General features: G+C 33.9%; 6 protein-coding genes across 6 annotated transcripts; 2 read left to right on the top strand and 4 right to left on the bottom strand.

The window, feature by feature from the left end:
• Positions 1-1,582: 1,582 nt before the first annotated feature.
• On the bottom strand, positions 1,583-2,239 carry LOC140807572 (wound-induced protein 1-like). The gene has a single exon (XM_073164487.1). The coding sequence runs from the start codon at positions 2,054-2,056 to the stop codon at positions 1,745-1,747; it is 312 nt and encodes a 103-aa protein (XP_073020588.1). The 5' UTR covers positions 2,057-2,239; the 3' UTR covers positions 1,583-1,744.
• Positions 2,240-13,645: 11,406 nt separating this feature from the next.
• Positions 13,646-14,344, bottom strand: LOC140806853 (uncharacterized). The gene has a single exon (XM_073163373.1). It carries the CDS (start codon positions 14,342-14,344, stop codon positions 13,646-13,648), a length of 699 nt encoding a protein of 232 aa, XP_073019474.1.
• Positions 14,345-19,704: 5,360 nt separating this feature from the next.
• LOC140808475 (alpha-soluble NSF attachment protein-like) lies at positions 19,705-24,235 on the bottom strand. The gene is made up of 9 exons (XM_073165632.1): positions 24,000-24,235; positions 23,495-23,544; positions 23,341-23,413; positions 22,828-22,907; positions 22,408-22,559; positions 21,517-21,676; positions 21,386-21,433; positions 21,084-21,164; positions 19,705-20,005 (listed from the first exon to the last, which is right to left on the bottom strand). Exons 1-9 carry the CDS (start codon positions 24,142-24,144, stop codon positions 19,925-19,927), a joined length of 870 nt encoding a protein of 289 aa, XP_073021733.1. The 5' UTR covers positions 24,145-24,235; the 3' UTR covers positions 19,705-19,924.
• A 15,273-nt stretch (positions 24,236-39,508) lies between these two features.
• LOC140807367 (peroxidase 4-like) lies at positions 39,509-41,656 on the top strand. The gene is given in 5 exon segments (XM_073164179.1): positions 39,509-39,834; positions 40,261-40,275; positions 40,277-40,453; positions 40,546-40,711; positions 41,031-41,656. Coding segments are annotated over 5 exon segments (975 nt in total). The 5' UTR covers positions 39,509-39,606; the 3' UTR covers positions 41,420-41,656.
• Positions 41,657-43,222: 1,566 nt separating this feature from the next.
• On the bottom strand, positions 43,223-45,999 carry LOC140808169 (LOB domain-containing protein 15). The gene is made up of 3 exons (XM_073165217.1): positions 45,877-45,999; positions 45,106-45,364; positions 43,223-43,719 (listed from the first exon to the last, which is right to left on the bottom strand). The coding sequence occupies exons 1-3, from the start codon at positions 45,888-45,890 to the stop codon at positions 43,315-43,317; spliced, it is 678 nt and encodes a 225-aa protein (XP_073021318.1). The 5' UTR covers positions 45,891-45,999; the 3' UTR covers positions 43,223-43,314.
• A 9,686-nt stretch (positions 46,000-55,685) lies between these two features.
• On the top strand, positions 55,686-60,653 carry LOC140807098 (uroporphyrinogen decarboxylase, chloroplastic). The gene is made up of 6 exons (XM_073163779.1): positions 55,686-55,989; positions 56,698-56,819; positions 57,919-58,029; positions 58,272-58,460; positions 58,730-58,855; positions 59,901-60,653. Exons 1-6 carry the CDS (start codon positions 55,890-55,892, stop codon positions 60,414-60,416), a joined length of 1,164 nt encoding a protein of 387 aa, XP_073019880.1. The 5' UTR covers positions 55,686-55,889; the 3' UTR covers positions 60,417-60,653.
• The last annotated feature ends 840 nt before the right edge of the window (positions 60,654-61,493 follow it).

The following is a 61,493-nucleotide window of genomic DNA, read 5'->3' as shown; positions in this document are numbered from 1 at the left end:
ACCCTACTGATATTCACAATAAAAAGTAATACTCTTAGCATAAAAAGTAATATTTTTTCATGAATGACCCAAATAAAAGATCTGTCTCACAAATACGACACGTGAGACCGTCTTACACAAGTTTTTGTCAATAATAAAAAAATTATTTTCTTTGTATCATCTCATTATCGGACTAATTGTATCACAGAAACTTGAAAAGTTTAAACGATACAAAACTTTTTTAAAAAATATTAATAGGCTAATATATTATTCAATTTTTCAAAAAATAAACAAATTTATCTAATGCGTTAACAAAAAATCAGTCACATTTATCTCATCTGTCGATGATATTAATGTGGTCAAGATATTGTTGCATATATATAGAATATTGAGATAAGAAAGTAAGATGGTCGAAGAAGAAAAAATAGAGGAGAGCTGCGGAGCTGGTCGTGGAACACATCCATATTTAAGAGTTGAAGAATTTGTGTTATAGATTCACATATACCGTGTTGCTTATTGGTGGTGAGGACACTCAATAACAACACTAACACAGAGTGTTGAAGGAAGAGTGGTTTCGTTTGGTTTCAAGCGATATGTTTTTTATTTATGCATCTAGTATTTAATTACTTTGAGTTTTTGATGCTATCTTAATTCAATTCCATGGAGTGTCAAGGAATTTAGGTTTGCTATACTCACTAGTATTATTTTGGGGTAAACGATTTACATAATTTTTTAGTGAAATTTTTGTCATGAGACATTGCACACAAGTATAAATACTTGTGCATAATTTAAATTCGGTATTTATTTATTAAAAATTTATGTGTGTTTTATATAAATAATTTGCGCAGCATGTTGTGCTCTGGTGTTGTCAACACTAACGTCTGACACATACTATATATTTATTTCATGTACGTCTATGATCAACAGCCCTTTCAGGGTTAGCGAGGAAGGTCGGCACACAATATGTCGCTCGACCTGCGTTTTTAGTAGTTTAAAAAATTATTAACCAAACTCATCTATTTCGAGTGGTGGGATGGACCAACCCGCAACCCATATTTAAGGTTTGTCCCGTCATTTTTTCGGGTTAGTTGGGAAATTACCAACTCAAACCACTTGTTTTATAAAATGGGATGAGCTAACCTGATAAATATAGATCATTTTGACAACTTTAATTATGATAAACTGTGAAGAAACCAAACTAAAACTACATTTCCAAATATTTTTCCTCATATATACTTTTGCAAACAAGATTCTAAGCAAAACGAACAATGGCCAAGTATCGAGATAATCAAGATTATAAGTTTAAGCGTGTTTAGTTGAAGCTAAAGCATAAAATGGCGTATTTAATTTTTAATACATTTTAATTATCTCGAATCAGGTAGTAGTTCTATGTAAGACGAAGTGCATAAAAATTTCAGATTGGAAAAATATTTATTATCCCGATATTTAAGTATAAAAATCATTATAAAATTTTTAATATTTTATTTTATTCAGTTAATATTAAATTCCAGTATCACCAATATGAAAAAAAAAAAAAGCCAATGAAGTATTCATATTTTTTCAATAATTTGTTCCAAATTCAAAGTTTTTATATCAGATGAACTACAAATAATCGACTTCCGTCCATTTGCATTATTGAAAACAAAAACGTCACACAGAAGAAATGAATCTTCATCACCAACAAACACGAGTGTTTCACTTACTTTGATTCTCCATACACTGACTACTAACACATACCCCAATGAAACGAGCAAAAGGAGTTGGATCATATGGCGAGCACAAGCCCTGGGACGGCTTTCCCGACCCAGTCAGGAAGATTGCTCTCCCATAAGGACGTGCAACTCAGCGGCACGGCGCCGGTCGGTGCATTCGTGTTCCCGAACCGGGTGACTGTGAGCGAGGTGTTGAAGTACTCCCTCACTTGGGTGATTATCCCATCGGCCACGGTCCAAGCGTGAACCCACGCAATGGAGCGGGACTGGTCGAACCCTTCTGCCAGGACGGTGGGGCCGAAGGCGGAGAGGCGGTGCGGCGAGAACCGGAACTGAGAGTCATGTTCCCCGGTGAGGAGGCGCATCAAGAACTGGTATGACGGCGGGCCATGGAACCACCACTCGAGGTCGGGGGCGAGGATCTTCTGGACTGCCTCCGTGTCGCAGGTCTTCAAGGCGGCATAGAGGGCGGCGACCACTGCTTGGTTTCTAGAATCCTCCGGAGTTTCTTGATTCGACGCCAGTTCACTTCCTATGGAGAACGTGAGAGAGAGGAAGGTGCATGAGAAGGATTTGGGAGTTGAACCGATTATATAGAGAAATTGAAGGGTGTTTTGGGTAATCATACCTGCAAACTGCAAAATTCTGTGATAAATGTTATAGATTAAAAATGGATTCACAAAATATATTTGAAATGTTTAAATTATTTGGAAAAAAAATCAAAAATATTTTTAGAATAATTTTATCATTTCAAATACACTTTGTAACTTAATATGTAACCCTAAATGTACACGTATCATGATCCAAATTCTATTATGTTTTGGAGTAAGTTTCTTGTAAGACGGTCTCACGAATTTTTATCTGTGAGACGTGTCAACATTACCGATATTCACAATAAAAAATAATACTCTTAGCATAAAAAATAATATTTTTTCACGGATCACCCAAATAAGAGATTCGCTTACGAAATTGATCCATGAAACCGTCTCACAAGAGTTTTTGTGTAAGTTTTGATATTTAATTAAAAAAATTTGAGAAAGAAATAAAAAAGTTGCATTTGTATTGGTGAGATTAGTTTTGACAGAATACTGATATTAAATATTTTAAAAATCTGTTGATTTTATTTATATATAATGGTAACTGATACTTATGTGTTGATTGAATTTGTAAGATGTGTGCGTTTTGGATTTATTTTTCAAAATGTTTTAAATTAAATTTATGCCTCCAAATCGTATCATTCCATTCAAGTGTTATCAAAGTTAATTCAAAATAATAACTGCATATAAATATGTAAATTGACATAGAATTTTTTTTCTTGAAAAAAAAAACAAATTAAAACACACACACACACTCTTTTTGTTTACAAAAGTTTGAAGTTGTCCACAACTGAATTATGTTTTTAATGGATGATGATCCATCAATCTCAGTCACACTGAAAATGTAAAGTCGATGGAATTATAAATTTAGCGCACCACCCAGAGTTTGAAAACAAACAAAAAAATGGATGCTGTTTGTAAGCTATTTGTATTAGTTTTATGTTAAAACTTTTGTAAGACGATCTCACAGATTAATTTTGTAGGTCAAATCTTTTATTTGGGTCATTCATGAAAAATTATTACTTTTTATGCTAAGAATATTACTTTTTATTATGAATATCGGTAGGATTGATCTGTCTCACAGATAAAGATTCGTGAGACCGTCTCACAAAAGACTTACTCGTAGTTTTAATGTGTGATGTGGAACATTTGTAATATTTGCCGAACATTTTGAAAGTAGATGGCGGTGATAGATCACTCTATATGACTTTTACACGCTTTTTTCGGTATTCAGTGTATACATCAAATACCTTAATTCAATCAGTAATTTTTTTTAAAAAAAAAAACATATATCTTAGTTCATTCTATAATTCATATACCATTTGTAACAATATGTATAATGTACATGTGAATGTATACGTGTACATGTTGTGTCATATAATAGTCTCATTTCTTATATTGTTTTTTTTAGAGTTAGATCAATTAACATATAAATGATTGATCTCTAATGTTAAAATAAATAATTATTATTATAATTTTTAAAAAAATGTTTTTAATTATATATAACGACCTTTTTTACTTAAGGGTTGGAAAAGAATGTCCACTAAGTCAAATTGGCTTGGGCATGTATAATAATTTTTTAAGGAGTAGTTAGCAAAATAACTTTAATTAAACATTTTTTAAAAATTATTTTTCATGTATATTTTAAAACACTCAAATATACTTGGAGATGATATTTTTAAAAAAAATGAAATTTGACTAAAATTATTCCCTCAAATATCTGAGTAGAGTTATTTTGGTTACTATAATATATAATTATATTATGAATTATCGTTAGATAGATTAATTGTGTAGCAGAGATATATTGGATCTTTTTAAAATTTAATAAATTATCAATAAGTAAAATAATAACATCTTTATTATTATAACGTATAAATATTACTAACGTATAAATATGTAATAAATTATCAATAAGTAAAATAATCATTTTAGTACGGATATTTTGGAATTTTAAAAATCTGACTCACCATAACACCATAATTAATTATTCTACACCTCTCATCCTTATGACGTAGTGTGTGTGTGTGTATATATATATATATATATATATATATATATATATATATATATATATATATATATATGAGAGACAAGAATAACATTTTTAATTTGTTATCAGTCAATTTATATTCTTAGGCTGCGTTTGGTTTGAAGGATAAAATAATGAAATGATTAGGAGAGAAATGATAAAAAGAATGATTGAACTAGAAATATAATATATAATGATAAAATAATATTATGTTTGGTATGATGATAAGAATGTGATAATTAATAATGTTTTGCTGAATTGACAAAATTGCCCTTTCATTTGTGCGTCGACGGTGGGCTGTCGGTGGTGGCGGCCGGTTGGTCGGAAGCGGCGGCGGCGGTCGGCTGGAAGAGGCGGTGGTCGGCCGGAAGGGCGGCAGGGGTTGGCGGTGGTTTGTCGGTGGAAGGAAGTGGTGGTGAGTTTGGATTTAGGAGAAGGGTAAAATTGAAAAAATATGATGGATTAAGAGTAATAATCTTAGGGGTAAGGAGGTATTATTTTAACCTACCTAATATAACATAATCATTCATAGGAGAGATTGACTTTGTTAAATAAAAAATGTACCAAACAAGTGATTAGGTGTGTTAAAAAAAAATAAACCTACCTAATCAAGGCAATCAAACACTGCCTTAGTGTATTAACTTGTATTTTTTTTCAATTTATTCATTTTTCACTTGAATGCTGGCATGGTACCGAGAATTACAGACATGACACAAAAAAATTCTGACGTATCGCTAGATATTGCTGGCGTGTCCGATTATACGTTAACATTCCGATAAAATGACTAAAATCGAAAAAAATATATGTTAATAAAATAAAATAATAAATTAACTAATAACAAGAGAAATAAAAAAAAAATGCACGTTACAAGATTAAAAAAAATGTTATTATTCCTAAATATACAAAGGTTGAACAAACGAGTTCATAAATAAATAGAAAAATAATATTTCTTTTTTAAAAGGGTAAATTGCAAAAGTATTATTTATGTCAGCCTATATTCGAGTGAAAAATCGACGAACTAAAAAGTAAAATTGTAGGACTTTTTAATTTTATTATCTTATCTAAATCCATCACCATGAACAATTCGAGATAGTTTGTGCTAAATAAAAGACTCAATAATCGACACACCTTTTACAACTACTTTAGACACGATGACTCATTGGGAATTGAGAAACATTTTATAAGCATTTGTGAGAATTTATTTAATTCGTTAATAATACGTCAGCTAAAATATGCACAGTGTGTGTCACTAAATTGGTGAATGCATATACTTACATACACACACATACATATGAAAGTAAATATCTTATGAGACGGTTTCACGAATTTTTATTAATGAGAACGAAAATCATGCTCATATTACAATAAAAAATAATATTTTTAGCATAAAAAGTCATGATTCTCATGATTGATCTAAATAGAATATCTATCTCATAAAATCTACCGATGATATTATTTCACATGAGTTTTTGTGATCGTATAAATATTTTATATATTATATTATATCCTAGAATTTCTATAATGTATGGGTAACAATTGTGCTAACTCAGCTTAAATAAATTCTAGAATGTATATACTAAAATCTCTATAAATTAATATTCAATATATTAATAAATTTTTTAAAATAATATTTTTTCGGTCCTCACTAGAGCCGATTGGAGGCAAAAACTTGTGTGAGACTGTCATCGTATTTTGTGATACGGGTCTTTATTTGGGTAATCCATGAAAAAGTATCACTTCTTATGCTAAGAGTATTACTTTTTATTGTTAATATCGGTAGGATTGATCCGTCTCCCCACATGAGACCCACTCTTTGTTAAATTACTAATTGCAATAAATTAATAAGATAATAATCTTTCGGAAAACTCTCATATAAATATTTGGACAAAAACTTGTGTGAGACGGTCTCACGTGTCGTATTTTGTGAGAAAGATCTCTTATTTGAATCATCAATGAAAAAATATTATTTTTTATGTTAAGATTATTACTTTTTATTGTGAATATCGGTAAAATTATCTCATCTAACAAATAAAGATTTCATGAAAACGTCTCACCAGAGACCTATTCAAATATTTGAACTCATCAATACATAAATTGATAATTATCTACAAACATAATTAAGACAATTTAGTAAAATATGTTATATTGTTGTTAGTTTTTCTTGAAATTTAAGTCTTGTAATTTAATTTATATTTTAGTGAATTTTATTTGGTTATTCAATATAACAATTAATATTTAATTACTTGAGCCCAGTTGTAATAGTCTTAGGCCTATGATCTTGGGCATATGGGTTAGCATTCGGTCGGTTTGGTTACTGACCGAACTGAATTAGCGATAACCGAACCAAATCGAAATATTTAGTCATAATCGAACCGACCGAATTAATTTTCATAATCGATGAAAATCGAACCGAATTAAATCGGTTAATTCTGTGATTTAAATTTAATTTTATATGTAATTTTTCTTGAACACTACAATCTACACAAATGCATAAAAACATAAAATCACACACATTACAAATGTATAATTTTTATTTGAACACAATTAATACATATTATATCGATTTTAAAATTAAAAAATATATAAAAATTGATAAATAATAAAAATTTATTAAATAATAATATTTATTATATCGGTTAACCGATTTCAAAATTTTGAAAACCGTAACCGAACCGAATTAACCGGTATAACCGTTTTTTTAAATTTGAAAACCGAATTTCCGTATTGGCTCAGTTCGGTCGGTTTATTCGGTTTAACCGAAATCTTGCTCACCCCTACTTGGGCATAGTTTGGTGCATGAGATAAGGGAGGGATTGATAAATAATCATATTTATCCCATGTTTGGTACCTTTTTAAAAAACCAATGATAATATAATGGGCCTTTGATAAATAATTTTTTAGAATAATAAAATGTCCCTTCTATTATGTGTGATAATTTTAATTTAATGATAAACTACATTACAAATGACTTAATTGTCCTCAAATTATAAATGATTTTTATAAATATATGCTAGTATGTAGAAATTAAAATCAAATAAATATTTTTATTTATTTTTATATATTATATAATATAATAATAATATAAATGAATTCGAGATAATTATATAAATAATTTTTATAAATATCAATAAAAATATTAATATCATTTGATTAACTTTAAAAATTGATATTTGACTTGACTCACAAAATTAAGGGTTCAATTATCATATTATATAATATATAAAATTAGGTAAAAATAAATAAATCATGCATGCACTATCGGCGCATGAACAGATAAAAAATATGAACTCAAGCAACAACTTTGAAATTATAAAATTTATTATGATAAGGTTAATTTTGTCATTACACTTTAATATATAAATTTAATCACTCTTATTAAAATCATAACAAAACATTAAATATAATATCCTACATCTTATTTAACTTTAACTTATGTTTAATTATATTATATATCACATGTTTATCCCATCATGTGTACCAAACTATGCCTTGGTATATGGGTTCGAGCATTCGATGACTCGGGTCAGGCGTACTACGATACAAGTTACGTCGGATTTATTGAGATGTCATATATAATTAGTTATAAAATATAATATAAATAATTTTTGTAATAAAAAAATAGTAAAAATTAATTTTTATTTCAATGCCATTAATTCAAGTGAATCTATCACATTTTTCTGTAAGTTGATATATATATATATATATTGATGATTTAATTGTTAATATTTGATCATATCATTAATCATAGATGAATAAATACTCCAGATTAAACACAGAATAATCCGATACATGTATTTACTTGTGCATGTGAATGAATATTCATGCAAGTAATGGAAAATTCTAAAATTAGTAATACAGGTTGGCATATATAATTCTGGTGTGCTAAATTGTTATTATTTTCATATATTTATTATATTCAGACATAGTGATTATATGACGTTAAGATACTGGTGAATATTTGGGTGGAGTAATTCGATCCTGAACTGACCCAAATCTCAGTGGAAAAATATTGGATAATTTTATGGATGTGTATTCGTTAAAGAGATTTGCTGATTTTTTTTTTTTTTTTAAATAATAGACTTTTGTGGAGTTTATTAGTTATTAACAACAACCAGATGTTTGATCTAAACCCGACCCAAATCCAAATCTGGCTCGTGTTCATTCCTACCCGCCTGATATATATTAACAATATCTATAGTCATGTTTCCATTATTTCGAAAATCAGATTAAATATGTAAAAATAAAAACTAATTTATTGTTAAAAAACCAAATTTCTATTAACTAGAGACCCAAAGTCTTATACTATTTTTGGAATTTTCCAGAATATAAAATATGATGTTAAAGTATCATTAAGAGTTAGGCAAAAACTTGTGTGAGACAGATGTCTTATTTAGATCATCCATAAAAAAATATTAAAGTAAAAGTATTACTTTTATTGTGAATATCGATAGAGTTAACCCGTCTCACAGATAAAGATTCGTGAAATCGTCTCATAAGAGACATACTCTAAACGTTAACCAAAAAAAAAAAAACCCTAATCGTTCAATAATTCACTATAAAATCCTTGTTTCCGTTTGGTGCTTTATTTGGGGGCTTATATTTTATAATAAGAATCTTTGCAATAATAGCTTTTAAAATTGTGATTTATTGATTTACATGCCCAATGTACATGTCATGTTTCAATTATTACCTTTTTATAGCAACATTATTTCCTCCAAATTAGGCCAAGAACGTCAATGGCATTATCTTTTTTTTTTTTTTTTTAATCTAGAACTAATGGTGTAAACGAACAGTTCGGTTCTTGAACTTCTTTTGTCTATTCAAAAAGTTAACTTATATTCGAAAGTACTGAATTCGAGTCGAAGTTGAAAATATTATAATTTTCTTCAATTTGATGTCTCATTTTGGGGGCTTATATTTTATAACAAAAACCTCTGCCATAATAGCTTTAAACGAATGTAATTCATTGATTTAAATGTCCAATGTAAATGTCAGGTTTCAGTTATTACCTTTTTATAGCAACATTATTTCCATCAAACACAGGATGAGGACGTCTATGACACTATTATTTTTTTGAGTGAGTCTCACGTGAGACCGTCTCACGGATCATAATCTGTGAGATAGGTCAACCCTACCCATATTCACAATAAAATGTAATACTATTAGCATAAAAAGTAATATTTTTTCATGGGTGATCCAATTAAGAGATCCGTCTCACGAATACGACCCGTGAGACCGTCTCACACAAGTTTTTGCCTATTTTTTTTTACCATTTTATCTAGAATTTGTTTCGATGAGAAATTATTTTGTTCAATAATCCGTGAGTCACTCGTTCGTTTTAATGTTTATTAATATAATATTATTATATATTAAATAAATATTTTTGATAGTTGGTTTCAAGTAATTCACGGATATGCTCAAGTATTTTAAGTCGAGCTCGAACTTGAGACTTAATTCAAACTAAATTAGAGCCAAATATATTAAATTTTGTGAACTTCAAATTGAATCGAGCTTGAATCTGAGCCTTAAAATTAGTGATAGTAAGCTCGATTCAATTTGTTTAAACTTATGTCTAGAACTCGATAGACATAGAGATATCACATGGTATTAATCCGAAAGGAAATTGGGTCGAATGTATTGTGGAAAACTGCCCTAGTACATATTTCTTTGTTCAAATGAATCAATCCCGATAATGTTGCTACAGAAAGGTTGTTCCATTTAAATTTCCTCTAATAATATGTCAATTTTATTTTTATTTTTTTTGGCTCGATCTCTAATAATCTGTCAATTTTATTTTTATTTTTGGCAATTTTGGTCATTTTTCTACGGAAAGTAGTATAGATGTTCATTACAGGCATGACGTCAATCACTATTGACGTGTTTAATGTAATGTCTATACTTACCATAGAACGAGCTAAAATTACAAAACAAAAGACTTAATTTGCAAAAAATAATTAAAATATATTACAAAAATACAGTTCTCACATCATATATGATAGATATAGTATGAATGTATTAATTTTCTATAATTTTTTTTTTTAAAAAAAAAATCGAAGACACAAACATAATTAATAAATATAATAAAAAAATATGTTTCATAATTACGAACTAATAAATATCAAAATTGATTTGTTATGATAAAAAAATATTATATCAAGATGATAATTTTAAAATAAAAATAGAAGACAAAATTCAAGAATGAGACTTGGTTTTGGTGACCTTTTTCTAATTAATTTATTGTTTTTCAAGGAGTTAAAAAGGGCATGTTAAACTCTACCCTGTCGATTTAACGAGGGGGTAAAACTATATAATAATTAAAAAAGCTCAAATAAAAAAATATCGAATAATAAAAATCGCAAAATCAATGAAAATAAATAAAAAAAACTATTTTAAAAAAATATTGGTTTCACGTTCATACATATTTATTTATTTATTATGTAAATAAAATGTGAGTAGATACAAAAATGTATATTCTAGAATATTAATTACGGCTAGACGATTTCTCAAAGGACAAATTAACAATCGATGGGTCGAATTTAATGATATTATTATCCAATATAATAATTAATAAATAATAAAAAAAATAGATATGTGAAATGTATCCCATTATCGATACCACGACCTAAAAGCTTTCTGTGACAAGGTTTGAGTGCACAAAGTTATGGTCCAACGTCTAAGCTGGACAACAACTCCTTTGTTTTTATTACAAGGAAATTTCGATGCAATTTCCTTTAAAGTAGATTCTTCTAGAGCCAATAAACAAAGGAAAAGCATGTTGATAGATGTATTTTAATGTTACATAAGTTATTTCAATTTTGAAATGTTGAAAACACGACTCAATGATTTTGTTGGGTCAAGCGTGCGTGTGCGTGATGGAGAGTAATATTAGGACGAATGACATCTTGAAAAGTTCTCGTGTGTCGAACTACTGAAGTTGTGTTGTTTGATCTAATTGATTAGGTGGGCCGTAAATGAGTGACGCCAGATCTTAATGGGTGACATTGTCTGTGCTGGTGAAAAGATCGATAGTAGCAAAATAGTAAGACTGATATTTAAGAGATATGAAACACATCAGCAGATAAATATACACCTCTCCGGATTCATGAACCTATTACCACTCAAATAGGTGCAATTTGTATTGCTATGAGTATAAGGAAAAAAAAGTTGCGCCTATCAAACTACTGACGTTGTGTTGTTTGATCTAGTTGATTAGGTGGACCGTAAATGAGTAATGCCAGATCTTAATGGGTAACATTGCCTCTGCTGGGGAAAAGATCGATAGTAGCAAAATAGTAAGACTGATATCTAAGAGATATGAGACACATCAGCAGATAAACATACACTTACCTATTACCACTCAAATAGGTGCAATCTGTGTTGCTATGAGTATAAGGAAAAAAAAAGTTGCGCCTTAACTGACATTAATAACTTTTGTCTTAATGATAAGCGCTTCATCATATCATATATATTTGGTTGTTAATTTCTTATTCGCTTGGAATGTATTTTAAAGTCACATAAATTAATATTAAAATGAGAACTTGACATGGATTTTAAGAAAATAAATATACCAAAAACTTCTACTCACGACATGTATTATGTTCTTCTTTCGGGAGTCGACTCGAGAGTCTCATTCGAATTATTTTCCAAATGTAAAGGTTACTAAATACAAATTTTTTCAAAAGTTATTAATACTACAAATTATGTTACTCAAGCATCCAAATAATGTATAATTTTTTTTTTTGAAGTGTATATAGTGTAAAATGGAGCACAAATAAGCAACTATGACCTAATGATAGGTATACATGATAAAAATCAATAATAAACTCGGTCTGTTGTCTCGCATCGATTAAATTAAGTCATTGAGAGTTATATACATGGATCTTAATAATACTCTCCTTTGAAATAACTTTTGAAGTTGAGTTAGACTCACTGTTATATGTTTGACAGCTCTATGAGTCACCTGATAATCTGTTATAAATTTCATACTCTATTTGTTCATTCTTGAGCGTGAGAGTGGATGTTAGATATCTCAAATAATTCGGATTAAGTAATTGAGAGTTGCATGTATGGACTTACAATCCTCCCCTTGAACTAGCTTTTGAGATTAAATAATATCTAAGTTTCAATCTTAACAATCTCAATTTTAAATTAATCTTCCATTTATTATTGGTACATCTAATGAAGTATATACGTAACACAATTAATGAGTTTTACCCACAAAATATAAAAAAATTCATCGATATAGATAAATCAACAGGAAAAAGTTAAAGGCAATAGATATAACTTAAACCGATTCATATACCTGGTATCATAAGCTTCTTCAACTTTAACAAAAGGGCAATTTTGCTTTATATTATTTTAACATTTTTTTAAGAATATATTATTTCAAACTTTTAGAAACTCTATTTTGATGATCTCTCCAAAGCTAAAATTCATAGCGGATTTTTTATATTTTAGAGGATGCTGTAAATAATGAAAGATGTTATATATATAAAAAAACTTTTTGACAACTTATAAGCTATTGGGAAAAAAAATGGTCCAATTAACTCTGATTTCGAGTTTTGGTTTATTAAGTTTTAAAATTTTGGTTTTAATACATCAAATTTTATTTTTTGGTTATCTTGATCCAATTGTTAACGTAAAATTAGACAAGTTAGACATTTCCGGTGACACTTCAATATTTTTCGACGTTATGTCGATATTTTCTGACATCATACCAGTATTTTCTGATGTCACTAATATTATGGTGAAACAAAAATAAAATAAAAATCAAAGGTAATACATTAAATCAAACTTTGAAAAATTAGTGGATGAAATCCAAAATAAGAAAGAGTGGGTCTCATGTGAGACCGTCTCACGGATCTTAATCTGTGAGACGGATCAACCCTACCCATATTCACAATAAAAAGTAATACTCTTAGCATAAAAAGTAATACTTTTTCATGGATGACCCAAATAAGAGATCCGTCTCACAAATATGACCCGTGAGACCGTCTCACACAAGTTTTTGCCAATAAGAAAAGTTAGTTTATTAAAAATTTTGTGGTCACTAAAAAATGGATCAACTCATTTATTAAAATAAGATCTTATTTTAACGTTTTCCAACTAAAGATATCCCCACAAATTTTATTTATCTCGATATGATATCACGAAATTGAATGAAACCAAAATATGTCAAAAATATTTATTCGCGCGATTTTTCATAGTATCAAGTCTGTTCTTGATAGTCTAATTTTAATTTGGTTATCTGGCGTATATATATTTTTATGTTAATTTTAATTGAAATAAGTGATTTTTTTTTTTTTTTGAAAGGTAAGCTTGTAATTATATTAAGATAAATCGTTCATTACAAACTCGACCAACCAATGAGGAAAATCGCCATTCAACCAAACAAAGGATGAAGGAGATGACAGAGAAAACTTAGCCAAATTATGAGCAACTATATTAGACAATCTAGGCTCATAAATTATTCCAGAGATAAACGGAGCTTGAACCAGAATTTTGATATCAGACGCACATGCTCCAACATAACCCAGATCATCTTGTACGGCATTGACTGCTTGCACTGCCAGCACAGAATCAGAAACGACCAGAAAATCTCGAAAATTCATCTCATAGACCAATTTAACTCCTTCACGAATAGCCAGTAACTCACCATGGGCAACAGACAGAGGTTGAGAAATCTGCTTGCCAAATGCTAGCAACAATCTCCCTTGACAATCTCGAAGGACACCCGCTATGCTATATTGACTGGAAATATCATTAACACAAGCATCAACATTGAGTTTAAAGGTACCTGCATCTGGTGCCATCCATCTCCTGTCATCCCTTGTACTATGACCAGAAACCGAATGTTGATCAATAGCCTTAGCTTTCTGAAATTCTGTAAGAAGGGATAAGCTCCAAGAGACGTCCCCTGCCATCCTGGGTCTGCTATCATCATGGATCAGATTTTGTCTTTCTTTCCAGATTGCCCAAGTTTGAATAGCAAACTTTTCAAACTCAGGCTTTGATAGTTTCTCCCTCATCAACAGACAAAAATTAATAGTGCTGCTCCTTTTTCCCAAACGGATGACATGATAGAGATCAGACTTTTTCCAAATTGCCTTAGATGTGTAGCAAAAAAATAAAGAGTGGCATGTTGTGTCTTGTGTATTGAAGGAATGGATTAAAGTTATTAGAGACTAGATCCACATCCCAAGATCCGTCCTTAATCAAGGTGTCCACAGTGGAGTCATTACGATTTATCCCCTCCATCACCCCTAAATTCGAGCCCACACCTGGTATCCATTTGTCATCAAAAGTTTTTATTGACTTACCATCACCAACCCTCCAAAACAGCCCCCTCTCAAGAAGCCCTTTACTCCATATAATTGATCTCCAAATATAAGATGGGTTACTACCCAAACCCGCCTCCATCACATCACCATGTTTAAAGTACCTCCCTTTAAGTAGACGAGAGGCTAAGGAATCTGGGAATCTAATCAATCTCCAAACTTGCTTCGCAAGAAGCGCCCGGTTAAAATCCTCCATTCTCCTGAAACCCATACCTCCCTGTACTTTAGGCCTGCATAGAGAGTCCCACGACTTCCAGTGTATTTTTCTCTTCCCACTATCCATTCCCCACCAGAAGTTGGCACATTCCCTCTCAATATCAGAACAAATAGCCTTAGGAATTCGGAAGCAACTCATTGCATATGTTGGTATAGCCTGTATAATAGATTTAATCAAAGTATCTTTGCCCCCGCTAGAGAAATATTTATGTCCCCATCCCTGAATCCTCCGAACAACTCTTTCCACAAGATACTGGAACTGTAAACGCTTGCTATGCAGAGATACAGTGGGTAGGCCCAAGTAGATCTCATGCCTCTGAACAATAGGAATCGTGAGGCAAGATTTAATTGTCTCCATTACCATCGGATGGGTATTGGGGCTAAAAGAGAGAGCCGAATTTTCATAGTTGATCATCTGGCCCGAAGCTCGTTCATGGAGGTATAAACATTCCTTAACCCGAGCCCCATCCTCCATTGTGGCTCTGAAGAAAATAAGGCTGTCATCTGCAAAAAAGAGATGAGAAACTACCGGACAAGTTGGATCAATCCTAACTCCTCGAATCAGCCCCCTAGACTCGTAAGAGGTGAAGAGTCTAGATAGTCCATGAGCGCATAAAACGAACAGGTAAGGTGATAGAGGGTCACCCTGCCGAAGTCCACGGGTAGGAGTGATAGGTCCAACAACTTCTTGATTAATCCGGAAGAAATATCTCACTGTCCGCACACACCTCATTATCTTATCAATCCACTCCGTAGCAAAACCCAATCTAGTCATCAACGCCTGTAAGAAATCCCATTCCACTCGATCGTACGCCTTGCTCATATCAAGTTTAAGCGCTGCATAACCAACCCGACCTGATTTTCTTGTACGCATCCAATGAATAACTTCATACCCCACGATGATATTATCTGAGATCATCCTGCCCGGTACAAAAGCACTCTGAAATTCGTCAATCAGTTTTGCCATAACAGGTCTAAGACGATTAGTAAGGGCACGAGACACGATCTTGTAACAGACGTTACAAAGGCTTATTGGTCTGAATTCTTTCATAAGCACCGGATTAGATGTTTTTGGTATCAAAGTTACTATAGTATCATTCAACTGATCAACAGGAGCCCCGTCATTAAGAATATGGAGTACTGCACCTGTAACATCATCACCTACAATATTCCAAAATTTTTTGTAAAATAGAGGAGACATACCATCAATACCTGGTGCTTTGTCTTGGTGCATATCGAATAGAGCTTTTCGGACCTCCAAGGCCGTAAATGGAGCACAAAGGGCTGAGTTCATAAGTTCATCCACGACCGGAGATAAGGTGTTTAAGACAGGATTCATTTCCGCAGCAGTAGGTGAACTAGATGTGAATAGGTTGCTGAAATAATCGAGTACAATATCTGCCATTCCTTTACTATCTGAACACCAATCTCCATGAGAAGAAACCAATCCATTGATGGTATTCTGTGCCCGGCGCCTCGATGCAGAGATGTGGAAATAACGAGAATTCCTATCACCATCCTTAAGCCATAATGCTCTAATACGTTGCTTCCAGTACATCTCATCTTGGGTAGCAAGTTTTTCGACTTCAGTTTCAAGTTCCTGAATCTGTGCAATGGATGACCTCCAATTCCAGCTTTGTCGAAGGGTATGTAATTTCGATCGCTTGTCCAGAAGCAGCTTGGGGATGCACTTAAATCGGTCATTAGCCCAGTTTCGAAGCGCATTCTGGCAACTCAAAATGTGGCCCTGTAATGTTCCTGATCCTGTATCTGCTCCCCAGCCGGCTTCAACTACCTCACCACAATCTTCCTCACAAAGCCAATATTTCTCAAATCGAAAAGTAACCCGCTTCTTCCAAACCGATTCCAGAGACTGAGAATGGATCCCATTCAGATGTAGGCAAAGGGGGCGGTGATCCGAATGATAGAAGTTAAGTGATAAAACTTGTGCGGCCGGATAAAGTAATCTCCAGCTAAGATTTCCCACGTATCTATCAAGCCGCTCAAAAATAATGTTGTCCAGTGATCGTCTATTCACCCAAGTAAATAAATCCCCATGGCAGTGCAGGTTTTGGAGATCACAAAGTTCAAGAGTATCCCGAAATGCTTGCATTCTGTGAGAGGCTCTTCTCAAACCTCCCAACTTTTCACTGTCAAAGCAAATCTCGTTGAAGTCACCACCTACTAACCATGGTAAATCAAGAAATTCATGCAAACCTTTGAGATGCAAAAGGAGGTCCCAGGAAAAATGTCGGAGGGCAGCATCAGGCTGCCCATAGAAACCTGTAAATCTCCAATTTCTATCATCAGCGGTTATAACACAATCTATATGTCCAATAGAAAAGGACTTAATGGAGACATCAATGGGGTCCTTCCAGAGTAGAGCAAGACCTCCGCTTTTTCCATGACAGTCCACCGCAAAACAACCTTTAAAACCCAATGGAGTCGACCATTTCTTGCATCGTGCCTCTCTTGTTTTTGTCTCACTCAAAAATAAGAGAGTTGGGCTCTTATCGGCTACAAGTCGCCGCAATTCCCGGAATGCTCGGGGGTTCCCAAGCCCTCGAACATTCCAAATTATAACATTCATAATGATCGGCGGGGTTGCTGAGCAACCGCCGCCAATTTATCCTTAACACTAGGTTCAATCCATCCCAACTTTACCTTTTTTTGCATTGGACTTGTGTGTTCATGTGATACACTGTCCTCCTCAGAGATATCAATATGTCTTTTAGTCATTGAAGGAGGAGTCTGTGTCTTGTCCATAATCCGATCCTTACCTACTTCTCGTGCCCTGCGTTTCCAGTGCTTTGCCCCACCTGCTGCTAGGCTTGGTAATATTGTGTTCTTACCATGTGGTTTTCCAAGGATTGGGGCAGGCTCATGGACCATCAATTGGGTTTGGTCCATATTACTCGTAGACTGTTTTGCCAATACAACAAGTGCCTGACTTTCTGATTCCATAATGTCCTTATCATTTTGCTCATGGTTTTCGGTATCAGCATTTGATGGACTATCCGGAGGTGTATAGGATGGTTTCTCAGCACCAGAAGAGCTTTTCCTGGAACCACCAATATGAGTGGATGCACGCAGCCAGATCCCAAAAGCAAGTGTGGTTCTATCAGCCTCCTTGTCATCGCAGTCTCGGATTGTATGCCCAAGTCGCCCACAGGCGTAGCAGAAATCTGGCAATCGCTCATAAACCAGTAGAACAATAATGTCTTCCTCTTCTCCCTGAGCTTTAATCCGAATGAATTTCATCAAAGGCTTCGTAATGTTAATTCTTACCCGAAGTCGCGCATAACGTCCCAAGAAGACGCCATTTTCCCCCGAATCCACTTCCTCCACTCTGCCAATGTGTCGCCCGACTTTGGTCAACAATTCTTCTTGCATAAAGGCTAGTGGAAGATTATGGCATTGCACCCAAATCTCTATTTCATCAAAAACCATATCAGTAGGATTTTGCCAACCCATTGGTGCCTTGAAAATCACCAGGCTTTTAAAGAAATTCCATGGCCCATCTGTCAGCGCCCTGTTCCTGTCTCTCTGGGATACAAAATCACAAACAAATGTGTTGTCTCCCATTGCCTCAATATGTACCTTCCTCGTCGCTTGGAGAATGCGTGGCATTTGCTGACGAAACGCTTCTCTGTTAATAGCTTTTGGTGATAGAATCTTTGCTACCAAACAATTGGCCAAGCGTTCCTGTCCAACTCGCATTTCTGAATCATCTAAGAAGATGGTGTCACTTTCCTTTGGAGCAGAGAGTTTCAACTCTGTAACCAGTCTAGAAATCTCATCCGGATCCATAACCTAGGTGATAACCCAACGTTCAATTCAAGGATGGTTGAATGAACGGATCAATCCCGCACAGCGCAGGTTCCCAGCCCTAAGAGTCGAAGAACCCTAGGTATCTCCATTAATAATATGTGATGCGTCGTTTTCTAAGTGATATTTTTTTTCATGTATACATAAATGAATATTTTTCAAATATATAAATATCAATGTTTTGAAAAGTGTAAAAAAAACACGAGTAAGAGCGAAACACGAAAAAAAACATTTGATATGAGCAAAAGCGTGAAAAAGCAGTCAACCTTGGTTCGACCACATTAAATGCGAAAAAAAGAGCAAGAAACTGATGCAAAAATTTTAGTTAATTTTAATTTTTTAATAAATTTCAAATAAATAAATTTTGAAAATATAAAATTTTTAAACAAAAAAGACGGTCTCACGGGTCGTACCTGTGAGACGGATCTCTTATTTGGGTCACCCATACAAAAGTATTATTTTTTATGCTAAAAGTATTACTTTTTATTGTGAATATGGGTAGGGTTGACCCGTCTCACAGATTATGATCCGTGAGACGGTCTCACATGAGACCTACTCAAATCCCTAAAGCACCCAAACAAAACCTACCCAAACCTTTTGTGTGTGCTTTTTATATCCTGTCCAAGTAAGGAACCATGACATATGTACAGGGAATAGATTTCATTATCAGTGTTTTTTCATGTGAAATCTCGCCCAAAATAAACTTGAGCTTATATAGCTTAAAGCTTGACGGTATGTTTCGGTATTCGTCGCGCTTTTTTAGAACCTTGATAAATATATCACTGCTGAAAAAAATGAGTTATAATATTTTAATGTTGAAAATAAGAAAGTTGAACGTTGAAAATAAGAATTGTAAATATTTAAAATTAATGTGTGATGATATGTGTAATGATATATTTATTTATGGATTATTTTCAAAAAAATTCTATAAATAGATCTCTCATTTATACAGAAAATCACGATTGAGCAATGAGAAAATTTCGTTATTTTTTTAAAGAAAGTAGAAATTCATCTAAACAATAGAACATAAATTGAAACAATGTGAAGTCTCACAAACCACCATATATAGTGTCAAATCACACAAGTCTAGGAGACAATCAAGAGCGTTCTGCGCAAGTCATCAAGTCGTACAATACTAGAAGCAAATCAAGAGTAATGAAGGCATAATAATACACAGCAAAGAAAACAATGTCGAAAGAAGAAGCCGTCCGAGCGAATTCAGACCCTTTAGGTAAGGTCATCTTCCTCTAGCTCTTTGGCCTTCAATGCTTCCTTCACTCGGAGGAGAAGCGTTGTTTTCCATGCATCCTGTATGAACAAAGTATGTCAAAGCTGTCGTTTTAAGTAAATTCTCCATTGGATGATAAAAGTTGACATGTAATACAGATCCATAAATTTGAAAAATGATTGGTTTACAAACAATGTAATAAAATATCAAGCCGAGTGGTAGACAAGTCTAAAGAGACAAAGTGATAGAGATTGACCAGTGACTTCACCATGATCATACTACGTGAAACGGATTTTTGGTGTGCATTTCAATGCTTAAGAATTCATACTTTAGGTTCTTCAACAAAGTGATAAATGAAGGAAAGAACGTCACCGACCTGAACATCCAACATTACAATTGAAGCTGAGTAATATTTTTAGTGATAATATTTATCATTTCCTCGTATTCCATAAAAAAAATTATGGTTCAGCCCACATCCCACAGAATACAAGCTTTTCAAACAAATGTTCTGGAGCTTTTTTTTTCGAGAGCACAAGTTTCAATTCCTGAAATGTATTTCCTTTACATGACATTAAGTTGAGATTGAATGCTTATTTCAAAATATTGGTTATCAAAAATACCAGATCAATATGCACATTTACATCCTGGATATTTTTACCAGAAATATCTTCTCAATTTCTTAAAGCATGAAACTATCCCGAGACCAAATCCATGAGCTCGAAATTTTTATGCAAGTGGCATCTAAATTTTTTTTCTTTCTTACCTTTTTTGCCTACCTTCATCACAAAACACAGTGGCATCTAAAGGCCAGACGACTATCAAATAAAACCAAAGGTTAATTTCTTGTTTAACAAACAACTTACACATTCTTACTAAAATAATATCACATATTGACACATGAAACCTAATGCATAGTCTGTTAAAATTAAACATAATGTAAGGGAGGATAAAAAATAAAATCTAATTCAATGTACACAACTGGCTCGAAGTTTAAAAAATGACTGATTTACAAACAATGCGTTAAAATATAAAGTCATGCCTCATGGAGAAATAATTTGAATCAGATTATCGACAAAGGTAGGCTTGTTGCAGAAGTTCAATTCACTATATAAGACTCCAAATCAAGTTTAAAAAATAACCAACAGACAATTCACTCACCAAACGAGTCATGCTGTCAAATTCCTTAATAGCACCAGTGAACTTCTCAGCATCTTCTTCATCAAGCGCAGCCGCTAAATCCTGTGATCACGTATAGCACTCATAATTACATGAACTTCTCATTAAAAAAACAGATAGATGCTGAAAAACAAAGCATAAATTACATGCTAGTAGCAATAACAAAAACAGAAGAAACATAATGATTTCCAAAGTTTTTTAACACGAGAAAAATCCATTTAACAGAAGGATTGGATATAGCCATCAAGATATGGAGAAGAAGAGTATAAAATAAAATGACATACTGCCAGCAATCTGTACTCGCGTGTTCCAGAAAATGTTGGATCCAAATCCTAAAAATAAAGAAAACAGATTAACATCATCAGCACATATTATATAACAGAGAGTTGGTTTGTGTACGTTGAAATGAATATACCTGGTATCGCTCTAATGCATTGTTGATTGCAACAACATCACCCTTGCAGAGCTGGCAAATGCCAGCATTAAGAAGGTGCCCTTTAACTCCATACTTCAACAAATTATTATTCAATGATTGCCGTCCTATGTCTTCATAAATCTCAATAGCCTTTTGATATCTGAGAAAAATGTTACCAATTATCATTTTGTCTACTTCCACCTGAACAAACTTTCAGACTGAAAGAGCATGATCAAACGGTGCCTGGGGTGGGGTTCCCTTTCATCTTGCATGTCCAACAGTCGCCAATAATTTACGCAAAACAAGGTTCATTAAATGGAGTGGAAACCAGCAGACACGCAACCAGAGATGCACCGATTAAGGATGAAAATAGCAACATATTTTGTCCATCTCCATGTAATAATGATTATCGATAGAGTACCAAACAGAGCTGTATTAAATTATGCCTCGATCGAAACAACTTGCATTAGCACCAGTAAGTTTTACAGAAAAAAAATATTAGCGATGTCATTATGATGAGAATATGGAGAAGACAACGATGAGATTGAGAAATAGTAAAATGGGTCTGTTAAATAAGAAGAGTGTCAATTGCGGAAATGCAAAATTTGGTTAACTCCTTATTTTGATAGAAGCCAAGGATGGATATCCATTAAAGTTACATTAATATTAGACACAAAGATAAATATAATTGACAATCTGAATCAGCAGGTACACACATTCAATCAAAAAGGAAAATGTACAGAATTATCAAAGACCCAAAATAGTGAATTTTTATGAAGCCCAAATAAGAAGAGAAAAGGAGAACTGAAGCCAGTGGTCCTAATATATATGTATGAAAGAACTCCCATTCGAGTAACATGAGACTATACAGAGATTGCAAGCAAACTCAACTGTTCCAGTCGCGCAGAAAATTCCGCAGTTTTTTGCCTGCACTGATTTGCAGCTGTGGACACCTCTTCACTTTGGAAGAGATCAGCGGCTTTCTCATAGTAAACAATAGCTTGTTCCAAGTTCTCTTCTTGCTCATACAACTCGGCTATTTCCTGGAGAAATAAAGAAGTATCAATCCAAGTTTTTAGATCACTTTGATCTTAGTTTGACCAGATTTGATAAATGTGATATTGTGACAGTTGATATTTCATAACAGTCAATGCGATTGTTGAGATATGTTGCGCGAAGCAGAAAAATCATTTTCTAACGATAAAGAACAGAACTTGATGATGAGAGAGGAATTTATGTCCATTATCACAAAAAAATGTAATAAAAGAAACAACTTTGGATATCACTAGATTGCTGGTACAGTATGTTTACCTTGTAATATCTGGCCGACATGTTAAGCCTCCCAATATCCAGAAATAAATTAACAGATTGCTGCAGGCATGATATCGAATCTAAAAAGTGTCCGAGATGAATTAGAGACAGAATATAAATGATTCTTATGACATCGAGAGAAATTAACGAGAACAAAGAAGCAGGGTCAACAACAGAGCAATTTATGAACATAAAAGACCAGGTTCACAAATGTAAGTCAATTATTCTCCATTAACAAATGTATAACAGGTCCTTCGTATCGAAAATAAAATGGCACCAAGAAGTGGAGGAAAACAAACCAGAAAGAAACTAACAAGTAAAGGTGCATATCTGCAGCAATGGCTTTAGGTTTGTTTCTTTACACCAAAACCTAAATTTATCATAACGAGTATCCAAACTTTCAAAACTTCAGAAAAGACATTTCTATGCCAATATATAAATAACTACAAAGCACAAAACAAATTCACATGTCGGCGACTAAATCTGCCAACATTAAAGGAAAAATAAGCAAACCTTTTATATTAGTCTTTTTGTAGCAATGAGCGGCATCAGCATATGCATTAGCAGCCTCATGCTTGCTATCCAACTACAAGCATAACAAACACAAGTATGAGATTTTAACTTTGATGTAGTCAAAGCGGGCCTGCCAGCCACACACAAAGCTTACCTTCAAGTAGCAATTAGCCAACTTTACATACACTGCACCAGCCTGATCCCCTGATTAAAAAAACATGTTCCAACATTAGCAACACGGACCACCCAAAACTAAAGTTAATGGAAATATTTTGAAGAGAAGCCGGTACTCGTACATTTCTTATCTTCACAAGAAGAGTTCTCCTAAATTTATTCGATACCTGAAGTTAATAAATTCAACTCCACCTAATGATGCTCATTACCCAAAAAAACTAAATGAAACAATCGGGTATTCATCCGTCACCAATTTAGAAATCAACTAGAATAAAAACAGACAAAACAGGAAAATCCTAAAAGTTAGAAGCAAATCAAGTTCATAACCAAGAGACGGTCAATATTTTATCAACATTCCCGATGTCACAATCAATTAAAAGCAGAAATAGGACAAAATAAGATCGGGCCCGATGAAACAAGCACAATCGGCCGATCGGAAAATACAGGAAAAATGAATTAGCATCATAAATTTCTAAAAATTTTACATGATTTCCCGAGCTTGTAGGCATTAGCGGCTTTATCGAATAAATCCGCGGCGTCTTCGTGTTTCGAGCTGAAAATGCCCCAGCCGCCGAGCTTCTTCTCGGCTTTCTTCTCAAATTCCTCGGCTCTAGCAATTTGATCCCCCATAGTCTTCACCCTTTTGTGTCCCTCACGCAAACGATGCTTTAGGTTTTGAATGAAAATTGGGGTGGAAATGAGAGAAAATTGGGCTGCCCATAGCTAATCAAGTTCATTTGATTTTTTTTTCTTTTTAAAATAATATAAAAATAAATTTGGGATAATTATATTTTTAGTATCTTTGTTATTATTTATTTGTACTTAAAAAATAATGGACATATAAATTTTAGAAATTTCTAGTGTCAATATAGAATTATCGTCAAAACTAAAAAAAAAATTTGTTGTATTAACCTCTTGAATAGAGGGTGAGAAGTCAAGATCAACCATATCTACATAGAACAAAACATGACATTTGTTTATTTGACTTCGGAAGCACTAAAATACCAACGAAGATACACAACTATTCAAACCCCTCCAGCAGATTTGTGTGAGACAGTCTCACATATCGTATTTTGTGAGAAAGATATCTTATTTGGCTCATTTATGAAAAAATATTATTTTTTATGCTAAGATTATTACTTTTTATTGTGAATATCAGTAGAGTTAACCCGTTTCATAGATAAAGATTCGTGAGACTGTCTCACAAAAGATCTACTCTAGATGAAATCATTGAAAAAAACAATATAATAATAAACTATTTGAGAAGAGCGGGTGACCCCTCACTTGTAACTAAAAATAAATAAAATTTTTGTAAATGCATTTTAAATACTTTCGTAATTTGTCTTTCAGATTATATATAATTTTACTTTCTTCTAGTATAACCGCACAAAATTTTATTTGTAACGACATATGAACACGAGATATTGCACTTATATATATATCAATTGGTAAGGCTTGTTGTGATTTTTAAAATCATAATTCCTATCAATTAATAATATTGAGATTGTTTAATTAATTTTAGACTAACTTATAATATCAAGAATAAAAAAAGAATTATAAATTGTGATTTTTTTTTACTCGAAAAAAAAGGAATGCAAAATTTGAAAACTGTTTCTGTTATTCAAGAATTTGTAGGTACAAGTAATTATTCATTCATTCATATGTCAAGAAGATTATTAATTTCATTCTTGGGATGTTTCTATTTTTTGAAATAACCATTTTCTTCGATTATAGTTTTCGAACACTGATTATGTGATCTCTGGGTATACCCAGCGTATTTTGTATTTTCTTTATTTACCATCTATGATATGTGTTCATATAAAAAAAAAAAGAAAAAAAGATTATTAATTTCAGTAGCCAGTTCCCTGATAGGCAAACATATGTATCAAAATGGATGAAACTTGAATATTAATTAATGTCCAGATTGCCTAGCAACATGCACAGTTTGAGTGGCGACGGAGAAAACTAGCTAAATATCGAACGCTCGATCACTGGAATCTGGAAAAATTGTTGATCGATAACCCATATTTAGAGAAAAGAAAAACGCATGAGCCACCTTGATATCGAACCGAGTAAAGAGGAGATGGATAATTAACTTGTTGAACACCCTCCTAGCTACAATCTTTTGATAGCCACTATCATGGAACGATTATCGGATCCGTCATGTGATATCTTGTGGGGCCCTTAGCTCCTAATCGTTATTATAACACAATCTGATTAGGGTTAAGTAATCACAGCAGAAAACGGGTTTAAAATTTCTTTTACGATGAGCCCAAAACATCTCTTCTAGATTTATAATACTAAAAATAGTATTTAATCTCAAATCATAAAACATGTCCACACGAAATCAAAACCAATCATATACAAACAACTCATATCCTCGGGACATGCCCCGGTATATAGATATATATACATATATACTGGGAACAAGACATAAACAAAACCTCAGCCCAAGCTTTGGCTCCCTCCAGAAGTACCCTCTCTGGCCTCCTGAAATCCTGGAGTACCTGCCATTGTCCACACACAAAGACAACAACAGCCCCCTTTGGGAGTGAGCAAAGCTCCGTTGGAACAACCAATCATATATACCACAGATATCTAAACAATGATATATGGTATGCAATGCATGTATGTCGTGGAGGTATCAGGTCAAATGCACATCCACTGAGCACATGTCAGAATCAATCGAATCGCTATCAAATCAAATCAATGCTCGAGCTGGCACACCGGCCGATATGGGAATACACATATGACAACGTCGTCGAAGCGTCGTCAATCCCACATCTCATATCCAATCATATGGGGCCACAATTGTCTATGCTTTACGGGTCATATAATACCGGCATAGCGATTGTGTTCACAAACCCCGGAATCCAATCAAATCATATCAGGGTATCCAAGGATCATAGCTCAACGTGCATGTCATGTATCGATGTATGCATAAAATGATGTGTGTTAACAAAACATTTATTTTGTACATCGATACTCAAATCTCAATGTCATGTATGCCACATCAAATCATCAAATAGGCACATAGACACGTATTCCAATCCAATTCCATTCAAATCAATCCAATCATATATCATATAATACAGATACCTGTCGTATGTTACCCGGTCGCAACATACCTCAACTCTTCGTTTCCAATTGATGCAGCTTGAAGATATCAATATAATACTCTATCTACATCAATAACACATTCATTTCATTCAATAATAACATTCAAATTCAATAATATAAGTTTCAAATATATTTTGAAACTTTGAAAATTCATATCAAATTCAAATCATAACATAATTCAATTCCGACTTCGAAACTTAGTTTCTTGTCAATTATTCTACCACATATATAACCGACACATAATTCTTCAATCTCAATCAAATGATTAAAATTCTCTAATTATAATAAATTGAGAATAATTTAAAATAACATCATTGTAATCATTTCTTCTTCGTTAAAATCATACACTATTCAACAATCTTCAATTCCAGTATGATTTAACAATTTATCGGATTTATTCCAAAAATCGACGAATTTCAAACATCACCAAAAATATAAAATTTATACCTCAAAACGAAGACCTCGTGTCAACGATCTCAGAACTAAAATCGGTTCGTCGATTGGATAAACCGATAAGTCGCACGATCGAAAAGAAAATCGAAAACTCTATTATTCCTTCTCTCGCCTTTCTCGGTCACTGCCATCAGGTAAATGAGATTCATTTCTTTTAAAATGAATCGAGTCCACCGCCTCAAAATTTTGATTTTCTTTTTTTTTTTATTAATATTATATTATATTATATTAATAAAATAATATAATATAATATAATATAATATATACTATTTAAAATTTTATCGCCGGTATACATCTTTGGACCAGTCAAACGATCCAATTTTCCAAAACTCAAAACATGAAATTCCATATCTTTGAGTTTTCTAGGTCATATCCAAATCTCAAATCATTTGGGCTTCATATGAAAAAGATATGTCACTATTTACCATTTTGCCCTTAAAATTAATTCATTATTTTTCAACTTATCTACGAAAATGCTATCAAAATAAATTGAATATTTTTCAACTTATTTGCCAAAATGCCATCAAAGCTATTTTAGTCTCGGGGTCTTACATTTCTCCCCCTCTTAAAAGATTTCGTCCTCGAAATCTCAAACATCTCTATATACATAACATTGGCAAACATATATATGTCACCAGTTATAGTACATATCAAAACTAAAATCAGTAAAAGGATCAGAATACATCGAATACAATGGAACAGATGGATGAGTATCAAATAAATGCGGATATGATTCTCGCATCTTGCTTTCCAACTCCCACGTTGATTTTTCAACACCATGTCTTGTCCATTGCACTCGTACCAGAGAAATCGATTTATTTCTCAATATCTTCTCCTTTCGATCCATAATGCGAACAGGTTGTTCAACATAGGAAAGAGAAGGATCCAGTTCAACCTCATCAGGTGCAAGTACATGTGATGGATCAGGTTCATATTTCCTCAACATAGAAACATGAAACACATCATGAATAGCAGATAAAGCTGGTGGCAATGCCAATCGATACGCAAGATCACCAACTCGATCGAGAATCTCGTATGGACCAACATATCGAGGAGATAACTTCTCTCGCATGCCGAATCAAACAGTGCCTCTAAAGGGAGATATTTTCAAAAACACTCTGTCACCTTTCTGGAATTCCAAGGGTCGTCTTCGCTTATTTGCATAACTCGTTTGACGATCCTGAGCAGCTTTCATCCGCTGCCGAATCAACTGAACCTTATCATTCATTTCCTGTATCATTTCAGGTCCAGTCAATTGTTTCTCACCAATTTCATCCCAGAATAACGGTGATCTACATCGTCTCCCGTATAAAGCTTCAAACGGTGCCATACCGATACTCGTCTGAAAGCTATTATTATAAGAAAATTCAACTAATGGTAAGGCATCTTGCCATCCCATTCTGAAGTCCATCACAACAGCACGCAACATATCCTCTAACGTTTGAATCGTACGCTCGGTTTGGCCATCAGTTTGAGGATGATAAGCAGTACTCATAGCCAAACGCGTACCCATCGCTTCCTGAAAACTACCCCAGAATTTAGAAGCAAATCTGGGATCACGATCAGATACAATCGAGACTGGCACCCCGTGCAGTCTCACAACATTCTCAATGTATAAACGGGTCATTCTCTTATAAGAATAAGTCCGTTCATACGGAATAAAATGTGCATATTTCGAAAGCCGATCAATAATCACCCAAATAGCATCACAGCCCTTGGGCGAACGAGGTAAATGAGTCACAAAATCCATAGCAATATGCTCCCAATTCCATTTTGGGATTTCAAGACTATGGAGCAATCCTCCCGGTTTCATTCTCTTGGCTTTCACTTGCTGGCAGACAAGACATTTCGAAATAAATTCAGCAATGTCCTTCTTCATACGTCTCCACCAGAATTGAGGTCTCAATGTCACTGTATTTGCTACAATGCGCTTCTCGAAGAAGGGCAGATCTCAAATCAGAGTCATCAGGAACTACCAGCCGACCATTAAGTCGTAAAGAACCATCAGAAGAAATCTGAAATCCAGACTGATGTCCAGCAGATACCAGTTCTTTCGACTTTTGGATCTGAGCATCGCTTCGTTGGGCCTTTCGTATTTTCGATATCAAATTCGGCTCAATTTGCAATGCTGAGACAGTGACAGAATTCCAATTCGAGTGAAAAGTCCAACCAGAAGTACATATATCATCATGTACCTTGGCGACACTAACAGAAGCTAGAACAGAATCATGAACTTTATGGCTCAGGGCATCCGCAGTAACATTCACCGATCCAGGGTGATATTGAATCTCACAATCAAAATCTTTCAGGAGATCCATCCACCTGCGTTGCCTCATATTCAAATCAGATTGAGAAAAGAGATATTTCAGACTCTTATGGTCCGAATAAATAACAAACTTTTCTCCATACAAATAATGGCGCCAAATCTTCAAAGCGAACACAATGGCGGCCAATTCGAGATCATGAACAGGATAACGAGTTTCATGGGATTTCAATTGACGAAACGCATAAGCAACCACTTTGCTATGTTGCATCAGAACACAGCCCAAACCTTTACCAGACGCATCTGTACACACCACAAATCCTCCGGTACCTGAGGGAATAGTAAGCACAGGTGCTGTGGTCAATCTCGTCTTCAATTCAAGAAAACTAGCTTCACATTCATCTGACCAAATGAATCGCTGATTCTTCTGTGTCAGTTGAGTAATAGGTTTAGCTATCTTCGAAAATCCTTCAATAAAACGACGATAATATCCAGCTAAACCCATGAAGCTACGGATCTCAGGAACATTCGTAGGTCTTGGCCAATTCAATACAGCTTCGACCTTCGAAGGATCAACAGATATGCCATGTCTCGAAATGACGTGGCCCAAAAATACCACTTTGTCCATCCAGAATTCGCATTTGGACAATTTGGCATACAAATGACTAGTACGAAGAGTTTGAAGTACCAGTCTCAGATGTTCAGCATGCTCCTTTTTCGATTTCGAATACACAAGAATATCATCAATGAAAACAATAACGAATCGGTCTAGATAATCACGGAAGACACGATTCATTAAATCCATAAAGATAGCAGGAGCATTCGTAAGACCAAAAGGCATAACCAGGAATTCATAATGGCCATACCTCGTACGAAAAGCAGTCTTGGGCACATCTTCGTCTGGAACTCGTACTTGATGATACCCAGAACGAAGATCAATCTTCGAGTATACAGAAGTACCTTGAAGCTGATCAAACAAATCATCAATACGCGGAAGTGGGTACTTGTTTTTCACAGTAGCCCGATTCAGCTGTCTATAGTCGATGCACATTCGCATCGTACCTTCTTTCTTTCGAACAAATAAAACTGGAGCTCCCCAAGGTGATACACTCGGTCGAATATATCCCTTATCGAGAAGATCCTGTAATTTTTCTTTCAATTCTTTCAGTTCCAATGGTGCCATGCGGTAGGGAGCTTTAGATATAAGCGCAGTCCCCGGCACAAGATCAATACCAAATTCAACTTCTCGATGAGGAGGAAAATCAGGAATCTCATCGGGAAATACATCCGGAAATTCTTTCGCAACAGGAATCTCAGATAAAGAAGACTCCTTCTTCGAAATATCAATAGCGTAGATAAGAAACCCTCATCTCCGCTATTCAACAATCGAGACATCTCCAAGGAAGATACCAATGGAATTTTGGCTTGGGAACCCTTGCCATAAAAATTCCACTTGGGTCCATCAATCGGTCGAAATCGAACCACTCCGTGACAACAATCAACAGTAGCTCGATTCGTCGTCAAAATATCCATGCCAACAATACAATCAAAATCGTGCATTGGGAGGACAATCAGATTCAGAAATATCACATTATCCTCATATATCAATACACAATTATGCACAACTTTCTCAGACAATATAATCTTCCCTGCTGGCGTGGCTATCGACAAAGTATCATACAACGGAGTACACTCAATATCGTGAGATGCAACAAATGCATGAGATATGAATGAATGAGATGCTCCTGTATCAAATAAAATACGTGCAGGATAATCGCAAAGCATGCAAATACCTGCAATCACACCACCAGGAGCTTCTCTCGCCTGATCTTCAGTCATGGCATACACTCTCACTTGAGGAGGAACTTGGGCACTCTGACCACCCGGTCCTCGATATCGTGGGGCACTCGACTGCTGAAAAGATGGAACAGGAACAGCAGGTCTCGTCATACTAGGGCCACCTCTAAATCCTGGCTGGGGTTGAGCAGAAGTCGTACCCCTGTTCGGACATACTCGAGAGAAATGGCCTTCCTGCCCACATTGATAACAAGTACCAAACATACCTCGACACTGCTCGATAGTATGTTTGCCTCCACAAAGACTACAGTAGGGAGCTATCACAGGACTCCCTCGCTGTGATCCACTAGAGCTCGAAGAAGACGAAGAAGCAGATCCAGTCTTCTTGAACTTCTTACCCCTCGGTCGCAAAGTAGGCTGCTGAGCTGACACCGGTGGTGGAGGAGTATACTGTGGACCTCCCCGCCTAAGTCCAGCCTCGGCTGCCTTGGCTCGTTCAACTGCCTCTGCGTAGCTGGTAGGCAATCCCGAAACAACATATGTATACAAGACAGGATGTAAACCATTTACAAACCTGTTATATTTTGCCCTCGCATTCCCAGCCACGTGAGGTGCATACTTCAATAACGTAGAAAATTTCGAAGCATACTCTGCAACAGTCATCGTTCCCTGCTGCAGATTATTGAATTCATTCTCCTGAGCAGTATAATAGGAAGGAGGAGAATACTGCTCCAAAAACTGGGCCTTGAAGACATCCCATGTGACTTCAGTCCCGGCCTCTTTCAATCCAATCTCAGCGGCTTCCCACCAAGATTTAGCTCGGTCCTTCAACTGATAGAGAGCAAGTTTCAGTCTCCGAGCCGTGGAATACTCAACAATATTAAACAAGTGCTCGATATCCTTTAGCCAGGCCTCAGCTCTTTCAGCACTCTCAGTGCCAAAGAACTTCGGTGGTTTCAGATCCTGGAATCGAGCCATCACAACATCCATGGACAATCCTTCAAATTGCCCAACAATCCTCTCAGTACTGCTACTCGCAGTTTCATTTGTGTGATCCATCTACAAATCAAAGATGAATATCACAATTTCATATCAATTTATAATCTCATCATCTCATATCATCAATCTCATCAGATACTTACTCAAATCAAATCACATAAGAGCAAGTAATACAAATAAGTCAAACACATACGCACAATTCATTTGTGCCTATTCAAGTGTACACAAGACTCAACAGAGCATTCCCAGCTATGCTCTGATACCACTATGTTGTGGGGCCCTTAGCTCCTAATCGTTATTATAACACAATCTGATTAGGGTTAAGTAATCACAGCGGAAAACGGGTTTAAAATTTCTTTTACGATGAGCCCAAAACATCTCTTCTAGATTTATAATACTAAAAATAGTATTTAATCTCAAATCATAAAACATGCCCACACGAAATCAAAACCAATCATATACAAACAACTCATATCCTCGGGACATGCCCCGGTATATAGATACATATACATATATACTGGGAACAAGACATAAACAAAACCTCAGCCCAAGCTTTGGCTCCCTCCAGAAGTACCCTCTCTGGCCTCCTGAAATCCTGGAGTACCTGCCATTGTCCACACACAAAGACAACAAAAGCCCCCTTTGGGGGTGAGCAAAGCTCCGTATGGAACAACCAATCATATATACCACAGATATCTAAACAATGATATATGGTATGCAATGCATGTATGTCGTGGAGGTATCAGGTCAAATGCCCATCCACTGAGCACATGTCAGAATCAATCGAATCGCTATCAAATCAAATCAATGCTCGAGCTGGCACACCGGCCGATATGGGAATACACATATGACAACGTCGACGAAGCGTCGTCAATCCCACATCTCATATCCAATCATATGGGGCCACAATTGTCTATGCTTTACGGGTCATATAATACCGGCATAGCGATTGTGTTCACAAACCCCGGAATCCAATCAAATCATATCAGGGTATCCAAGGATCATAGTTCAACGTGCATGTCATGTATCGATGTATGCATAAAATGATGTGTGTTAACAAAACATTTATTTTGTACATCGATACTCAAATCTCAATGTCATGTATGCCACATCAAATCATCAAATAGGCACATAGACACGTATTCCAATCCAATTCCAATCAAATCAATCCAATCATATATCATATAATACAGATACCTGTCGTATGTTACCCGGTCGCAACATACCTCAACTCTTCGTTTCCAATTGATGCAGCTTGAAGATATCAATATAATACTCTATCTACATCAATAACACATTCATTTCATTCAATAATATCATTCAAATTCAATAATATAAGTTTCAAATATATTTTGAAACTTTGAAAATTCATATCAAATTCAAATCATAACATAATTCAATTCCGACTTCGAAACTTAGTTTCTTGTCAATTATTCTACCACATATATAACCGACACATAATTCTTCAATCTCAATCAAATGATTAAAATTCTCTAATTATAATAAATTGAGAATAATTTAAAATAACATCACTGTAATCATTTCTTCTTCGTTAAAATCATACACTATTCAACAATCTTCAATTCCAGTATGATTTAACAATTTATCGGATTTATTCCAAAAATCGACGAATTTCAAACATCACCAAAAATATAAAATTTATACCTCAAAACGAAGACCTCGTGTCAACGATCTCAGAACTGAAGTCGGTTCGTCGATTGGATAAACCGATAAGTCGCACGATCGAAAAAAAATCGAAAACTCTATTATTCCTTCTCTCGCCTTTCTCGGTCACTGCCATCAGGTAAATGAGATTCATTTCTTTTAAAATGAATCGAGTCCACCGCCTCAAAATTTTGATTTTCTTTTTTTTTTTATTAATATTATATTATATTATATTAATAAAATAATATAATATAATATAATATAATATATACTATTTAAAATTTTATCGCCGGTATACATCTTTGGACCAGTCAAACGATCCAATTTTCCAAAACTCAAAATATGAAATTCCATATCTTTGAGTTTTCTAGGTCATATCCAAATCTCAAATCATTTGGGCTTCATATGAAAAAGATATGTCACTATTTACCATTTTGCCCTTAAAATTAATTCATTATTTTTCAACTTATCTACGAAAATGCCATCAAAATAAATTGAATATTTTTCAACTTATTTACCAAAATGCCATCAAAGCTATTTTAGTCTCGGGGTCTCACATATCTTTTGTTCCACATAATAAAAATTAAATATTTAAAATGAGTTTATAATGAGCTATAATAGATTTATATAGTAACCTGGGTTAATCATTTTCGTAAAACGAGGACGAATAAGAATTAGTTGATATAGAGACTCATTGTGCAGTCACGCAGGCGCGAGCTTGGGCTCGGACTTGGGGCGTGACAGAATGGTATCAAAGACGGTCACTGGCAAGGAACACCGGGAAATAAGTGCTATGCGACGCAAATTGCTACGTGCATGAGAGTCGCCTCTTGAACCTGCGGGCCAAAGTGTTACATTACGGGAGCCACCTCTTGAACCTGTAGGAGTCACCTCTATATTCTCACCGCTGGTTGATTGAGGGGCCAGACCGCGACCAGGACGCCGCGTGCTGAAAGGAGGAGTGATTGTGATACATCTTGTCGGTAAAAATTAAATATTTAAAATGAATTTATGATGTGCTACAATAGACTTCTATAAGAACTTGAATTAATAATTTTTGTAAAACGAGGAAGAATACGAAGTAGTTGCTATAGGGGTCCATTATGTAGTCACGTAAGGGCGTGACACGTGAACTCAATCTGGTAGGCATATTTGATACTCTTCGGAAGCAGTGATGGATTAAAATCAACCTTCTGCACTAACGATAATTTAAAACACTTTATTTTGAAAAATTATACGTAAAATCCTCAACAAATGACGTAGACGCAGGGGCGGAGGCATGTGCTTGTTTACCCGGGCTAGGGTGACCCAGTTTTTTTTTTTTAAAAAAAATGTATATGTAAATTTTGTATAATTTTAGAATAATATGATATTAGCCCGGGTAGAACAATTTAAAATATTAAAAGATTCTAGAATTTAAAATTTCTGTTCGGGCTGAGCCATATTTCTGGCTCCGCCACTGCGTAGACGTGACTAAAATTTTAAAACATATGGTTGTAAAGGAGATTTAATTTAATATAAAAGGGGTTTCATGCTATAACCACTCAAAATTGATTGTGTTGTAATAAGAAAGACATACTTGATGATGATAGATATTTTGCTAGCTCAACAATCGTGAATTCCATTTCTTTTAGTTTGATAGATCCACCTCATTCACACATTTTAATCGTGTGATAAGACAATGATGATCATAAATTTTAATTTGAAATCTGAAAAAATTTCCTTAAATAAATTATTTTATTAAAAAATGGTTTAATTAATGTTCTTGTAAATAATAATAATAATAGATTTAATAAAAAACAATCATCCAAATTCCAAACTGATGTTTTGGTTTGATTTACAATTTGATCTAATTTCTACTCATCCTCAGTAAATAGCTCTACCATAATCCGGTACCCATATTTAATATAACATAAAACTCCTGTGAGACGGTCTCACGGGTCAATTTTGAGAATCGACTACTTATATGGATCACTCACGAAAAAATATTATTTATTACTTTTTATGTCAAATATATTAATTTTTATTCTAAATATGGACATGATTGATCCGTCTCACGAATAAAGATCCTTGAGATCCTTTCATGAAGGACATACTCTTAATATAAATAGTAAATAGCTCTACCATAATCCGATACTTTAATAATATTTATATTAATTTCTTGCATAATCTCATGACCCCTAAAACAACAAAACAAATAAATCATTAAAGCAAAAAGTAAAAATAAAATAAGTTTTATTAAAAATTTAAAAACAATTTAATAAAATTAAATAAAAATCATAAATTACTTTAAAGTACATTTGATTTACATGCAAATTTACTATACATGAACAATATTTAATATGCGAAAACACATTATATTGTACTAGTTTCTCTGCAATACATAGTCTTCATTGCATTTTTAACTAGTCATTCGAGAATATAGAGTATGTCTCCAATTTGTAACGATTTTGACCATGAATTGTTTATATTTTTTGGAACAAAATATTTCTTCGAATTTAAAAAATTAAGGCATGGATCATATATAATCTATGCACGTAATTTAGATTTATAAAACTAAAATTCTTACGTTTAAAATTCGAGAGTAGATTTATTGTTTCGATTCCTGATTTAATTTGACTGCTAGAACCAAACGGTAATCATATTGTATATAATATGAAATTAAAGCTAGTTTACCAAATCAGAAGAAAATTATGCCCCTTTTTTTAGAAGCTTTTGAAAAGTCACTGGTTTGAAATGGTACCAGCTTTGCGAAAGGGTTCACATACGCATGTAATATAATATATGCACAGTAAATAATTTAATACAAAGTTGAAGTATTTTTTAAAATTTTATAAATGACTGATGCTATTAATAATTAGGAAAAATAAATTTTTTGGTTCGGTAACTTGTTCAATTTTGAGTTTTGGTCAATTAAGTTTTCAAATTTTGATTTCGGAACACAAACTTTTTATTTCAGCTATATACTTTGATTTAATTGCTGATACGGGGAAAATACTTTATTATAATTTAGAATTCACACAATAATATTATATACATATGTGTGCATGAGTCATGAAGAAATAAAAGCTTCTAATCTGAATGGAACTATATATCTTTAATTTAATTAAAAAAAATTGTTAAGTACGACATGTTCGAAGTTCTTTCCACAGAATTCTTTTGACTTCAACCAATGTTTTTCGTAAAGTTTCAAATAAATTTTGATTGTACTCGTACAACTATGTCCCGACTAAATTACATCAATTTAAGATCTAAAAAAAAAGTTTTACATTTACTAAAATTCTCAAATATGAGGTTAAAATAAAACTTACTTGTTTTCCTTTATCCGATTATTTATCCTCACACAGCCTGGTCAACTTCTTTCAAATTTTTTAGTTATAGAACAGGTCTTTATCTTGCTGAACATGTTTTGATGTACTGTCTTATACATAATCTTCTTGGTCACGTTGTCAATGTTAGCTTTCTTTCCTCTGTTGTCGAACATCATTCTTGGTTTTTCGATCATCTAAGGAGCTCCGTTTAATTTGAAATGGTAACAGCAGGCGCAGACATCCATCGAGATATCCTATAAGGAACTAAACAACCAACTAAACAACTTAACAGTCATCAATTATTTGCTATCATTTAAACTCAAGATAATTTTAACTCTTAGGGTGTGTTTGGTTGGGTGGATTAAATAAGGATAGATTAATAGTCCAATATTTATCGTTAAAATTTTAAGATGTTTTAATAATCATTTTGACCCGGTTTAAGATCCAATTTTATTAATCAAATAGTTATCCACAAAATTGGTGATATTTTAACTATAAGTTATTTGTATTTTATTTTAATCATTTTTAAGCCATTACACAGTTTTTGTTAAAAAAATATATTTAAAACTGCCATTACTCAGTATTATATAAAGAAAAGGACTAAAATAGTAAATGAAATATAGTTATTACGCTAACACTTAAATTTAGCCTATTCATAAGACCAAATCGACACTTTTATTATTATTATTATTATTATTATTATTATTATGCAGCCAAAATGTTTGGATGCATGAATAATTTAGATAGAAAAAATGAAAATTTTATTCTCGTAAATTTATTTACTTTAGATTCCAGTTTTATATCTTGTTAATATTTGATTTTCATCGATTGACTTTGGAATATTTTTGTCTTTATTTCTACCGAACCCACTAAATACACTAAATATGGTTTACGTCACATTTATTCTCTCATACGTGGCTCAATCTAAAGAATAAAGCTTATGTTACACTAATAAAAATTCATCGAAACAAAAAAAAAAAAAGCAAAATATCACCAGTATTTCAAATATAAGGAAAAAAAAAAGCAAAATATCACCAGTATGACGACATGCGTCACTCTTATTAATAATGCAATATACATAGGAAAATCTCACCTCTGATTTTATTCATTTGACCTATATTACCTAATCATTATAAAAAGTTAAAGAGACTTAGTATGTAGAACTTTTTTACGTGGTCATCTTTCAAAAGATGATTATTCGCCATGCAAAGAAGTCCAAAAGTACGGTGATTAAAAAGAAAAAGAAAAAGAAAAGAAAAGAAAAGGTTCGGTAACCTACCTCTCCAATAACTGAAGAATTATTTTTACATGTATAAATCAAATTTATTTTCCGACAAATACTCTCAAAAAATTCTGAATTGGTTTTATAAATTGATCTATATAGACTTTTGGTTCTCGGATTCATGATCGATCATATAATCTGATTTTCGTCAAAGGTGTTGATACTGAATCGGATAGTACTGACATGATAAATGAATGTACGTGCATTACAATTCGTCATGCGCTTCACATGGAAAATTTTCGAGATTTTGTGATATGTCATTTTGCATCTATTAACCTCAATCCAACAGTAGATGAAAATGAAATCTAGATAGAATGATATTTTATTTTAGAAAATATGGTTTTTTTACTACTTTTCCTTCCCTAGAAAAATTAATTCAGCGTCTCTTGATCTCATCACAATGGATTAATTTCTTATTTCAAACATATTTTAAGGTTTGGTATTCTCAACAATATTAATCAGATGTTTGTGATCCATGTGGTTAAATACTTATAAAATTTCCGTAGCTTATACCATAGAAAGAACTCATTTAAAGAATAGGGAAAACAGTGAATTAATCATCTAAGTTGTCCTATATTTTCTATTTCTGTCTACTAACTTATCAATGTCGGATTTTAATCAGCGTAACTTTTTTTTTTGTTAGTAATTAGTCATATTTCGCTAGAATACTGTTCATATGAGGTCAGACATATCAACGATTTTCTGATATCATACTAGTATTTTCAGTATCACGTCAGTATTTTATGACGTCATGTCAGTGTTTGTGGGAAATAGGAATCAAAAACCAACAAAAGCTAAAACTTAATTTTGAGAAGTTATAGCACATGACAACTTATACGACGAATTCGAAAATTTTCCCCAGATAATGTTCACTAATGTTAACTTATTCTTCTATTTCCTTCACAAATGTCTTTGCGCGTTGATGACTTTCACTTTATCACATGTGAAATAGAACTACATACAAATAAAGCAAGAAAAACCTGGAAGAAAAATTCAAAACGACACTGACAAAATCGTCTTTGGGAGAGAAAATTTTGGCCTATATTCATTTAAAAATGAAGAAGTATTCAAAGTTCAACCCACGGTTAACCGTCTATAAATTCTTGAGCTTTCATCACCAATATCAGCACCACAAACTTCCTTTCTTGTTTCTGCTCCACATTATCTATAGCTAGTATATATATACTGAAAATATATTTCCAATGGCTTTAACTTCGGTATTTTTCAAGAATCATGGCATTAATTTGGCTCTAGTTTTGTTGATTCTGTTGATAGGAAACTCTTCAGCTCAACTTTCCGCAGATTTTTACTCAAAATCTTGTCCACAGCTTTTCACTACTGTGAAATCTGTGGTGCATAAGGCAATTCAAAGAGAAGCTCGAATGGGGGCTTCTCTTCTGCGCTTATTCTTCCACGATTGCTTCGTTAATGTAAAGTTCCCCACCACTGTATCATTACTTTTTACCGCAAAAGCTATATCAATATATATCATTCTAAATTTCTTACCCGTGCTTTATATACTTAGGTAGAAAATGATTTGTTTGGTCCTTTGACTTGTCCGTTATTGGGTTTTGGTCCAACTTACAAGACGATGATTTTGAGAGAAAATTTAAATATAAATTTGTTACCTAAACTAACAAAATCTTTTCATGTTTCTTGCCTCAATTAAATATTTTTTTATAATATCTAGAATGAAAAAATAGTCTTTTAGAACTAGGTGAAAAAGTGTTATTACAATATGCTTTTGACCTTCTTGCAGTCCATTGTTGAATATCCCACGTTGTGCAACACTCAATACAATCACTAAACTAACGTAGACTTAGAACACTTAACTCACACGATATATATTTTGTCAGGGATGTGATGCGTCAGGTCCTCCTCGACGACACATCGTCTTTCACAGGTGAGAAAAGGGCAGTTCCGAACCTGAATTCAGCCCGTGGATTCGATGTTGTGGACAAGATTAAGTCTGCAGTGGAGAAAGTGTGCCCCGGTGTCGTCTCCTGTGCCGATGCCTTAGCCATTGCTGCACGCGACTCCGTTGTCATAGTGAGTATTATTATCATTGGCTTTTGCCATTCCATGCATGTTTATGAATGCGCGTGATCTATTTCAAATTAATTAATTTGTATTGCATGCAGTTAGGAGGGCCTAATTGGGGGGTAAAACTAGGCAGAAGAGATGCAAGAACAGCAAGTCAAGCAGCTGCAAATAACAGCATTCCCCCTCCAACTTCGAATCTCAATTCCCTTATTTCAAGATTCAATGCTCTTGGCCTTTCTACCAAGGACATGGTTGCCTTATCAGGTTTGGTTTGTTATTTTTTTCGACTAAAAATGCAAGCAGAAGCTCATGTTCCTCCCCAAAAATTTGAGCTCTTCGGATGTCGCATAATCAATAGTTTTATATTTAGTACACCCCGAACATGTATGCCGGAGGCCGAAGAACATTCATCGGAAATTAATATTTGAGACATAGAAATTATTATATTGAATGTTTGTAGTTAAAAAATTATTTGATGAATACGTGAGATGAAGTCTTTTATTGTTAACCCAAATTTTCGTGGCAAGAATTTAATGTATGGAATAGTCTAATAGGCAACAGGGACTAATTAATTTTTGTGCAGGTTCTCACACAATTGGACAAGCAAGATGCACAAGTTTTCGAGCTCGAATATACAACGAAACCAACTTGGATAGATCCCTAGCAAAAACAAGACAAGGGAACTGCCCCAGACCCAATGGTGTGGGAGACAACAATTTGGCACCATTGGATCAGACTCCGACAACCTTCGACAACAACTATTTCAACAGCCTTTTGAACCGTCGTGGCCTCCTCCACTCCGACCAACAGTTGTTTAACGGAGGGTCGACTGATTCGATTGTAAGAACGTACAGTAAGAACATGGAAGTCTTCAAGTCCGATTTCGCGGTAGCCATGATCAAGATGGGTGACATTAGGCCCTTGACTGGATCCAATGGTGAAATAAGGAAGAATTGCAGAAGGCTCAACTAGACTGATTCATCATAGGGTTTTAAAATGTCGTGGTTTTTATAAAGTTGCATCTTTTGATTTCGAATCATACTAGGTGTTTTCCAAGTCTTTTTTTTTGGTTTGGTTGCTTAATTTGTGTGGTTTGAGTGTGTGACAACACTAATTCGGTCTACATTTGAATTTTAATTAGTACTTGTACTACACTGTGTGCTCGCGCACGCGCTAAACAATGGTAATTTTGGACAATAAAATAAGGTTTCTAAATTTTGTGCGGAAAATAATTTTTTTGGTCAACTATCTTTGCAAAATTTGATTTTTGTACTACTAACTTTGAATTTTTCGGCTTTAAATCTTATTTCGTTTGAGTGCTACGTGGCACCGGAAAATTTGAAAAATATGTAAATTTGCGTAGACGTACCGTAAATTGACATACAATATGACAAAATGGATGCAAATTACAAGAAAAAATTGTAATTTTCTCATGCACAATTTCAGTCTGTTTAAAATAGCTCTAGCATAGAACTTAAATATTTGGTCAATTGTTTGTGAAGTTACAGTATGTTACAAGTGTTAAGTCAACAAATTTGAATGTTGGTGATATCTTACATGAATTGTGAGAATTATTGGTTTTTATTCTAAGGAATTCCAATTGATAATTGTAAAAGAAATCATAATATATTTTTCTTACATTTATATATTATACCTCATGAAAATCAAAACATTTCTGAAGTTAATATGTTTATACGCATAATCCGAAACAAATTTTATTAACCAACTTATACGTTTTTTATTTTTGGTCTTGTTGTCGACTGCAAGAAAGATTAAAAAATATGAGATATGGGGATTAATCAAAAGTAAATAATATAGTTAGTTGAAAATATTTTTGAACTATTGTTGTTCATTATTAATTATTTAAATATCATGGCAAATTGTGGGAGTAAGATAAGTCAGATGCTACAATATAAAGCAATGTGGACGTTAGACCAAATCTGGTCACATCTCTATGCATATGCCAAGTTAGGTCATGTTTAAGTCAAAATACAGAAATCTAAAGTACATAAAGTAAAATATTCTCACTAAAAAAAAACTTTAAAACATTATTAAATGTGGTATATATTTGAGGGGGAAAACACAATTAATAGTGGAAATTACATTTTTACTTCTTTAACTTGCACCTTTTTTATTTTTTGTCATGTTATTGATCAATTTATGCTCTTAATCTAGTATATTGCACTTTTTTTTTTTCAATTTTTATTCTTTTCCGCCGGAGCCTGACGTGGTAGTCAGACACGTCAACAATATGACAAAATGGATACAAATTACAAAACAAAAATTGTAATTTTCTCACGCACAGTTTCAGTGACACGTCAACACTCTGATAAAAAAAAAACTAAAATTAAAAAAAAATGATACAAATTAGTGGACTAAAAACATGAATCGCATAATAACATGAAAAAAATGCAAAAAAAAAAAAAATGTAATTTACATGACAAAATATGCAAAAGAAAAACTGTAAAATACATGACAAAATGTATTTTTTAAATTATTAACATAAGTTGGTCTATATATGTATTTGTTCTTATAATTAGTCAATTTTTTGCACCATGACCAAATTTTGAATAATTAGGACTAAACCCATATTTAGTAACAGAATAAATTTTAGTTTTTCCCCCTATATCGTTAAGAAAACCAACCACATTTGAGACTTTGGGTTTCTTGCTTTTGACAAATAAAATTAACAATTAAATTTGCTGATTAATACAATAGGAAATGACATCAGGCATTCATAAAATATAAAATAAATTGGAATAAATATATTAACTGATACAATTAAAATCTTGAATACATATAAGTTAAACATGACTAATGCCAATTTACTTATTCAATAAATGAGACAAACAAATTAATTAAACATACTAACCAAAATAAGTAATATTTCCATCAGTTATGGTGCTAAAGTCAGCAGGGCTAGACGTAACGACGACTGTATTGTACATGGCCGGTGTGATCGGAATGGAGGGAGGAGTTGGTGGCAGTGGCGGTTGAGGTGTTGGTGGCGGCGCAGCGATCGAGACGACGTTTGAGGAGTGTGTTGCCACACTATGAGAATATGGAAGGTTAATTATATTGTCATTGGTTTCACTATATTTGTATTTCAAAATCTCAGCCTTTACTGCGTTTAGTTCAGCTTGTAAAGCTTGAACTTGTTGCTGCAAGGCAGAAATGGTTCCCATGCAACCGTAGATTGGATCCCTTAGCCTTACATTGGCCTCGTAAACAAGACTATTGGCTGTGTCTGCTCTTTGATTTTCAGCTACTTCCTAGAAAGACAGAGAAATTAAATGAAAATAATTAATAAACCACATGATTTTTGAGTAAATATTTCTAGATTCTAATTGAATTAGTTACTGAAAGATGACGGATTTCGCTCTCTCATCTCTTAACATTAATTAGTTAATTAGTCAAAATTTGGTCATTTTTTGCACATATAGAGCACGCTTTTTTTCGACGAAAATCAGATTATTAAGCAAAAAACAATTTATTATAGTAACAATAAATTTAAACTTAATTAGAGCGATAAATTCCAATCTAGATCATTGACTTACGTGATGATTTTTGAAATTTTCGGCTTTTCACGTGTATGATTACATAATTTTGAAGTGGACTAAAGAATTAAGGGTAAATAAATTAAATAATACAGACGGACTTATGTCTTCGGGATGCAAATCAATATATTGGAAAATATAATTTTTAATATGAAGAAAAATACATATAAAAATCAATCTTTTGTATTTAAATGAGCCTAATGCCTCTACCATGAATTCACAGTAAATTAAAGAAGTGAATTGATAAAACGTCAAATACAACTCGGGATTCTATTACAAGAAATAAGGGTAGTTAGTCATTATTTCGAATAAAAAAAATATTCATAGTTATTCGGTTTTTTTTTGACAAAAATTAGTAAATCTTCCTAATTGAAAATACGATTAAATAATATCTTCACGTGTACATTTGTATTCTAATCTTTTCATATAACGTAATCAAATCAAAAAAATTATTAAAAACTTAACTTCGTTTTCTGGGAGTTGATATTTACACCTCATTTAGTGTTATTTACATTATACTTCACGTGTAAAATATATGTCAAATTTATTCACAAATAGAGTGTAAATGACAAGAAATGAATCTTCACATGCACATTTTGTAGTCTAGTCTTTTCATATAACGTAATCAAATTAAAGAAATTATTAAAAACGTAACGTCGTTTTTTGTGAGTTGATATTTACATCTCATTTAGTGTTATTTATACTATAATTCATGTATAAAATATGTGTCATTGACAAATAGAGTGTAAATGACAAGAAATGAAGTGTAAATATCTACTCTTTTTTTAGGCCTAAAAATTTAACTTATACGCACTTTGTTTATAATTCATGTATAAAAAATTTGTCATTAACAAATAGAGTGTAAATGACAAGAAATGAAGTGTAAATAATCAACTCTTTTTTACGCCTAAAAATTTAACTTATACGCACTTTGTTTTTCTAAATAATTTATTTCATTCTCATTGACCAATATCCTAAATCTAATTTATATATCCACCTTGCAAAAATGACCAGAACAAGCTATACTAATTTAGGCATTCTTGAGAACTCAAACAAAAATTTCAAGGATATAAGAAAGAGTTCTTAGGGTTTACGGTTTACCATTAGCATCTTGGAAACATTGCTAGCTCCAAATACTTTGTGAACAGATGCAAACTTTTGAGGCTCATGTGGCGAAAAATATGGAGAAAAGGGACATTCTTGGGAGCAACGTCGTCTCAAAAGCTTGCAGGCAGCACAGGGCGTGACTGTGTTTAGGGTTCCAGCTGGTAGCCCTAGCATATGCCTCCTTCCTTCTCGTGTAGGAGGGAAGACATTGGTTTCTCTCTTTATCTTTTTCGCTATCTCCTCGAATCTCTCCCTGCGAAAGGAATTCGATACAAAACATTTCAGGAAGAAAAATACATGGAAGATGGTATATATTCACCAGATAAATCAAGATTGCAGTTCCAAATGGGGGGCGGATCAAGAATTGTTGGTAGGGGCAAGACGGTTTCGAGGGACAATTTCAATGGATTTTCGACAAAATAACTTGTGTTCTTTAAAAAGTCGCACTTAAAATCGTAATATATCCACCCAAAACCCACCATAGGTGTATAGACTAGTGAAGATCAAGAAATTAAAAGGATCAGTTTCTATTCCCATCAAGGAAGAACCACGAAGATCAAGAAAATAAAAGGGTTGCTCGAATGTGTGAGTAGGTATAGCTTAAAACCAAAAAAAAAAAAGAATCATATATATTTTTGTAGAAAAACCAATGGATGTTTGTTTTTTAATATATCGAATCGCCCCTTTTATTAGATTCCCGGGTGCTCATGCTAAAAATTTAAGAGTTTGGAGGTATTCAACGAATCTGTGTCCGTTGTTGCTTACCTTTCTCTTGACATTCAGGCATACTATCTGTTGATTGACCAAGTAAGAAAGTTTAAGAGAGAAAGAAGGAGAGATTTAAAGGTTGAAGAAAGAAATATATAGAGGGTTAGAGAAAAAGAGTGCTTAAAAGGCAAGAATATTACTAAGAATATGGTCCAAAGTTTCATCTTGGAAATTGGGAAAAAAATTTATGAGAAGAGGATTCAATTTTAAACATTCAGCACCATCAATTGATTAGAAGTTTCGTTAAAAAAAAAAAAACAAGTTGAAAAGACTACATAAATTTTCACAAAATAGCAATTCATGTTTTAATTAAAAGAAATTCTAGAAAATACTGAAAATTAAACATGCATGAAATATAATGACTCAAATTATAATTAATACGAAAATCAAGAAGACGCTGAAAATTAATCGCGCGATTTTTTTTATAAAAAAATTATTCATTAAAATTATTGGATGAGTTATTGATTATATAAAACCATCTGTACTGCCACGCGCGTGCGCGCACATACATGGGTTCCCCTCCTCGTTCGAGTTCCATAAATCGCTTGCGATTTATTGGTCATTAATACTAAGTCAATTTACACATAGAAATAATGAAACACTTAATTTTTTATTTCGTTTTTGTTAGTTATCACAGCAAACTTTTGATAAATTTTTGTCTACAAATGATTTAAATGGTTAAAATCTCCATATAGTACCAAAAAATGTGCTTTTCACACAATAAAAATAACTGATATTGAAAAAAAAAACTCTCGCCTTCGCTTGCGATGTAACGAATGTGTCGATTCTGAGGACATCATAGGAATTAATATTACTCGATTATTTACCATCGATTAATTCTTTTTTATAATTTTTAAGTACTTACAATTGTCACAGTTTTAATAATGTGATTTATTTCATTTTTTATGAGGTGACAACTCTCAGTTATTTTCACTGAAAATGAAGCATCACCTTCAATGTAATGTGCCCTATTTTCTACATTGTGGACTTATTAACATATTCATGCTGATATTTGACATCTCACCCACAGTCTTTTTAATTAATGTGGTTAAAAATCAAATCAATTTTAAAAATTAATTTATAAAATAAGACAATATTTAGAGTTAATTCACAATCAAAACGTATTTTAAAAAACTAATTAGTAGATTTGTAAGTGTTTCACAATAATTAAAAATTGTAAATACTTGACATAGTAAAAATTGATTTAGATATAATAGCTATTTGGTTCTAAGATGAAAGGTTTTGATAATATTGGAAAAACAACAAATTTGTTAATGTAAATTAGCCTATAAATTGAATTTTAATCAATTAAGATAAAAAACAGAGATATCAAAATGAGTTAGATACGACAGACCATATAAAATAAGTGGATTAAATTGAGATTTTCCAACCCTCCAAAATAGCAGACCACCCTGACCGACCTAATGGTGGGTGGCGAGTTTGTTCGTCTCAACCTGTCAAATTATGCATAAAATTGGTCAAGTCGATCCCGTTAATTCGTTTAGACATGTCTATTAAAAAATAAATCTCAATGTAATATTATTTTTTCGCCGGATACTTATGTTCAACATTGCGTGAAAATAGGACTAAAAATATAAATTATACAATATATTGCATAGAATCTATCAAAATTTTTATTCTTCGATTCGAAACTAACTAAAACAATATGCAATTGATGTCGAAAAAGAATAATTCGAAAAGGGGCATATATATGAAGCACTATAAATCTTTCTTTACCATCAAAGCTAAGTTTAAACAAGTTTGGTCGATTTAATGATAAAATCTTAAAAGAATCGAAGTGTTCGTGCAAACTTAGTAGTTTATTGAATTATTACTAATCTAATGTCTAATGGAAGAAACAAGATAGGACAAAAGCAAAGTTTTGCTTGGCTCTGAAATTTTTGGAACGTTATTTCAAGGTGGGTGGTGATGTATGCATGGGAATAAACATTAATTATAAAATAGAATATAAAATTTATAAAATAGTATTTATTTAATTTTATATACATATGGAGTACATATTAAATTATGTAAAATTTGCTTAGACTTAAAGGAAATGACACCATGTATTCTTGTTTGACCCGTATTTTTAGGCAAGTAACCCGCCCCATTGTTTACCCCCAAGTGATATTTTACTCTTTGTTTATTAATTTTTATTTATATATATTCTATTTAATTCTTGAATTCAAGAATTTCAAGGTCTTGGAAGTCCACAAGTCACATATATTTGTCTAGTTTTTAAGTTTCTTAAAACTAATGATGATAGATTTCATAATTTAAAAGATTTCGAGATTTCAGAATAACATATAGTAGCGATATGTAAATATAATTATCGTATATCAACTGATATATGTGCAAATTTTGTGCTACATCACGATAATTACTATATATTTATATGTAAATTGTATATCATCGTCGAATGTATGCGCCCTTAGTGTAGTTTGTGTAGGACTTGTATCTAGTTTTCTATAAAACATTTGATGGTGTAATTATATATCATAGTATATATCAAATCATAAATAAATTCTTGATTTTAATTAGATAGTGATTAGTACGTACCACGACTTCATCTTTTAATAATTGCAAATGACATAGGTTTTGAATATTCTAGTAAGATGAGTTTTTTTTTATTTGTATTTGTCTTTTTAGTAATTGTAAGATAGCTATCACGATCTCCCGTATTTATAAATTATTTCGGAATTCATGAAAATTACTATATATTAATATTATTATTATTATATAAATATATATATTTGCCCTTTTTTACATCATATTGTCATGTTCAAAAGAACTATAAAGAGTCAGCATCCAAATTTACTGTAAGAAATAAATTTACAAATGCTATTGAATAAATTAATACTTTAGCATAAAGAACCCTTGACGATTGGTTATACATATATATATATTCACTCAATTAAATTAAATTAGGTCTTGTATTTATTTTAATCTAATTATTTGTTGGGGTCCATAATAAAAGCTACCAAGCCCCCGCTTATTTCCAAGCCCACAAAGCCATTAGAATGCCTATAAATAGTGCAAGCATTCTCGTTATATGGGGTAACTTTTCATTTACCCATTAAAGTTTTCTTGTCTATGCATTTTTTTGTGGTTGACTTGAGTTTCAGAGTATTTGCGTTAGGTATTTCCAAATGTCGGCAAGAAAAGTCTTTGTATTAAATGCATGTCGGGTCAAAGAAATTGGGCAGAAGAAATGAGCAGACAAACGCAATGCAAAGTTGGAAACGGAAGCTTTTGTTCAGATGAGGAATTGCATCTATAAATAGATGCATTCCTTCATCAATTGGAGTATCCCATTCTCAATCAACATATTGAGTTTTCTCTCTTTCTCCTATTAGTTCTATAATATTTGTGAGGTGTTTTGTTCTCCTGTATTAAGAGAGTGTGTTCTCTTTGGAAACACAGTGAGTGAGTTGTACACCACAAAATATTATAGTGGAAATTCTTTTCATCTTGCCCGTGGTTTTTACCCTAATAATTTTTAGGGGTTTTCCACGTAAATCTCGGTGTCCAATTTATTCTTTATTTTCGGGTTTTATTATCTCAAATTCCGCACGTGGGACCAACAAGTGGTATCAGAGCCTTGGTTTAAAATTTCTTAAAATTCTGAGTATGCTCTGTGGTTGCAGCCTAGACTGATCTTCCACATCAGAAAAGATTTTTTGAGATTTTTTATTTAAGGCGGGATTATTTTGTCCGGTCTACTAAAATTGTTGTAGACATAATGGCGGGAAGGTACGAGATAGCAAAGTTCAACGGAAGCAATTTTATGCTGTGGAAAATAAAGATACAAGCAGTTTTAAGAAAGGAGAATTGCTTGGCGGCTATTGGAGATAGACCGGTGGAGATTGCGGATGATGGAAAGTGGAATGAGATGAATGATAATGCTGTTGCCAATTTACACTTGGCTATAGCTGACGAAGTTTTGTCAAGTATCTCTGAGATAAAAACAGCCAAAGTTATCTGGGATACTCTGACAAAGATGTACGAGGTCAAGTCGCTACACAACATGATTTTCCTAAAGAGAAGGCTTTATACTCTTCGGATGGCGGAATCTTCATCGATGACCGACCATATCAACACACTAAATACTCTATTTGCCCAACTCACTTCCATGGAGCATAAAATAGGGGAAAATGAACGTGCAGAGCTTCTACTTCAAAGTCTACCAGATTCATACGATCAACTCATCATCAACATTACCAACAATATTCTGATGGGCTTTCTAAGATTCGACGATGTCTTAACTGCGGTTCTCGGAGAAGAAAGCCGGCGCAAGAATAAGGAAGATAGGTTGGTATCCTCGAAGCAGGCAGAGGCGTTACCGATGATAAGAGGAAGATTTATGGACCGTGACTCCAGTGGGAGCCAAAGACGAGGTAGATCAAAGTCCAGAAGTAAGAAGAAAAATATTTACTGCTTCAAATGTGGCGGTAAAGGGCACTTCAAGAGAGAGTGTACGAGTATCGATAAAAGTTCTCAAGGAAATGTGGCCAGTACTTCAGGCAGTGGTGAAATATTATTCAGCGAAGCAGCAACAGTTGCGGAAGGCAGGTACAAATTTTGTGACACATGGATAATGGATTCAGGAGCGACGTGGCATATGACGTCTCGGAGAGAATGGTTTGATCATTATGAACCAGTCTCAGGAGGATCTGTATTCATGGGAAATGATCATGCCTTGGAAATCGCTGGGGTCGGTACTATCAAAATTAAAATGTTTGATGGCACCATTCGCACCATACAGGAGGTACGACATGTGAAAGGACTGACGAAAAATCTTTTGTCCTTGGGGCAATTGGATGACATCGGGTGCAAAACTCGCATCGAGAAAGGGATCATGAAAATTGTGAAAGGCGCGCTTGTGGTTATGAAGGCGGAAAAGGTTGCTGCCAATCTGTATGTACTTTTGGGAGAAACACACAAAGAGGCAGAGCTAGCTGTTGCATCAAATGGTTCAGGAGAAGAATTAACAGTGTTATGGCATAGAAAGCTCGGGCATATGTCAGAACGAGGTTTGAAAATTCTCTCAGAACGGAAGCTGCTGCCGGGACTAACAAAAGTGTCACTACCCTTTTGTGAGCATTGTGTTACCAGTAAACAACACAGATTAAAGTTTGGCACTTCTACTGCCAGGAGCAAAAGCATATTGGAGCTGATTCATTCGGATGTTTGGCAAGCACCGGTTGTATCCCTAGGAGGAGCGAGATACTTTGTCTCGTTCATTGATAATTTCTCTAGGAGATGTTGGGTGTTTCCAATCAAGAAGAAATCAGATGTTTTCCAGGTCTTCAAAGATTTCAAAGCGCGGGTTGAACTTGATTTAGAAAAGAAAATCAAGTGTCTGAGGACTGACAATGGAGGAGAATATACCAGTGACGAGTTTGATGCATTTTGTCAACATGAGGGCATCAAGAGACAGTTCACGACGGCTTACACACCTCAACAGAATGGAGTGGCGGAGCGGATGAACAGGACCTTGTTGGACAAAACAAGAGCTATGTTGAGGACTGCAGGTCTAGAAAAGTCATTTTGGGCAGAAGCAGTCAAAACCGCTTGTTATATTATCAATCGTTCTCCTTCAGTGGCGATTGATCTGAAGACTCCGATGGAGATGTGGACCGGGAAGCCGACAGATTATTCTCATTTGCATACATTTGGAAGTCCGGTGTACGTTCTGTACAATGAGCAAGAAAGATCGAAGTTGGATTCGAAATCCAGAAAATGTATCTTCTTGGGTTATGCTGATGGAGTAAAGGGGTTTCGCTTGTGGGAACCTACTGTTCACAAGCTTGTCATCAGCAGGGATGTTATCTTCGAGGAAGATAAAGTAAAGGGAGACAAAGGCACACAGAATTCAGAAACTACTATATTTCAGGTGGAGAATAAGACAGACGAAGGTCAAGTTTCTTGTGAAGCAGTACCAGAGCACGAAGAACAAGAACATGTTGAGTCTGAAGTTTCCAATGTGAGGCAGTCAACTCGAGACAGAAGACCACCAGGTTGGCTTTCAGATTATGTCACTTCTGAAAGTAACATTGCATATTGTCTATTATCAGAGGATGGTGAGCCATCCAGTTTCCACGAGGCTACTCAAAGTTCGGATGTATCCTTATGGATGATAGCAATGCAAGAAGAGTTGGAGGCATTAGACAGAAATAAAACTTGGGATCTTGTTACACTACCACGAGGGAGAAAATCCATTGGAAACAGATGGGTCTATAAGATCAAGTGTGATGGCAATAACCAAGTGGAGCGGTATCGTGCTAGATTGGTGGTAAAAAGGTATGCTCAGAAAGAAGGCATTGACTTCAATGAGATATTTTCTCCCGTGGTTCGACTTACAACAGTCAGAGTAGTGTTGGCATTGTATGCGGTGTTTGACCTACATCTAGAACAGCTAGATGTGAAAACGGCATTTCTTCATGGAGATCTTGAAGAAGAAATCTATATGCTCCAGCCAGAAGGTTTTGCGGAAATAGGCAAAGAGAACTTGGTTTGCAGGTTGAAGAAATCTCTGTACGGTCTCAAACAAGCGCCGAGGTGTTGGTACAAGAGATTTGATTCCTATATCACGAGCCTTGGATACAACAGACTGAGTGCAGACCCTTGTACGTATTTCAAGAGGTCCGGTGATGATTATATCATTTTGCTGTTGTATGTGGACGACATGTTGGTAACAGGCCCCAACAAAGATCATGTCCAAGGATTGAAGGCAGAGTTGGCTAGGGAATTTGATATGAAGGACTTGGGACCAGCAAACAAGATTCTAGGGATGCAAGTTCACCGAGATAGAAGTAACAGAAAGATTTGGCTTTCACAGAGAAATTATTTGAAGAAAATCTTGCAACGCTTCAACATGCAAGATAGTAAGCCAATTTCGACCCCTCTTCCTGTTAACTTCAAGTTATCCTCCGAGATGTGTCCTAGCAGTGAAGCAGAGAGGATGGAGATGTCTCGAGTACCGTATGCATCAGCAGTGGGAAGTTTGATATTCGCTATGATCTGTACAAGACCGGACATTGCTCAAGCAGTGGGAGCAGTTAGTCGGTATATGGCGAATCCTGGACGAGAGCATTGGAGTACTGTTAAGAGGATCCTTAGATACATCAAGGGTACCTCGAATGCTGCATTATGTTATGGAGGATCGGATTTTACACTCAGGGGCTATGTCGATTCAGATTATGCAGGTGATCCTGATAAGAGGAAATCTACTACTGGTTATGTGTTTACAATTGCAGGGGGAGCAGTAAGCTGGGTTTCAAAACTGCAGACAGTTGTGGCGTTATCTACAACAGAGGCAGAATACATGGCAGCTACTCAAGGTTGCAAGGAAATAATATGGATTAAAAGGTTACTGGAGGAGATCGGACACAAACAAGAGAATGTTTCTTTGTTTTGTGACAGTCAGAGTGCCTTGCACATCGCAAGGAATCCAGCCTTTCATTCCAGGACGAAACATATTGGAGTGCAATTTCACTTTGTGCGGGAAGTAGTAGAGGAAGGAAGTGTGGATATGCAGAAGATCCATACGAAGGGCAACATAGCTGATTTTATGACCAAGCCAGTGAACATTGAAAAGTTTGAGTGGTGCAGATTCTCAAGTGGTCTAGCGGAAACGTAAGCAGCAGGGAATGGCAAGATTGAAAGGATGTGTGGAGATGTGTTTGATTCTCAATCAAATCTCCAAGTGGGAGAAATGTCGGCAAGAAAAGTCTTTGTATTAAATGCATGTCGGGTCAAAGAAATTGGGCAGAAGAAATGAGCAGACAAACGCAATGCAAAGTTGGAAACGGAAGCTTTTGTTCAGATGAGGAATTGCATCTATAAATAGATGCATTCCTTCATCAATTGGAGTATCCCATTCTCAATCAACATATTGAGTTTTCTCTCTTTCTCCTATTAGTTCTATAATATTTGTGAGGTGTTTTGTTCTCCTGTATTAAGAGAGTGTGTTCTCTTTGGAAACACAGTGAGTGAGTTGTACACCACAAAATATTATAGTGGAAATTCTTTTCATCTTGCCCGTGGTTTTTACCCTAATAATTTTTAGGGGTTTTCCACGTAAATCTCGGTGTCCAATTTATTCTTTATTTTCGGGTTTTATTATCTCAAATTCCGCACGTGGGACCACACCAAATGCTTCTAACACTTTATTTGTGGCGCGGATGACAATCTACTTCATTTCTTCTCCAGGTTCGCAGGAGCGACAACTATGCTATCGTTCGCATGAATCTTCCAAATTTGGATATCGATTTTATTTGGCTACGTCCTTGGACAATTTAGATCACTTCACTAATTTCAAAAGAGAGAATTCAAATTTGGGTAAATTCATAAATTACCTCGCGAGTCAAGAATGACGAAATTACAACACTATAAACCTCACAAAACCACACATTGTCGAGTTGTCAAATGAATGATATAAGTATGCCTGCAAATGCGCCCTCCGACGCCATATCAATTTAGCAGATGGCTAAGTAAGCCCCAAAAAAATTGAATTTGATCGACGTCACTACCTTGGTCAACATGTCATGTCTTCCAGGTAGAATGCACCCTAACTCAGCCTTCCGAATCACCTTGAACGACCCCTCCTATTTAGGATCCAGCTTCTTCACCTCTCCTGCATACTGCACTTTCTTTAACACACAATGACATTGATCATAAACCTACCATTCTCATAGGGAAGAAACCAGTAAAAAAACAATTTTATATTATTTGGGCTAATCTTGTTAAACTATTTAAAATTTTATATTTTATAAAATGTTTAAGACACATGTAAAACATCTGGGACTTTTTTTGTCTTATATTTTTAAATATATCTTATATTATTTAGAAACAAGTCACTGACATCGAAAATGTCCTTTTAAAAAGTTGAATCTTTATTTTTTGGTCAGACTTTATTAAATTTACATAAAAAAAAATTATTTTATATAAATATTTAGTATAAAAAAATATACTCAATAAACTCGTACTCCATATATTAATTAGCAAGAAAGTTAGGGTCAAAGGTGTTCCGTCAATTGAAATCGGGATCATCACTTAAAAATCAGAAGAGAAACTATTGTTTTCCTGTTTTTATATTATATTTCAATGCTTACTATAATTAATTATTTCGGTTTTCTACTAGTAATTTTAAATATAACTTTAGTTTTATTTATTTATTTATTTGAACAAGATACGACATATTTAACTATTTGAAAGAAGCAATTCATACAAAAAAATCTTTATGTGAGATTCTGTATATTCTATATTTTATTATCAATCTTTATTGTTTCGTCATTGAGATTCATGTCAGTTCGGATTATTTTTTAGGTTTAGATATTATTATTTTTTTCTCTTTCTCAAAAAATTGAGATGATTGAAGTTTTTTTTATATTTGGAATCGTGTTAGGTCTAATTGCTATTACTTTAGCTGGATTATCCATCACTGTTTTTATATTGAAACCGAAATCGATGACTTACAGAACGATGGCAGTTCTTAAAAATCAGAAACTCAAACTTGAATCAAGTGAAATCTAAATCACATTCGTATGGAACTGTAGTCAATCGGAATTGTCGATCGATCTTATAATCGAAGAAAATTTGATTCCCGGCTGAATGAACAAGGGTTTAGTGTAAAAGAATACCGGACACTGTTGATTCTAAAAACATACAATGTAATTTATATAATTAAATTACTCAATTTATATAAATTAATTTAATCCCCTATTTTATTTACATCTTAATGAAATTAAATTAAATTAAATATTCGTAATTTACGATCGAACAAGGGACCCATTTTGGGGGTGGGATGGGGCGCTGAAAGCAGATGAGATTTCTTCCCCTTATCTTCTTCCACATCATCCATCTCTTTCGCTGCTCCCTTAAAGCTTCACCATGAAAATATAGATAATCAGCTGAGTGGAAGCAGTTTCCAAGATTTGTACGGGGATTTGATACTTGGGATTGGAGGAATTTTCAATTTCCAGCTAGGAAATTGAGTTGGAGAGAAAATGGCTTGTGTTTACGGCTGCTCAGTTTCTTCAATCTCTGCTAAATTCAACTTCACCCCGCTTTCAAATAAAAAACCCAGATTCATTTGCTCTGTAGCAGGTTATATTATCTTCCTTATTCGAATTTTCTATCCGTTTATTGATGATGATGATGTTCGGTTTGTTTTGTACTGTTAATTTGTGGATTAATTTTGTCCTGATAAATTACGAGGAATACCGGGTTTTACTTTGAATTTACTGATTCTATGCTTCTTTAGGGACAAATAAAACTTAATTGGATATTTCAGAAATTAAGGTTGACAAAGGTCTGATAACATCACTGGGAGCAAATAAGGACTTGACAATCCTCCAAACTTAGTTAGTGTCTCAATTTTAACATGGTATCATAACTTAGGTTCTACCGTTAAATGTTACTGTCATACTTGAACCATTCTTTCTGTCCATAGTTGGATCATTCGTACACTTCATGCTTTAGATGACCATTTTTGGGCGTGAGGTCTCAATCTTAACAACAAATTCTTGGATGTCTATTTGTTTCCGGAATGTTAAGTATTGACTCTGTAGCGGATACTTGCACTTTAGATTAACAATCTCTACTGACTTTTTTCATTATACTTCTCTAGCCACTTGTTTGACATTGTTTTTCCTCTGGTCGGAGGGTGGATTATCCGATAGATTTTTATATGTGTTGTTTCATTTCTCGATTAATCATGTATCTCATCATGGTTGCAAATGATGGATGTGTATAATATTCTGAGTTTTTTGTTGACAAAACCTTACTTTAGTCAATTTGTGTCTAATCTTGCAGGGGCTGTTGCCGAACCAAAAGCAATCAATGCCACGGAACCTTTGTTACTTGATGCTGTACGTGGGAAAGAAGTAGAGAGACCTCCGGTTTGGCTTATGAGACAAGCGGGGAGGTACATGAAGGTAGGCTTTTTATGACTGATTAAACTCGTGCTTTTTATGCTACATATCTTTATCTTACTAGGCTAGCCATTGTGTTTGCTCTTCGATGGCATTTCGTTTGAATAATATTGTATTAGCTGAAAGTATGTGGACATATAAATATGGAAAGCATTAACTTCGTAGAAGAGTGAACTGATATAAATGCGTTCCAACCGCAGAGACAGCCCTATGTCTGCTCACTGCCTATGATATTCATATATAATAGTGCATCAAATTGAAACTTAAAAGAGAAATGTTCACATATTTTGTTGTTTGCATTTTCCAATGAGAGTAGCCATTTCAATCGACTTGAAAAAAACTCTTTTTACACTAGGATATTTCAGTGTGGTTCCCACTTTGGAATTAATGTTTCGTTCAAAAGATTATTTGGACATGAAGAAATTGATTTTCTGAATTGTAGAGGTTTTCTGTTTTAATTTATTTAAGATTTTTTATGCTTTTAAATTCATAGTTGCCACCCTAACACAAAGAAAACAATCTTTTCAAATAAATGAGCCTAATCTATTTATAGTTTTCTACTGTACTCTTATTCTGGCACATAACCTTTTTATTGTTCTCAAGTTGTAAAGATATGCTAAGAAATTCATTTCCATTATGCTATCAAACTCTTCATTGTGCTCAAAATTATGACTTCAAAGCAGAGGATTTAAATAATAAATTCATTCAGTACAAGCACAATTGCACAACCTAGATTTTTATACTATTACAAGATCTTATCATTACATGTGTAAACTCAAATGGTTTTAAACGATCATTGGAAATTTTGATCCTGGAAACTTCCTCGGTATCCTAACCAATGTATCAGTAATGACTAACGTTTTGAAGGCAATATAATTATCCAAGATTAGGTAATTGCGTCCACATAAAGAGTTGACTTTCCACAATAATATGGTTGTGGAACTGATAATGAAACATCTTTATGTGATCATGTGTGAGCTAACCTTAAACAGTTCTTAATTATTTGGATCTAAGAAGATACTTGCTAGTATGGCTTCATGATCTAGTCACAGTCTTCTATTTTGATACTGAACCTGGAGTTCTTTGCCTTTCCTTTTTGTAGAGTTACCAAACCCTCTGTGAGAAGTATCCATCCTTCCGTGAGAGATCAGAAAATGTAGATCTTGTGGTGGAAATTTCCCTTCAGCCATGGAAAGTGTTCAGACCAGATGGAGTAAGATGTTTTTGTTGAAGACAGTACTTTTACAATAAGCAATTTATTCATGGGATCTTTATTACCTGATCCACACATTCCTTCTCTTTGTTGTCTGTAAAAGTTCCATATATTAAGTGTCGGTATTAGATTGAGATAAGCTTTAGTTCCATATGAAAATGACCAATTTTTTATAGACTGAGAACCCAATTCCAAGTTCTGTGTTCCTGCTCATACTTAACGAATTATTTGCTATATTTCAGGTCATTTTATTTTCCGACATTCTTACTCCTTTGTCTGGTATGAACATACCATTTGATATCGTAAAAGGTAAGGGTCCTATCATATTTGACCCAATTAGATCCGCTGCTGATGTTGAGAAAGTGAGAGAATTCAATCCTGAAGAGTCAGTTCCATATGTTGGGGAAGCTTTAACTATCCTGCGAGAGGAGGTCTGACTACTCTGTTCATTTCCGTATATTATCATCATTGTTCGATGAAATTATCATTTATTATAATTTATTATAACATTACACAGCATTCTACCTTATAATTTAATATAACATTACACAGCATTCTATTTGATGAACGGTTGAATGATATGACTTAGTTCACAATTGAACAAAAGGAATAGAGTGAACGTCATAATTTACTTAAATGTTTCTGTCCTTTCGCCTTATGCCTTAAAAAATATTGACCAAGATATTCTCATTCTTTCCAGGTAAATAATGAAGCTGCGGTTCTTGGTTTTGTCGGCGCTCCTTTCACCTTGGCTTCTTATGTAGTTGAAGGAGGTTCTTCGAAGCACTTCTCAAAAATAAAGAGATTGGCTTTCTCAGAACCCAAGGTGTAGATGTTTGCTGATAGTATACCAATCTTCAACATGGTATCTGACTTATCTGAAAGAGGGATTTTGTTAGGATCTAAATCTCCTAACACAATTTATCCTGCAAATATTGACTAGTAGAAAAAGAAGACATATTTGTTTAATATGAAATATTGAATATAATCTGATAAATATCTCAACCAAGGATAGAATCTTTTTACAGGAAGAATGCACTCACTCTAGTAGAACAAAACACAATAAACATGAATGAATACCCATCTCCTTCTGTCTCGTCTAATTTATATTATTGCCTCCTAATCCCTTTCCTCTTCTCCAAGTTGTTGGTTCTAGAATTCTCTTGACCCGATTTATCCAGGCCCGTGATAATAACCCCATCATTACTTATCCAGCCCAATTTTCTGAAGTACCTAACAGATTTTAATTTTCTTTTAAAACACTGGACGATTTTCACTAGTTTTCCAACTGTGTTAGAGGGTATTCCTCTTTCTGAAGGGTGTTCTCTAGCACACAACAGATTTTGATCTAATACTCATAAACCAGAGTCTAATAAAATGGTGATGATGAATGGCTATTAGATTTTAGGCAATTCATTTTATTCTACTTGTTGAGGAACACTGTTTTTTGCTACAATTCCGCGTGTTCTGATTAATAAGGTGGGGTGATTCTCGAACTTAATAGGCAGTGTCTTGAATTTGAGTTATCTTCTTGTGTTTATGACCTATTGATGCTTTTGTTGGGAATTGTGCAATGGAAGGGACTATACCTAATAATGATAAATGAGTGAAAATCCTGTAGACTAGGACGTCGCCGGCTTCTCAAATCTCAATGGTGGACAATATTACAATCATGCATTGGCTCTGTGATGAATGATGAATTTGTTGATAAATTTTAGAAGCTCTTCTACCTTAAATGCTTGTCTTTTGGTCTTGGGTTTTCATCTTGAGCTTATGGTTACAAGGTCGTCTATATCTCGGTGCTTTCCAACCAAGGAATATGTGTACCGAGTATTGATCAATTACTCATTTAACTTATGCTTTGAATATAGGTCCTTCATGCACTACTTCAAAAATTTGCAACCTCCATGGCGAAATATATTCAGTACCAAGCAGACAAGGGAGCTCAAGCCGTTCAGATATTCGATTCGTGGGCCACAGAACTTAGCCCCGTAGATTTCGAAGAGTTCAGTCTACCTTACCTGAAACAAATAGTAGAAACTGTGAAACTCACCCATCCCGAATTCCCACTAATTCTTTATGCCAGTGGATCAGGTGGCCTAATTGAGAGACTACCACTAACCGGTGTAGATGTTGTTAGCTTGGATTGGACAGTGGACATGGCTGAGGGAAGGCGTCGACTTGGCTCCAACGTGGCAGTTCAGGGTAATGTGGATCCTGGTGTTCTTTTTGGCTCAAAAGAATTCATCACTGACCGTATACATGATACTGTGAAAAAAGCTGGTAGAGGGAAACATATACTGAATCTTGGACATGGCATCGTAGTAGGTACACCTGAGGAAAATGTTGCTCATTTCTTCGAAGTTGCTAAAGGTCTTAGGTACTAGACATAGGTACAAGGATCGAGGATGGGTTGTGTTCGGACCGGCTTTTTTGTAGGATTATTTGATTCGTTTTTCTGCATTTTTGCTATTTTAATGCAGCTTGAATATGGGAAGAGTTTACCGGAAGATTATGGCTATTGCTATTTTGATTGTGAACCCATGTAGTTTTATTTTGTGTAACATTTAACCTATGAAATTTAGTTGTTTTTTCTAAATATTTCCAGGTTCAGGTTTGGCCAACCATTTCTTCCCTTGACATGCAATGTGTGCATATGTATGAAAAGTTTTAGTGCTAAATATTTTTTTGTTATTGAATAATTTTTTGTTACTTTTAAATTTATGGTTTTTTACTATAATTTTTTTAATGCCAGTAGTTATAGGATCATGTAAAAATTTAAAAGTTTAGATGAAAATTAAAATATAGATTAGTAATTTAAAAATATTTGAAAACTTTTGAGATGTGATAGTTATATTTGTTTTTTTTAATGAAATTATTTCCATTAATAAGATAAAAAGTGTAATAATACAATCCAACAAATTTTACCTAATCAAACTAACTACATAAACTGCAATTAAGTTACATCAATAGAACTTGGAAAACATCGAAGTAAGAGGTTCTCGATCTTCTTAATTGTTGCATCAATATCTAGTTTCTCCTTATCAAACATGATTCTGTTTCTTGCATTCCAGACATGGTAAACCGTAGCTGCAAGAGCCAAGCATCTCATCTTTGCCAACGTCGAGCTCCCTCGATACACACCTCTAAATGCCTTGAGTACCGCCGTTTTTGAGCCCATAAATTTTTTTCATGTCAAGCCAGTGACGAATTCCATTCCAAATAATCGCAGAAATCGGGCAAATGAAGAACAAATGCGACATGTTTTCATCAGCAACATTACACAACATTGAGTCAATTCTGCTGACTGATCAAGAACACTATGATAAGCTGTCAAAGTCCTGCCATGCTGAATCGTGATCCAATGAAGCACATTTGAGCTCTTTATACAAAGGATTCTTGTGCAGGAGAATCGTCTTTGTGTTAATGTAGTAAGTTTTATGTAAATTGACCAAAAAATGCCT

The sequence above is a fragment of the Primulina eburnea genome, chromosome 12 (genome assembly GCF_022965805.1).
Source record: "Primulina eburnea isolate SZY01 chromosome 12, ASM2296580v1, whole genome shotgun sequence".
Classification (NCBI taxonomy): Eukaryota; Viridiplantae; Streptophyta; class Magnoliopsida; order Lamiales; family Gesneriaceae; genus Primulina; species Primulina eburnea.
Note: the sequence above shows the minus strand (reverse complement) of the source record. Positions and strands in the feature narration are given on the sequence as shown.

What these genes read in the sequence shown, in the direction of transcription:
- LOC140808475 (XM_073165632.1), bottom strand. Translation starts at nt 24,144, where the DNA reads ATGGGGGATCAAATTGCTAGAGCCGAGGAATTTGAGAAGAAAGCCGAG. An exon ending in TGGCTAATTGCTACTTGAAG is followed by an intron (nt 23,414 to 23,494) that starts GTAAGCTTTGTG and finishes TTATGCTTGTAG; the next exon opens with TTGGATAGCAAGCATGAGGC. An exon ending in GCGAGTACAGATTGCTGGCA is followed by an intron (nt 21,165 to 21,385) that starts GTATGTCATTTT and finishes ACGTGATCACAG; the next exon opens with GATTTAGCGGCTGCGCTTGA.
- LOC140808169 (XM_073165217.1), bottom strand. An exon ending in ATGTTTCCAAGATGCTAATG is followed by an intron (nt 43,720 to 45,105) that starts GTAAACCGTAAA and finishes CTGTCTTTCTAG; the next exon opens with GAAGTAGCTGAAAATCAAAG.
- LOC140807098 (XM_073163779.1), top strand. Translation starts at nt 55,890, where the DNA reads ATGGCTTGTGTTTACGGCTGCTCAGTTTCTTCAATCTCTGCTAAATTC. An exon ending in ATTCATTTGCTCTGTAGCAG is followed by an intron (nt 55,990 to 56,697) that starts GTTATATTATCT and finishes CTAATCTTGCAG; the next exon opens with GGGCTGTTGCCGAACCAAAA. An exon ending in TGGCTTTCTCAGAACCCAAG is followed by an intron (nt 58,856 to 59,900) that starts GTGTAGATGTTT and finishes CTTTGAATATAG; the next exon opens with GTCCTTCATGCACTACTTCA.
- LOC140807572 (XM_073164487.1), bottom strand. Translation starts at nt 2,056, where the DNA reads ATGCGCCTCCTCACCGGGGAACATGACTCTCAGTTCCGGTTCTCGCCG.
- LOC140806853 (XM_073163373.1), bottom strand. Translation starts at nt 14,344, where the DNA reads ATGAGGGAGAAACTATCAAAGCCTGAGTTTGAAAAGTTTGCTATTCAA.